At 33.6% G+C, this 72,089-nt stretch overlaps 4 protein-coding genes across 12 annotated transcripts in view; all 4 read left to right on the top strand.

Moving 5' to 3' along the window:
• The first annotated feature begins 30,532 nt into the window (after window positions 1-30,532).
• Window positions 30,533-36,316, top strand: LOC112293769 (uncharacterized). Of its 5 annotated transcripts, none has more exons than XR_012219299.2 (14): window positions 30,568-30,732; window positions 30,948-31,421; window positions 31,720-31,859; window positions 32,013-32,104; window positions 32,376-32,489; window positions 32,814-33,144; window positions 33,437-33,616; window positions 33,718-33,798; window positions 34,187-34,405; window positions 34,550-34,692; window positions 34,919-35,085; window positions 35,179-35,299; window positions 35,537-35,629; window positions 35,852-36,316. XR_012219299.2 is itself a non-coding variant. In XM_024543582.3 (14 exons), exons 2-14 carry the CDS (start codon window positions 31,034-31,036, stop codon window positions 36,062-36,064), a joined length of 2,382 nt encoding a protein of 793 aa, XP_024399350.1. In that variant the 5' UTR covers window positions 30,568-30,732; window positions 30,948-31,033; the 3' UTR covers window positions 36,065-36,316. The 5 variants fall into 5 exon arrangements, 3 of the variants coding, with proteins under 3 accessions (XP_073395970.1, XP_024399350.1, XP_024399351.1); XM_024543582.3 differs by having other exon boundaries at window positions 35,179-35,399; XM_024543583.3 differs by having other exon boundaries at window positions 30,572-30,830; window positions 35,179-35,399.
• A 3,834-nt stretch (window positions 36,317-40,150) lies between these two features.
• Window positions 40,151-43,982, top strand: LOC112293240 (uncharacterized). Of its 2 annotated transcripts, none has more exons than XM_024542443.3 (3): window positions 40,151-41,174; window positions 42,494-42,660; window positions 42,918-43,982. In XM_024542443.3, exons 2-3 carry the CDS (start codon window positions 42,562-42,564, stop codon window positions 43,452-43,454), a joined length of 636 nt encoding a protein of 211 aa, XP_024398211.1. In that variant the 5' UTR covers window positions 40,151-41,174; window positions 42,494-42,561; the 3' UTR covers window positions 43,455-43,982. The 2 variants fall into 2 exon arrangements, with proteins under 2 accessions (XP_024398211.1, XP_024398209.1); XM_024542441.3 differs by having other exon boundaries at window positions 40,156-41,174; window positions 42,912-43,982.
• A 10,277-nt stretch (window positions 43,983-54,259) lies between these two features.
• On the top strand, window positions 54,260-60,457 carry LOC112293573 (serine/threonine-protein kinase AtPK2/AtPK19). 2 transcript variants are annotated; one of them, XM_024543165.3, is made up of 8 exons: window positions 54,260-54,619; window positions 54,983-55,345; window positions 56,326-57,034; window positions 57,274-57,356; window positions 57,593-57,713; window positions 57,898-58,071; window positions 58,228-58,335; window positions 58,542-60,457. In XM_024543165.3, the coding sequence occupies exons 2-8, from the start codon at window positions 55,323-55,325 to the stop codon at window positions 58,839-58,841; spliced, it is 1,518 nt and encodes a 505-aa protein (XP_024398933.1). In that variant the 5' UTR covers window positions 54,260-54,619; window positions 54,983-55,322; the 3' UTR covers window positions 58,842-60,457. The 2 variants fall into 2 exon arrangements, with proteins under 2 accessions (XP_024398933.1, XP_090112775.1); XM_090256649.1 differs by having other exon boundaries at window positions 54,418-54,626.
• A 10,744-nt stretch (window positions 60,458-71,201) lies between these two features.
• Window positions 71,202-72,089, top strand: part of LOC112293649 (uncharacterized) — a 4,311-nt gene continuing 3,423 nt past the window's right edge. The window contains exons 1-3 of one of the 3 annotated variants that reach the window (XM_090256648.1): window positions 71,202-71,393; window positions 71,604-71,699; window positions 71,834-71,905. The gene's annotated coding sequence lies outside the window, so the exon portion shown is untranslated. Of the gene's footprint in view, window positions 71,700-71,833; window positions 71,906-72,089 lie in introns of all 3 variants that reach the window. The other 2 variants (XM_024543328.3, XM_073539861.2) reach the window with 2 other exon arrangements.

The following is a 72,089-nucleotide window of genomic DNA, read 5'->3' as shown; positions in this document are numbered from 1 at the left end:
TGACCAATACAGATGTGAAACGGAGCGGTTAAAAGCTGAAATTGAGGCCTTGAACGTCGAGGTGACAAGATTGGTAGAGGATTTAGTCAATATTGGTCAAGCACAAGTATTGACGTTGCCAATTCCCGAAGTTCCAGAAGAAAGGAGTTACTTTTAGCGCCAATTAAAATTGAGAGATGCCTAGATCTTGAAATTGGAAGCTCAAGTCCGTGAACTAGGCAAGTACAATGAAGACCTTTTAGCTCAGTTGAGGCAAGAGTAGATAGAAAGATTGGAGAAGGACAAAGATTTGCAGTTGGAATCGAAATCAGTGGAACCAATAATAGATACTGCGGCAATTGATTAATTAGATAGGCTAGAGGGATCATAATTTTTGTAGAGTTTTGTTAGATAATTTTTAGATAGGTATCAATTGAGTATTTGCAAAGACGCTACACATGTAGGAGTGGGGCTATGTAGAATAAGTAGTTATTTTCAGAATGTAGATACCTAGTATATAGTGTAAATAGGGATAGATAATTGCTAAAAAGGTGGTTCAATAGGTAGAATAGATGAATAGTTAGGAAAAGTAGTTATCATCTGTAGTATAGGAATTGGTATCTCGGGGTAGTATAAGGAGGATGGCAAAGAGGAAGAAAATGCCAGGCTGTGAGAGTTGTGAGCCGAGAGCCAGACTGTGAGAGTTGTGAACCGAGGGCCAGACTGCAATAGTACTGAGCCGGGGATAAGCTTGGTGCTATCTCTTCTTCTTAGTTTTCTTATTTCTTTTGTGTTAGTGTTGATTCTAGTGAAGAAAATCGATTTAATGAATTAATGTTTGATTTCAAAGTTGTTAATGGATCACTGTTTATGAATTGTTGTGACAGATTGAGAATGTATGGAAGTTTCCAGTCACTGTTTATCGCAAGGTTGTAAGTTTAATGGAGAGGAATTTTAATTGAAGGAATTATCTCGATTAGATTTTGTAGATTAGAAGTTGTTCGTTCCAGGGTTTGGAATATGCTTGTATATTCAAGAATTACACAAGGTATTGAAATCGTTCTCGTGGATGTTATTCTATTGATATGAGAGAGTGGACAGTAGGAGAAAAAGTTAAGAGTTCTTTGATATGATAAGCATTCAGCAGTAGCGGTTAATTGCGTTGTCGTGTTGTAACACGAGTATACAGTGAAAATCAAAAGAAAGGGGAATTTTATTAATATTCAGTTACCTCGAATATTGGGAGCATCCACCAACTCCAGTACAAATACTAAGTGGTCAGGTTCAGTCACTCCGTTACAGTCAGCCGGGGCATACTGAAATGCTCCATTCGATTCCAATAACGGGAGTCAGCAGGAAGAGAAGGACCAATTCACACGACGGGTTCGAGGAGCCAATTGGATCCAATTTTGATAATCCAATCCGAGTCCTCTTATCCAATATGAGACCTGAATTGGCCGGTCAACCCAATGCAGTCTAATTACGGGAAATCCAGGTCTTACTACGGGTCTTAGCCAATCTGACGCGAGGACCAATTTGACCCAATTACGAGAACATCCAGGTTACTACGGGCATCTTTTCCAATATAGGACCTGAATTGGTCGGGCCACTCAATGTGGTCCCGATTACGGGGTTCGATTCTGTTTCAGGCTGTCCTGTTCTCTGTGCCGTTTCAGGGAACGTTGTTTTCGGTAAATGGATCTCTTAAAGGTAAAAAATGGAAGAGAAAGCTTGACGGCGAGAGCTAATTTCGGATCCAAGCTTGAGGTGGGAGCCAATTCCGGATCTAAGACGAAAGATTGAAGAAATTCAGAGGATAAGGTTAGGGGGGATATAGTTTTGAGGGGGGGAGGTTTTTTTTTCTTTCGGGGAATCGGGGGGGGAGCTAGTTTTCAAGCTTTTGCAAGGTTACCAGTTCGGTTTCATTGGAGGTTTTTGAAGATCAAGGGAATTAGAGAGAGGAGCTTCATGCTTTGGGTCGGGGAAGGAAAGACATAGAATTTGGATTTCTCTTCTTCGTAGAGTTTTGGGAAGACTGAGGCAATCGCTGCTGAAATCAGTGTTGTAATGGTGAATCGAGATTTTTAAATGAAGTGGGTTTGAATACTCTTGACTGTTTTGTAAAATCGAGTTACGTCTGTAATTGAAGGATTAAAAGGGTGTCTATAGGATTAAGTATGCGGAGTGAATGAAATTTATTGGGTTAATCTAACAAGACAGTCAGTGGATACAAGATCGTAAGTACAAAGGAGTATTGAAGATTAACAGTTTGGATTGTTCGGGGTTCTTTGTAACGTCTAGAGACCTACCAGCTAGGGCAAAAAAAAAAGACTTCGACAAGCAGTCGAAGAGCATCCGTATAGATTTACGGTACATTGTTGCAGTCGTTTATATTCCAGCTGTCAAAAACTGATAGACTGCTTGACTATCGGCAAATCTCCATACTACCTTCTACAGCCAGACGCCCGGCACGTTCTCGAGCAAGAAAGCACGTAATACGACATAAGTGGTGAACTCGACGTGAAAGCTTGAGGTGGAAGGTATTGGATTTTGATTGATTTTATCTTTATTTTTATGGAAAACGAAAATAAAAATTTTGAAGGATTTTTGGGAGAAGTTTCTGGTGGGGAGTCTTCTAAAGGACAAGGTATGCACATGGATCCGTCTATTGCTAGTTTGTTTCAAGCCTTCTCATTGTCAATGCAGCAACAGCAAAGCAATGATCGAAAGGAAGCTTTGGCAACCAAAGCATTGCAAGAAGTGGTCAATAAAATTGATCAATTTGATGGGAGGAATATTTCAAGGTATTTAAGATGTTATGTTCGTGAAATGGAATTAAATCGGGTTTCTGAGAAGAAAATGGTTGAATTATTTGGACTTGCCACAATACCGGAGATAAAAGACCACATTACATCGATTACGGATCATTGTGGGAATTCATGGGAAGATTTTTCACATGCATTGAAAGACGAATATTTCTTGGAAGATGCTGATCGCGTTACTAAGAAGCTGTTTCTGGGATGGATTGAACGGCCCAATAAGAATTTGCAAGCAACAAAGCTACTAAGAAAATTTGAGAGGCAGTACTCTCAATTATCGAAGGTAGAAAAATTGACATTGGAGCCGAACAAAGTTGATCTATTTCTTCAAGCTGCTGATGGAGAATTGCAAGAGAAATTAGAACCCTTTCTTGAAGACAAAGAAGAAGATGAAGGATTGACAACGAAGTGAAAGAACGTTAAAGATGCGGTGGGGTTGCTTACAAAAAAAGAAAGGAGGAAGGATAGGAGTAATATTCCGAAAACAGTACAAGCACCCAAAGCTCCAGTATGTACAACACCACCGACAATGCCTACAGTTCAACCTTCGACATCCTTGTCAAAGAAAGCAGATATGGATATGGAAGAAATTATACAAGGAATGCGAGATCTTCAAATCAAATTGGCAAGACTTGAAGAAAATACTTCTATAAACAATTCGAAGAATGTTTCAAAACAAGGATATGTACAAAGATGCATTTGGTGTGATGATGCTTCACACACTAGAAAAGATTGCAATGAATTTAATAATATGATACGGCAGGGAATTATTTGCTGGAAAGATGAGAAGATAGCATTGAAAGATAGGGAGGATCTTCTTCAAACCAATTTTGGCAAGGGAGGAATGAGAGCATTGGTTCAAGATTACTTAAAAGAGCATGAAATAGTAGTACGAGAAAGTGCAAGTTATGGTGCTAGAGTAGATGATGAAATTGGTGGAAGTACGGAAACTAATGAGTTTTGGGCTTCTGTCGTTTCTACAATGCAAGAAGGGAAATTACCTCGAGAAGCGTTATTGAGAACTGCAGCTACAATACGAGGAAGAACAGGTTGGGAGGATCCTGTTGAGTCTCTTTCAGTTCATGCATATATTGCTAAGAGCCAACATGAAGCTTTGATGGAAGAAAAAAGACGAGGAAATTTTGATGATACTAGAGAAGGAAATTCTTTTAAGAGGCAAACTCGAGGAGACAAGGCTCGGGAGGCAGCTTCACAAGAATTGCCTGTAAAGGATACCTCAACATCATTGGGAGAAAAAACAATGGAGACAAAAGATAAGGGCAAATCAATTGCTTATAAGCTACTTTCTGACATTGAAGCGGCAACAAATTTGAAAGGGGTGTTGGAAGAACTTATATTAAACGCTAAGGTGGAATTTACATTGAAAGAAGTTTGGGAATTACAAAGAAGGAGTTTCATGATGTTATCATTGACAGCATTAAGCGAAAGAGGCAATTAATGAGCGAAACTGGAATGAGTCATGCTATTGATGCAAAAATATGTAGAGATGAAGAAGAGGTTGATATTGGTTACAAGCAACTAACAAATGAAAAGAATGGGTATAATCAGCAAGTACGTTTCGAAGATTCTAGTGATAAGGAACTGGAAACTTTGAGCCATTATACTCGAAAGCATTGGGCAATGGCAACTACTGAGGTATTGGTGAAGGTAGGAGATATAGAAGAACCAATAGTTGCCTTGGTGGACCATGGTTCTGAAATAAATCTCATGTCTAAAGATCTTTATAAGAAGCAAAAATGGCCAATTGATATGGAACATGGATGGGCAATACGAGCAGCTAATAATACACGAGGCGAATTATATGGAGCTTGTCCAGATGTCAAAATTCAGATTGGGGATGTTGTGACGGAGCAACATTTCTTCATTCAAGATACAACGCCTTATCCATTGATTTTAGGACAACCTTATATCACGGCAACACGGATGGAAACAAAGGTATTTGACGATGGTTCTGCTTATGGAAGGGTACGGAGTGAAGATGGGAGGAAAGCTGTACAATTTCTAACAATACCTCCTAACCATGAACGGAATCGAGATAGGTTGAGGAAGAAACCATTGCCAAAGATTGTTGAAGGATTTAAGGTTTTTGAGGAGGTACCACTGTAAAGCGAGATTATGGAGGTACAAAAGAGGAGGTACTCTCGCGAGATGAAGGTGCCTTTGATACGAGTTTTATTGGTATATTGGAGAATGGAAATATTATGTATAAGAAAGTTGATGATTTTAAAAGAAAGGAAAGAAAAAGATTATATGATATTGAAGGACAGTTACGCAAGATAGGTACATTGCAAGATGATGAGAGGATTTTGGGTGTTTATGAAGAAAATGGGCTGGAAGATTCATTGGAATTGATTACATCTATTGGGTTAGGGGATAATGATAAGATTGTTGAGATTCATTCGAGAGAGGTTTATACCATGCTTGAATCTTTTCAAGCACCAGAAGTCACAGTAGAGACGAGATATAAAATGGCAGATAAGAAGGTAAAGCCTGTTGCCGGACCATTACTAGAGGATTCTAAAGAACAAATGGGAGAAGCATCAAAAGAAGCAAGTTTAAGAGATCCAATGAGTATTGGACATCAGTTTACTGAAGAGACTTTTGAAGAATTGAAGATTGGTTCTGATGGTTCTTTATTGCTGGAGGAAATTACTTGCTTCAAAAAGATGTTGGCTAAATAAGATAGATCGTTTGCCTTCGAATCTCATGAAATTGGGTGTGTAGATCCAAATATTATAACACCTATGGTTATCTTCATTGTACTGCATGTACCTTGGAATCTAAGACCGATTCCAGTACCGAGGGCACATTTACCTAAATTGGTGGAACTATTGAAAGAAAAGATAAAGATGAAAATATTAGAACCTTCATTTGCGCCGTATTCTAGTCGATGGTTTACGGTACCTAAGAAGAATGGGTCACTGCGATTTATTCAAGATATGCAGCCGGTGAATGCTGTAACTGTCAAGAATGCAAGAATTGGACCTATTGTGGATGAATTCGCTGAGGCGTTTGCTGGAAGGGCGAATTATTCAATGGGTGATTTGTATTCAGGTTATGATCAATTTCAACTTGCCGAAGGAAGTAGAGATATGACAACGATGAGGACACCACTTGGATTGGTTAGAATGTGTACTCTTCCTCAAGGCGCGACCAACTCAGTTGCACATATGATGAATGAGATGAATAAGGTATTGAGAGATTTTATTCCGGAAAAGACTATGCCTTTTTTGGATGATGTTCCTATAAAAGGGTGTAGAGAAGGAGACAAGGATGAAACTTTAGATACGAGGGGGTGTCGCAGATATGTTGTTGATCATATACAAGATTGTGAAAAGATTTTAACTCGGCTTGGAGAAGTTCATCTTACATTATCGAGTATGAAGTCTGTATTTGGAGTGCGAGAGGTTGTAATTGTTGGACATTTATGCGGATCTTACGGAAGAAAATCAGATCCGACTAAAGTTGATGCAATTGGAAGGATGAAAGAGGATTGTGGTTCTTTAACAGAGGTTCGCAGGTTTTTGGGTGCATGTATATTTTATCAAATCTGGATCCCTCATTTTGCTCTCATAGCGGATCCATTATATGAACTGTTACGCAAGGGTTACCGATTTGAATGGAAAGAAAGGCATATTCAGGCAATGCAAAGATTGAAGAAATTATTGATGTCACCTCCAATATTGAGGAAGGTTGATTATAAGTGCAATAGACCAGTGATTCTTACTGTAGACGCTAGTCCAATTGCCGTTGGATGGGCTGTGGGTCAAGATGATTCGAATGGAAGTAGATTTGCAGTTCGATTTGGGGCTAAAGTTTTAAGTATTTGTCAGCGTGCATATTCGCAAGTCAAAAGAGAACTTTGGGGAGTCGTTTCGGCTATGAAAGCTGAAAAGGACTATTTGATTGGGGCAGTAGTAGTAATTGAAACAGATTGCTTGCCATTGCTTGGAATGATTTATAACCGTTCAATGCCAGATATTGCAATGTTGAGATGGATTGCTTATATTAAGTCACTAAATCCAGAATTTAAGCATATCATTGGAAAGAACAATTTAGTAGCAGACATGCTATCTCGAGCAAGATACGAGAGGGAGGACGAAATGGTTGAAGACATTGATGATGTCGGATTGAAATTCTATTCAATATCAAATCTCAACAGAGAAGACAAGCTATTTCTTGAAGAATCTTATGAAGGAGAATTATTGGATATTGGTCATTATTTGAATACCTTGACTAAGCAGGGGAATTGATCTACAGAAAAATTCAAACAAATAAGAAAAAAAGCATATGGATTTTTACTTCGAGATGGATTCTTATGGAAGAGACCGAAGAAAGGAATTGGGATGCCACAACGAGTGATAGGCAAAAAGGAAGAAAAACTAAAATTATTAAAGGAGTTTCATGATAGTTTATGGGCCGGGCATAGAGGAATCTGGGCTACTTTTGCTAAACTCAAGGAACGATATTGGTGGAAAAATATGTATCGAGATGTGCTCTCATTTGTAGAGTCATGTGAAATCTGTCAATCGTATTCTAATATCCGACATCGAGATGGTCTTCATCCTACGTATCCTCTGACTATTCATTTTAAATGGGTTGTTGATTTGGTTATTATGCCGGTTGGATTATGGCAAATGAGATATTTGGTTTTAGCTCGTGAAGATTTATCAAATCTAGTAGAAGGAAGAGCATTGAGGACAAAATCTAAAGAGGGGATTTGTAGGTTTTTGCTTGAAGATGTCATTTGCCGTTACAGGTGCGTAGGAAAAATCACTTCAGATCGTGGAGAATTAAATGCACAAGAAGCTCGTAAGTTCTTTGAAAGATGTGGACTTAAACTATCACTGACTACTGCTTATAATCCGGAAGGGAATGCAAAAAGTGAACACGGTCACCCGTCGATTGTGAAAGCATTGGTTAAAGCTTGTAATGGGAAAGTTAAAGAGTGGCCACGACTTTTGTCATTTGCATTATGGGCTGATCGAACAACACATAGTTCGGTGACAAGATATATGCCAGTAGAACTTATGACAGGTCAAAAACCAATTATACCAATTGAAGAAAAGGTACTTACTTGGAGTATGCTACCATGGGAAGATGGATTGACAAGAGAAGAACTTCTGGCTATTAGGATTCGACAATTGGAGCAAAGAACAGAAGATGTCCAGATAGCATTGGAAAGGTTAAAAAGAGCAAGGTTACAAAACAAGGCGCGATTCGATAAGCAACATTGATTGAGACCAAAAGCAATCGACGAAGGTGACTGGGTACTTGTTTATGACAATAGTCTAGATAATCAACATAGTACTTTGCGGAAATTTTCAAAACGTTGGTTTGGGCCATATGTTATAACAACTGTTCATGATAATGCGACTTACTCATTATGGGAGTTAGATGGTACAAAATTGAAAATACCAATTGCAGGGAAGCGAGTAAAAATATTTAAACGAAGACATGCAGAGATGAATATGGAAGACCTTAATGAAGGTACAGAGATTCCGCAGCAAGAAGATGAAAGTGATATGGATAATGAAGGTGACGAAGACGAACTGGACAAAGACGTAGGGGATATATTCTGAATCAAACAGAAATTGGGTAAATTGGTGCATACCGGAGGATGCACAGATTCAGAGGGGGTGGATGTCATGTTGTAACACGAGTATACAGTGAAAATCAAAAGAAAGGGGAATTTTATTAATATTCAGTTACCTCGAATATTGGGAGCATCGACCAACTCCAGTACAAATACTAAGTGGTCAGGTTCAGTCACTCCGTTACAATCAGCCGGGGCATACTGAAATGCTCCATTCGATTCCAATAACGGGAGTCAGCAGGAAGAGAAGGACCAATTCACACGACGGGTTCGAGGAGCCAATTGGATCCAATTTCGATAATCCAATCCGAGTCCTCTTATCCAATATGAGACCTGAATTGGCCGGTCAACCCAATGCAGTCTAATTACGGGAAATCCAGGTCTTACTACGGGTCTTAGCCAATCTGACACGAGGACCAATTTGACCCAATTACGAGAACATCCAGGTTACTACGGGCATCTTTTCCAATATAGGACCTGAATTGGTCGGGCCACTCAATGTGGTCCCGATTACGGGGTTCGATTCTGTTTCAGGCTGTCCTGTTCTCTGTGCCGTTTCAGGGAACGTTGTTTTCGGTAAATGGATTTCTTAAAGGTAAAAAATGGAAGAGAAAGCTTGACGGCGAGAGCCAATTTTGGATCCAAGCTTGAGGTGGGAGCCAATTCCGGATCCAAGACGGAAGATTGAAGAAATTCGGAGGATAAGGTTAGGGGGGATATAGTTTTAAGGGGGGGGGTTTTTTTTTCTTTCCGAGAATCGGGGGGGGAGCTAGTTTTCAAACTTTTGCAAGGTTACCAGTTCGGTTTCATTGGAGGTTTTTGAAGATCAAGGGAATTAGAGAGAGGAGCTTCATGCTTCAAGTTGGAGAAGGAAAGACATAGAATTTGGATTTTTCTTCTTCGTAGAGTTTTGGGAAGACTGAGGCAATCGCTACTGAAATCAGTGTTGTAATGGTGAATCGAGATTTTTAAATGAAGTGGGTTTGAATACTCTTGACTGTTTTGTAAAATCGAGTTACGTCTGTAATTGAAGGATTAAAGGGGTGTCTATAGGATTGAGTATGCGGAGTGAATGAAATTTATTGGGTTAATCTAACAGGACAGTCAGTGGATACAAGATCGTAAGTACAAAGGGGTATTGAAGATTAACAGTTTGGGTTGTTCGGGGTTCTCTGTAACGTCTAGAGACCTACCGGCTGGGGCAAAAAAAAAAAGACTTCGACAAGCAGTCGAAGAGCATCCGTATAGATTTACGGTACATTGTTGCAGTCGTTTATATTCCAGCAGTCAAAAACTGATAGACTGCTTGACTATCGGCGAATCTCCATACTACCTTCTACAGCCAGACGCCCGACACGTTCTCGAGCAGGAAAGCACGTAATACGACAATGTGACCCTAACAATTGGAGCTCATATACATGGTCATTTCCTGTGTTCAAATCCCCCTATATGGATTTATGCTAGGAGGTTTCTTCCTGAATAAATAAAACGAGCAATCATAGCTAGCCTTTCTTCTTATTTTACTATATTTGTATAATTAAGAGTCACAAAACTAGATGGTCATGCATTATTTGACTTGCAAGCCTCTGCATGTATTATTGACAAAGAATTTTTAAATCACACAAAATTTGTATGGTCAAAAAATCCAAAGCCCTACATATAGAAGTAATAGATAGTCAACCTTTATTCTCTAGAGATATCACTCATGAAACGATTTCATTAGAAATAACCTTTGACAACCATAGTAAGCAAGTAGTATTCAACATCATTAGATCACCATCAAGTTCAGTCATTTTAGAACTCTCATGGCTTAAAAAATATAATCCACAAATATATTTAATATCCCAAAAGTTAGAATTTTTTTTAATAGATCATAGAATCTCCAGATCTATGAATTAACTTCTAATACCTGACAAGCCGAAACTTAAATAATATTTATTTATTAGAGCTAATTCATTTCTAAAGGCGATCAAATAGAGCACTATCCCTGTTTACACTATACATCTATGCAAATCTACAATTAAAACCTAAAGTTGCTGCAATAATAATTCTAAAGGTGTATAAGGATTTTATAGATGTATTTAAAAAAAAAAAAATGTAGTCATCCCAACAAAGCATTGCCTTTATGATTGTGCAATTGATCTTCAAGAAGGTATTCAACCACCATTTGGATCCATCTACAATTTATTCTAAAATGAATTATCATTTTAAAGAAGTACATTGAAAAATATCTAGCTAAGAATTTTATGTGACATTCCAAGTTGCCAACTGGTGCTCCAATATTATTTGTGAAGAAAAAAGATGGATCTTTATGGATATGAGTCGATTATTTTGGTCTTAATAAAATCATGGTAAAGAATTGATATCCATTGTCATTGATATCCGGACTTCTTAATTAACTTAGTCAAGCAAAAATCTTTATGAAGATTGATTTATGAAGTGCATATAACTTGGTATGTATTAAAGAGGGAGATGAATAGAAGACAACATTTTGTACCATGTATGGACATTTTGAATACAATATTATGCCTTTTGGACTTACCAATGTATCAATTATATTCCAACACTTAATGAATGATATATTTTTTGAGCATTTTAATGATTTCATTGTGATTTATTTGGATAATATTCTAATCTTTTCTAAGAATTTGGAAGACCACAAAAAATATGTCTGCCTTATGTTCAAAAAGCTATGAAGTGTTGGGCTATATGAAAAACTAGAGAAGTGTATATTTCATGCACCTCAAGTCAAAATTATTGAATATTTTATTTCCAACAAAGGCCTTTTTATAGATCCAAAGAAGGTATAAGCAATCATCAATTAGGCAAAGCCAAAAATTGTAGATGATGTCCAATGATTTTTTGAATTTGTAAACTTCTATAGGATTTTTATTAGAAATTATTCCAAGATTGTTGCTCCACTTATGCAGTTGATATACAAGAATAAGCTAAATTAAGGCCTTGAAGTAAAGAAGCTTTTCAAAGCTTAAAAGATACTTTCACAATAGCTCTAATTTTAATACATCTAGATTTCAACAAGCCCTATTTTATGGAGATTGATGCCTCAGTCTTTACATTAAGAGTAGTCTTGTCGCAATATGGAGAATATGACAAACTTCATCCAATTGTATTCCATTCTAAAAAATTCTCAACGGTGGAAATCAACTACAAAATCTACAATATTGAGCTGTTTGCCATTATGGATTTTTTTTAAGAATAATGTCATTTTTTTGAAGGCACTTCTTATTAAGTGACTATATATATAGATCACAAGAATCTTGAATACTTCATGTCGGCCCAAGTCTTAAACCATCACCAAGTACATTGGAATATATCTTTATCATGATTTGACTTTTATATTATGTATCGACTCGAGAGTTAATAAAGATTATCAAGACATTCCTACCTTGAACCAAAAGAAGGCCAAGCAGCATATGATCAACAACAAGCAACTTTGTTAAAACCTGAGCAATTTCATCTTTGAGCAACCAATGTATCAATGCTTGTAGATTTATTATTTTTTGATCAAGTTTATAAAGTCTCAAATACAAACCTTCTTATTCTTAATATCAAGCATCTTGCTAACAACCTTCTTGAAAAGTCTTCTAAATTCAAATATGATGATAGCTTCTTGTTCTTTGAATAACATTTGTTCATTCTTGAAGGGCCAATTTGCTTATACGTTCATTAAAGATGACATGATTTTTCTACAGCCAGACATTTTAGATTCAACAAGATTTTGGAATTTTTGTCTAGAGACTTTTGATGGCCTAAAATTTGGAAGGATGTCAAAGAATTTGTATTATCATGTGATACTTGTTTAAAGTCAAAGAACCCTCAATATTAGCCATATGGACTTTTTCAACTTCTTTCTATTCTAAGACAACCATGGTCATCTATCTTCATGGATTTTATTACAAATCTTCAACTATCAAGCTCATTTGATGCTATCTTTATAGCTATTGATTAATTGACTAAGATGACATATTTTGTATCTTGCAAGAAGTCAATTATTAGTAAAGAGATGGCAAGACTCTTTATTAATAATGTCTATTATTATCGTGGATTGCTACATGACATTAAGTGAAATCATGGCCACAATTTATATCAAGGTTTTGAAAGGCACCTTCAAGATTCTTAAGATTGATGTCAACTTTTTTTCTACCTTCTACTGTCAAACTAATGGCCAAATGGAGTAGGTCAATAAAATTCTTCAGCAATATTTGAGGTACTTTATTAACTCTCAATAAGATGATTGGATTTCTTATTTGTCATTGGCAGAGATTGCACATAACAAAACAATCTACGTATCTATGCAATAAATACCATTCTATTCAAAATACAATCATCATTCAAAATTAGATATGATAGAGCCTCAAAGTCAACAAATCTAGCATAAGAGGAGTTTGCTATGAAAATGGCTGAACTTCAAGCAACCATGAAGACTCATCTAAAAAAGATTCAATAATATTATAAGCTACTAGCAAATGAATTGAGAAAGGAGCATCCTTCCTTCTAATTTGGTGACAAAGTGTGGCTTCTCCAATACAATATAAGAACCAACAAGCCATATGATAAGTTGAACTACCAAAGGTTGGGACCATTTGTGATTTTGAAATAAATTAATAACGTAACTTATCACTTTGAGTTACTTTTATCAATGAAGATTCATCCAGTCTTTTATATTTCACTTTTAAAAAAATATAAAAATTGAACATACGAGGTCAAAGACAACCACTACTTCCTATGGTTGAAATCAATGATCATGTTGAATTTGAGGTAGAAGAGGTATTAGATTCAAGAATAAGAAATGAAAGACTTGAATATTTGATCTATTCGCTTGGATATGATATCAACGATCGTATGTAGGAACGAGCTGAAAACCTTATAAATGTTTAAATGAAGGTTCAAAAGTTCCATCAAGAACATTTATCTAGACCAAAAGCAGCAAAATGAAGAACAATAGCTTAATAAGATGGCTTTTCTATGAAAATTCTTAGTTCTTGGCCTCATAAGAAGGGAAGGAGGTAGCCTCTAAAGAGATAATTTTTTCAAATGTTTAGAATAGTATAAGTCAATAGTTTGAGTTCACAACCAAAGCTTATTTATATTCTTTTTATCTTGTCTACTTTATATTATATAGATAGTTAAGAGATAGATACTTTGTCAATCATACCATCTCAATCAAGTAGCTTACAGAGAAATTCTTAAGATGAAGAGTCACTTGAACCACAAAGACGTCAAAGAATATCTAATAATAGATCACTAATAATTATATTTGAAGAAGAACCTACATATGAAGGATGTTCAGAAGGACTGTTTATAGGATAATTCCATAACGAAGATACTAAAGTTCATGCTTAATTACAAGTAGAAGGCTTGAGGCACTATTGATGGCTACAAGGACCTATGAACCATTTGCCTCATAAATAATAACTGGAATATATAGCAGACATCATGCCACAGATCTTCAATTTCTTGTGCATATACTGACTTGCAACATTATTCTCAAAGACCTCAAAGCTAGAGGAGGAGGTGATGTTATAGACATATAATTCAAAAAAGATTGAAAAGATTCTAAAAGATTCTATAAAGTTCTAAGAGATCTTAGAAGATTCTAAAAAGATTTTTATAGAACTTAGAAGGTTCTAAAAGATTCTAGTAGATTCTAAGAAAGTTTTAGAAAGTCATAGAAGATCCTAGAATGTTCTAGGAGGCTTTAGATGATTTAGGAAGTTGCCAAAGAAGGATCTTAGGCTTGTTTTATTTCCAAGTCCATGAAAACTTTTCAAGAAGCTTCTTAGGATCTAGTATATATAAGAATCAAGGCTGAGAAGATCCTAAGTCTCAACAACTCACTTCTTAAGGTCTAGTTAGGTCCTTCTTATCTTGTATCTAGTTATTATTCTAATATCAAGCTAATTCCATTTCTTGATCTTGAATCTATATCTTCTATATGGTTCTTAATATTTATATGAAGAAATTTTGTTTCACTTCTACATCTCCAATCCTAGTCTTTACAACTAGGCAAGCTCCATATAAATCACATTGTTGATTTTTTGTAGCTTTAATTATCCAATCATGATTGATATCAAGTGGCCACTTGTTCTTCTCATATATTTGCCTTGACATGATGTTGATATGAGATCCATGATCAACTAAGGCCAAAATTGGATCTTTAGAGTCCTCCAACCTCATATATGTCTCCGTAGTAGCTCTAATCCAATAAAGAATTGAATAGCTACTACTTTCCATTCCATCATTATCACATTTTGAGCAAGTATTTACACATGCTTCTTGTGAATTCTTCTTTATCTCTATAAATCTCAAAGATGTGCATTCTATTTGATGCTCTTTTATAGACCCAATATATTTAAATAAAGCCTTATTCTCCATATCAGTTTTACTTCTAATTTTTAGTATTGCAAATTATGCAAATACCTATCTTATCTCTTCTTCATCATCCATAGTTACCCATGTATCCAATGCCTCCACCATAATAGCTTCACATGTCATGTGTCTCTTTCTCTTTATCACATTGATGATCAATTCATGGAAATCTTTCTTGGCTATACCAAGAGTCTCTCTCAGAGTGAATTCAATTTTTGCATCCAAGATCTTCTCCTCTAAAATACTCTTCATGTCTGTAGATGATTCAATTATCATTTTTTATAGATCTTATTATTCTTCAACTTAATTTTGATAGATGTTGTCAATGAAAAAAATCAACTATCTTTGTTGTATTTACAAGATTTATTACTAGTTTCCATATGCATTCACTAGTATCATATCCGTGCTAATAAATAAAATACTCTAACCTATTTTGGTGCTACTATGAATCTAAGTCTTTATCCACCTTGATTCTTGATTATTATCTACTTTTATAAGAGGACATAGTATTTTTCTTCTTTCTAAGTTATTTATTATTTTATATGGCTCAAAAAGATATACGTAGAATATGAAATAGATCTTCATAGATTCTTGTTGATGTAATTAAAAATTAATGGAATTGACTTATTTATAAACAAAAAAAGATTCAAGCCTATGATAGTCCAACTTGTTATAAAGACAATTAGTCTTGATATTGCAACAAAGTAACCATACTTTGTTAGCTATGGTAAATTGTGGTTGTTTTTTGTGATAGGCATCTTTCTTGATCTTTTGTCATTCTTAAGCTTCTTTAAACTACACCTTCATTGTTGCATGTAGCTCTAAAAAATGATTTATTAAATCTTCTATTATAAGATTTTCAAATTTTAAAAAGTAAAAAATATCAAGTTTTAAATAACAATCATAATTGGTAAAAAAAGATATTTTTTAAGTTGAAGAATATATTGAATTTTTGTATACAAACTTTAATAATAATAAAATTATTGTCCAATTATCTTGATGATAGTTAATGATACACCTCAAATATTGTTCCAAAATTTAATTCACTTATTTCAATTGTCTATCAATTTAAAGATGAAAAGCTAAATAGAGCTTTATATCCATCATTAAAATTTGAAAAAAGATCTTCCAAAATCAAGATACAAATTAAATCCTCCTATCTAATATAATATCTTTTGGCGGTCTAAAATAGTGATAGATGTTTTCAAGAAAAAATTTAGTCATTTTTTTACTTATGATAGATTTTGTACATGGTACAAAATGTACTATCTTGATAAAAAAAAAATATTATCACAAATATAAAATCACATAAATTTGAGATTAGAAAATCCATGATAAAATCCATAGAGATAGAAATTATGGTTGTTCCAAAATAAGTAATTATTAAAAAATTTCATAAGGTCAATATTGAAGAATTTTGAATCTTAAATAAATGTCACATGACTATATTAAATCTTTTACAACCTTTCATATTTGTGGCCACCAAAAATCTTTGAATATTAGTTCCAAAGTCTTATTATATGCAAAATATCTTTTCACTAAAAATTTATGATGCGTTTTAAAAACACGTAAACATACTTCTTCTTCTAGAATATATAGGCAACTTTTAAAATAAAATAGGTTATTCTTGAACTTGAATTTGGAAGTATTATGAGACTTAAAAGAAGTATTTTTGATATCATAAATAAGAAGTTCAAAGAACATACTTGATTGAATTTTCTTGAATCAATAGTCAATATTGATTTTATTATTAGAAGATAAAAATGCTTTGACTTCACAAAAATTGTTATTTATTGATCAAACGATGCATCTTCTTCTTTTGGTGTAAGATAAGAATGTCTAAAAAGTACATCTAATAAAAGTTGTTTTTTTTAAGTTGATAAGTGATCTTAAAATCAAATCTTAATAAAGATGTATATCAACAAGCTTAGTGATGATTCAAAATATGTATTGCTATGAAGTATTCAAGGTTTTTGTGGATTTTATATATAATGAATGGACTAGAAGAGTCTTTTAGATAATGACACGATTCTTAGAATAAATCTACAATTATAAAAAGTTCTTTGTCTTGGATCTTATAATTAATCTTGGTTGCTAAAAATTTCTTAGAATAAAAATCTATTAGATGAAATTTTTCATCTAGTTCCATTTAAAACTATGTCACATCAAAGGCAAAATCTAATTCATCTATTTTATAAAAAATATCTTGAAGAAGTTGACGCAATACTAGATTGGCACAAAAGTAAATTTTTTCTTTAAAACATCAAATAATACTTTAATTTCTTTATTCTACTCAAGTTTATTATTAAAAATCAAATATATAAATAGGACTATAATTTTTTTTAAAAAATGATAAAGATCTATTAGTAATTAATAAAGTCCAAAAAACATTGTATATCTCTTATTATTCTTGAAATTTTTTTATAAATGATAGTTTGGACTTTCTTTGAATCCATCAGTAGCCCTTTATTAGAAATGATATATCTTAAGAAATCAACTTGAGTAGTACAGAATACATATTTTTCCATCTTAGCATATAATCTTACATCTTTAAGTTTTTGAAATATACAACAAACATGAAGTTCATATTTTTTTTTTGTATTCTTAGAATAGATTAAAATATTATTTAAATAATAGATAACAAAATCATCAAAAAATTCATAAAAAATTTCATTTATGAGATGTTGAAAAGCAATTGATGTATTTATGAGTCTAAAAGATATGAAATTATATTCAAAATATCTATACCCAATTCAAAAAGCAATCTTCTATTCATTTCTTTTTTTAATATAAACTAAATTTTATATTCTTTGTAGATCTATTTTATATAATGCTTTGCTTAATTGAGTTGATTAAGAAGTCTTGAAATTAGAGATAGAAAATATCTATTCTTAATGGTAATCTTATTAAGTCCTCAATAATCTATATATGTCTGCAAAGATTCATCTTTTTTCTTTATAAATAAGATGAGAGTTCCTACTTGAGATTTTCAATAGCATATAAAGTTCTTAGCCAATTTCTTATCAATATAATTTTTTAGTGCAATCAACCCATTCTGCGATAAGTTATAGATCAATCCAAATGGTGGTTGATTTATTTCTTACAAATCAATTGAACAATCATAAGATTGATACTTTGAAACAATATATACATTATTTGTTAAAAAAACATCCTAAAAAACTTGATACAATCTAGGAATATCACTTGATGTCTTTTTACCATTAGAAATGGATGTAGCATATATAACAAAAGATGATCTTTTTTTTTATCAATTGTATAAAAGTTCTCGTATCTATTATTAAAGGCTTAGATATACTAAATTTATATATTATTAATTAATTAATAGTATTTTAGATCAAATTACAAGAAAAATTAAGATTATCACATTAATTATTACTATGCTATTATGATCTTTAATTGCTACATCTAAAGGAAGAGTATTATGGATAACATCTCCAAAAGATAGCAAATGACTATCTATGACTTCTACATATATGGATTTAATTTTCTTAATTAACAATAGCTTTTATTTTTTGACAAAGTCTTTGTCTATAAAATAGGCCAAGGCTCTTAAATCTAATAAGGCAAAGACTTTGTAATTTTTGGATCCTAAATACATAACTATTATAAAACAAAGTAAAGGATCTGCTGAGAGAATAGGACCTTTAATAGGTGTTGTACATGATTCCAACTACAGGGCCCCTAGTGTAGCTGAAAAAACTCATTTTTTGACACATTGTCTTCTTTGGCAACCATATTCTTTATTTTGTGATTGTATTGCTTCTTTAGACAATTTTGAGTAATGTACATAGCTTTTCCACAATATAAATATAAATCGTCTTGATAGCAATAAATCTTTTCTTACTAAATAAGAAATTTAAGACATTGTTATCATGTAATATGAATATATAGTAAAAATATAATTAAAATTAAATTTCTAATTAAATAATTAATTATCTTAATTCAATAATAATTTAAGATATTTAAAAATAGATTTTATAAAATTTAAATCATATTTTTTTATAAAAATGATACATATTCGGATTCTTGGATATTTATAAAACACAATCCCACCTTCCACAACCACATGTCCAATGTGAGCTCTCATTTATGCTGCAAAATTTTATTTTTGAAATTTTTCTTATTTTATGATAATTAAGCATGTTATATTAGCATTTATATAAGTAAAATATTTTTTTATTAAATTTTTAGGATTTTAATCTTAGATGGTATAAATCCTAGCCTAATTCCTTGAGTTAGTTTAATTAAGACCAAAATGATAAGGATTAGAAATTAGAATAGTAATTTGGTTACTTTTAATAATTTAGAGGTTATTCGTCATTTCTATAAGGGTTGATTGTGAGCCTATGAGTTCACCTACAATCATTTCATATGGTTTAGAGTGAATTAGAATTAGAACTTTCTTAAAGATTTGGTGAAATTTAGCAATGATGGTTTTGAAGTTTTTTCTTCAACTTTAATAAATCCAAGCAGCAAATTAGTTTTTTTTCAATTAATAGAAACTTTCAAATGCAATGGCGGCATTGGATTCATCTCATGGAGTGAAGAAAATAAGATCAGCACCTTCTCCTCCAATATACAAGTGGAGTACTGAAATTTTTATTTTTTAAGGATTTTACAATAATTGCTAAAATCTCTAGAGGTAAAAACTTTCATAAAAATTGCAAATAAACAAAGATGGAGGCATGTGAATAGTCAATCTTAGCATAAAGGTGTTTTGAACACAATGGTGAAGCTAGATTTATCAAAAATTGCTTTTTTTATCACTTACAATGGCCATCAGCCTTGGTAACGAAATTAGCTTTTGGATGAATGAAGACCATAGATCTAGATTAGAGATCGTAGAAATCAAAGGTGGATATACAGCCACCCTTCCACAAGCCTCCACTCAATTATATAAAAGAGGCTTAGTTTTCCAAGCCTTCTCTCTCTCTTCTTTTGGTGAAGGATGAAGCCATGCCAAAATTTGGCCAAAAATCCTAATCTTAATTTCATTTAGATTGTTAAATCTCATTGTGAACTTATGAATGGGTGTGCATAGATTTTTAGTTGTGAATGATAATCATTGGATTTTAAAACATGCTTCATTGTGGTAGATAGCTCCCTTAGCCTCCCAAGTATTCTAAAGGTTTTAAGAGCCTTAGATTTCTTCCAATTAGTCAGTAATTTTTTTGTTTCAATGTAAAATTCCTTGTGGTTGTATCTTTTGTTGTTAACTTTTGAACAAGGTAAGGCTCGCTCAATTTGGAGTTGAATTGAATTTTTGGTGAAATTTTGACTGTAAGGGAGTCGACTACCTTTGTAGTTTGGATTAATCAAGTTTGTGAAGGCATTTCTCAGTGCCTTATAATTGGATTCAATTGAAATTTTGGAAGCATTATTAAATTGTAACAAAATACGTCATACTTGCCTCCATATATACTATCTTATTTAGAGCTATGTGGCAATGTTCTATAGGACTTCCAATATGTATTGACTTTGTTAGAAACATGTCTTAACTTATAATGCAAGATTTTTGTATGTATGTCACATAGTTAGCTTATTCCATAAGCTACTAATATGTAACATGTGATTAATTTTTTGACTAAATTTCTAACCTATCAATCAACTACAAACACGTGTAAAGTCAAAACTGTATCTATGAAGCTTCTAAGTAGTTTTTCTAAAACATGTTATGAAATTAATTTATTTTTATCTTCTTCTTTTTAATCATATAAATAATTATTAGAATAAATATATATGTATTATTGTATGCCATGATTTATGATCTAAAAATATACTAGATACTTAATTACAAAAAATTTAGCTTTAACTTATTTGCTAAGCTTCATTAAGTAAAATATTCTTATTATAGAAGACAAATAAATGCATTAATATCAAAAGATATTTTACTAATAAAAAACTTTTATATTTAATAAGATTTGAATATAAGACTTTTTAGAGCATCTAAAAATTTCCTAACATCCTCTGCTATACCAAATCATAATTAATCATTTACCGGTACGTTAGATTTTCAATAATTCTAAAGAAAATCCATAATTTCTTTTCAAAAATCCATCTTTATATCATAATTTTTTTATTTCTTTATATCTCCATCTTTAACATATATATAATTTTTTGGCTTTCAAAAACCTCTTTACTTTGTTTAAAATGTCCAAATTATAAAAAAATCCTTTCAAAATATTTTTTTTTCTCCCAATAGATATTTTTTTCCAAACTTTATAATTTCATATTTCTTGATCCAAATGTTTAATTTTTTTTCAAATTTCTAGATAATTTAATATTTATCTTTAAATTTTATCAAAAAAATAATAAATTATAAATTTACTATAGATTATTTGATACTTTAGAAATCCTAGCATGTACTCTAAATCTCAATTTATAAGCACCTGAGTACTATTTTCTTTATATCTCAAAGATCAAAAATTTAAATTCTACAAAATTTGATATATAACTTTACAACATAGTAAAATATATTTATGAAAAAATTTAGCTAAAGATTCATTTAAATACTTAAGATATGGCTAAAATCAAATCAATCATGAAATTGGTTCATTAATAAATCTCAATTTAGAACCATTGTCTCCAAGCAGTTATTGCTCCTTTAAATCAAATTCAAATCTTTGCTTTTTTATGCAAAATTTAATCCAATAAATCAAATTTCTAAATACATAATTTGATCTTCAAAAGCCTTTTATATGTTTGTACTATGCTCCAAAGAGTGACAGTAGGTACAAAATCAATACCTCAATTTTGAGCACCTATATCTTTTTTATAAAAATTCCAAATTATACAAAATTTATACCAAAATTATAATTAAAATCCTAAATTTGACAACCTTAATCTCTTGTATTCCAATGTCCTCAAAAGAATAACCCTAATTTCTAATAAGGCCTTGTACAACCTCCTTGAAGTCTGTGATTGCTCGTTTTACTTATTCCGGAAGAAACCTCCCAGAATAAACCCGTATAGGGGGATTCGAACAAGGAGAATGACCATGTATATGAGCTCCAATTATTAGGATCACGCAATTAACTGCTACTGCTGAATGCTTATCATACCGAAGAACACTTAACTTTTCCTCCTACTGTCCACTCTGTCATATCAATACAATAACATCCATGACAACGATTTCAATACCATGTGTAATTCACAAACTCACAAGCATATCCCAAACCCTGGAACGAACAACTTCCAATCCATAAAATCTAATCAAGACAATTCCTTCGATTACAATTTCTCTCCACTAAACTTACAACCTTGCAATAAACAGTGACTGGAAACTTCCATACGTCCTCAATCTTTCACAACAATTGATAAACAGTGATCCATAAACAACTTTGAAATCAAACATTAATTCATTAAATTGATTCTCTTCACTAGAATCAACACTAACACAAAAGAAACAACAAAACTAAGAAGAAGAGATAGCACCAAGCTTATCCCCGGCTCAGTACTATTGCAGTCTGGTCCTCGGCTTACAACTCTTATAATTTGGCATTTTCTTCCCCTCTCCCATCCTCCTTATACTATCCCAAGATACCAACTCCTATACTAAAGATGATAATTACTTTTCCTGACTATTCATCCATTCTACCTGCTGAACCACCTTTTTAGTAGTTATCTATCCCTGTTTACACTATACACTAGGTATCTACATTCTGAAAATAACTACTTATTCTACATAGCCCCACTTCTACCTGTGCAGCATCCTTGCAAACACTCAATTGATACCTATTTAAAAATTATCTAACAAAACTCTACAAAAATTACGATCCCTTTGGCCTATCTAATTAATCAATTGCCACAATATTTGTTATTGTTTCCATTGATTCTGGTTCCAACTGCAAATCTTCGTCCTCCTCTAATCCATCTATCGACTCCTGCCTCAACTAAGGTGAAAGGTCTTCATTGTACTCGCCTGGTTTACGGACTTGAGCTTCGAATTTCAGAATCTAGGCATCTCTCAATTTCAACGGGCACTAAAAGTGACTCCTCTCTTCTAGAACTTCGGGAACTGGCAACGTCGATACTTGTACTTGACCAATATTAACTAAATCCTCTACCAATCTTGTCACATCGACGTTTAAGGCCTCAATTTCAGCCCTTAACCGCTTCGTTTCACATCTGTATTGGTCACTCAATACCAATTTTTCTTGCGCCAATAACTCAGTCTTTTCTCGTTCCATTACCAACTGACCGTTTACTTTTTTCAGTTCCAAAATTGAATGACTGTGAGCCTGGAATAGTTCTTACCTTTGGGTCTCCACCATGTGCTCTCTTTCTTGTGACTCGCCCTTCATTGTTAACTCTTAACTGGAACTACTACTCTCGAAAATGACTTTAACTGGTGCCCTACTCTTATTCTTTTACTACCTGGTGAAAACGACAACATGTTATCCACACTATCCGTGAAAGATAATGAGAAGTAATCTTTCTTGGTGGCTACATTTAACTTTCGAAAATCTTGACAATTTCCATTCTTTTTCGATACCATCATGATTGACAACACCCATGCACTATGCGGAATAGGATAAATAAAACCCACATCGAGAAGTTTATCTAATTCATCTTTCACTAAAAAAGAATATTTTGGGTTAAGCCGGTGTTGCCTCTGCCATACCGGTTTAGTGTTCTCCTCTAAAATGATATGATGCTCAGAGACTTCAGTGGGAATACCTTTTAAATCATCATAAGTCCAAGCAAAAGTGGATTTATGATACAAGAAAAATTCGGTCCAGCAGGTTAATTCTTGTTCCTTAATACCTTCGTAGACCTTAACTGTCCGAGGTTCTGCTGTGGTCGCCAAGTTGATAGTTTGACATAAAGGTGCAACGGCGATGTTCTGTTTCAACTCCCATGCTGGTTTAAAGTCTGTCGGTAAGTTTAACATATATGAAGTACTGAATCCTGTGTCCATGGTACTAACATGGTGCACATCATACTTGGTCATCCAATCAGTACTAACATAATCCGAGTTTTCCGAGTCCGCTGGGTATATCAAGTACTCTCCCGGACCTCCACATTGGTACACTACTCCAAGGTGTAGTGCTGCCTCTACGGGCGCCTTCGTAATTAGTGCTATTGTGTCGTCATCGAAGCTAAGCTCATCGTCCGACATTAATTCAGATGCTGGTAATTGAGACTCCCCGTAATAGTGTATTGGGTACATTTGTAACATCATTTTGTCTCCGCCCTTGCCAATTGTCAAAGTATCCCGACCCTAATCATTCTTGGCCTTTGCTTGATAAAGCCAGCGTCTTCTCAATAAAATTGGATATGATAAAGTCAAACATTATAATCGAAAGATGATATAGTCAATTTCATATGTAATACCGACAATCATAGTTTGAAAACTCCGTAAGATACCCATTGGTTTAACTCGGCTATGATCTGCTATCCGTAATATCAATGTCAAAGGTACTAAGTATTCCAAATCTAAAGCATCCATTGTATCAGTGTTCATTACATTGACGCTGGAACCACCATCTACCTGAACACCCGAGATCATAACACCGTCAATTGAAACATCGATGGTTGGTGCACCTGGGTCAAGGTTCAAACTGACTTCACAAACTTCTTTATTACGATGCCTATGCCATATTAACGATGAATTCAATGTAGAACGGCACTCTGATGCGACTGCTAGAAGTTGCTTCATAGAAATAGAAGGTCGAATAGCATCCAATTCTTCAAAATATCATAGGATTCCATATTTAGGATAATTTCCAATGCTCTCTTTCTTTTCATTGGTTTGAGTTTAACTCCGTGATGTAAGATATTCTTCCGCCCTGGACTCAGAATTGGAACAGCAGTCAAGATTTCCTTGGAATTCTCGCCCCCATGAGGATCTTTCAATGGATAGGACGTTTCTCCGAACTTCGTAGAGATCGGAACTGCTTGGAATGATATTCAAGCCTCCGTAATTGGGACCTCATTGGGTTGTGCCACCGATTCAGGTCTCATACTGGGTACAAAGCCCGTAACAAGACTTGGATTGGATGGTCCCGACAAATTGGCATGTGGAACCGAATTGGGTTCCTCAGTCTGTTGAGGTCTCAATATTGGGATACATCCCAATACTGATATTGGTTTGTTTAGCTCCATGGACGGCGCTACTTGTTCTCTTATGATTGATTCATCCATGAACTGAATTAGATTCTTGTCTTTTTGTTGGCCTCTAGTAAGCACTACGTTCACCACCTCGACATAATGTACTGCTGAGTCTCGTTGAACAGGGCCTTTGTCCTCTACCGGTTGGCTTATTTGCATTTGTTGGTCCCGATTATTATAATTAAAGGGTGCATTGCACTACTGATAAGTGTGACCAGACTGCTTATAATTTCCACATATTGGAGCATAGTCATCACTGGCCCTTGGATTAGGACATTCACTTGCATAATGTCTGATTTGTCTGCAAGGATAGCAATGAAGTAGTCTCTTGCCAACTCCTTCAGGGATAATGGGTGTCTCTACTGGTATATAACGGCTAGGTTTGTTCCATGTCAGATGAGTAAAGGATCTTGGTTGACCCATTGTTACTGTAGAGTTTGGCATTGGCTTCGTCATGGGTAGATATTAATAGTATCCTGGTTGGTTTATCACTAATCCGTGAGTATTGGATACACCTTCTTGGTGAAATTCAGAGTTGAGAAAATTAGAATAATTCATGTTTTGTTTATTTGCTCGATTTCCATTCTAACCAAACCTATTATTCATCTGTACTTGATTGACATCCCACAAAGTTGGTTGAGTCATTATCTGGTTACTGAGTTGTTGTTGCTTCCATAAATTCCAACAGTTGGTGATAATATACTTGCCCCCGCAAAAGGTACATTGTATAGTCATTTGGGGTGGTGAAGGACATTCTGTTACTAAATGACCTTGTCCCTTACAATTGCTGCACCAGACATTGGGACGCATATTGGTTGGTTTATGCCTTTTTTCTTTATCCTTGGCCAGATTCACAGCCAATTCATCCATTTTTTTCGTCAATGTTAACAGCAATGACTCATTGGAATCCCTTGATATCAATACATTTGGCAATTTCTTTGTAGGTATTGATTTTTGATATGCGGAATAAGGTGCATATGAGTGTGATGATGGTGGTGGTATAGCTTGCAATGGAACGGCATCCACTATTCCCTGTGGAATTGTACTATAATCATTCCTTCCCAGATAACTTCCCGATGCGTTATTCCAATTTGTCATTTGATAACCTCCTTGAGATGGAATCATCGTGGCTCGAACTGTTAAGTTCTGGTCATAGTGACATTCCTCCCATACTTTTGCTCGCTCAAGAGATGATGCAATGATGGCTGATTGGGCCTCTTTTACAAACATTTTCAATTCTGGTGGGTGTAGTCCATTAACTAATATGGACAACACAAATGATTTCGGCATTTGGTTATTTGGCCATTTTTGAAGTATATCCGCTACACAATCATAATATGACTGTACCGCTTCCCCTAGTACTATTTTGCTATTCATTAATTTTTCTCTAAGACGTTCTTCAAAACCAATGGGTCGAAAATGGGCTAAAAATATATTTTTCAATGCCTCCCAATTGATAAATTGTTCCATAGGTTGGCGATTATACCACTCAAATGCTGTGTCTTTCAATGTCACTGGCAGCCATCTCAGCCAAATGTCTTCTATTCTTCTATTATTGGCTACACACGCTGTCAAGAATTGAGACAAATGTTGATCTGGATCCGCTTCTGGCAAACCCCGAAAAGTAGGTAATGGCATGACGCTAGTCATTCGATCACCCACTACACCCATTTGAACTGCAATTGGAACTGCTGGTCCTCCGAACATCATTAAAGATGCCAATGTTCTATTCAATTTCTTATTAAAATAAAAATTGTCTCTCACAAAAGTCTTTTTCGGACTTCCGGGCCTTCCCAATTGACTATTATTATCTCCAAATAATTTTACTGGTTGAATATGAGGTGAAAATGACAGGTTTTGATATACTATGAATTGGTCTTTATTGGCAAGTGATTTATGCTGATCTTAAAAAGCAGTCTTATTAGGATCGGACGTATTTCGAATTGAGAAGATACCCACTGGAGTACCTAATTCCTCTGTGCCTTCCTCGTTTTCCATTAACGGCTTCGAGAGGTTTGTTGGACTATTAGCAGCACTCCCTGCGAGTACTCTTGGCAATTTCTTTAACAGTATGTACTTCTGAAATATTAGAGATCGATCGTCTTCTGGGTACGATCAAATATGCCAACAGGCATGCAACCACAGCTTAATCCAACTTTGTCGATGCTTCTTTTTTAATTTGTGATCTCGCTCATTACGCAACAAATTTCTTGCTTGCGATTGCTTTGTTCTTTCCTTTGATTGCTTTATTCTCTTTGCTGTTAAATTCTTATTTTTAATAACCATACTCTTTCATTATTTCTACTGAGTTTGCTTCCTAATCTCCTTTACTGCTTCGACAATTAATTCCTAACACTCAATAATGTTGTCAATCCCCGGCAGCGACGCCAAAATGTGATTGCTCGTTTTACTTATTTTGGAAGAAACCTCCCAGAATAAATCCATATAGGGAGATTCGAACAAGGGGAATGACCATGTATATGAGCTCCAATTGTTAGGGTCACGCAATTAACCGCTACTGCTGAATGCTTACAATACCGAAGAACATTTAACTTTTCCTCCTACTGTCCACTCTGTCATATCAATACAATAACATCCACGACAACGATTTCAATACCATGTGTAATTCACAAACTCACAAGCATATCTCAAACCCTAGAATGAACAACTTTCAATCCACAAAATCTAATCAAGACAATTCCTTCGATTACAATTCCTCTCTACTAAACTTACAACCTTGCGATAAACAGTGACTGGAAACTTCCATACATCCTCAATCTTTCACAACAATTGATAAATAGTGATCCATAAACAACTTCATAAATCAAACATTAATTCATTAAATTGATTCTCTTCACTAGAATCAATACTAACACAAAAGAAACAAGAAAACTAAGAAGAAGAGATAGCACCAAGCTTATCCCCGGCTCAGTACTATTGCAGTCTGGTCCTCGGCTTACAACTCTTACAGTTTGGTATTTTCTTCCCCTCTCCCATCTTCCTTATACTACCCCGAGATACCAACTCCTATACTACAGATGATAACTACTTTTCTTGACTATTCATCCATTCTACCTGGTGAACCACCTTTTCAGCAGTTATCTATCCCTTTTTACACTATACACTAGGTATCTATATTCTAAAAATAACTACTTATTCTACAAAGTCCATTAGGTATGACTTTTGGCCAATAGGAATAAAGATTTTTATCATCTATCTCCATTCATCCACATGGTTGGCCTATATATTATTTTCTATACCAAAATCCTTCTTTAATCTTTTTTCTAATAAATTTTATATAATATGTGCCCTAAATTAAAATAAAAGAAATAAAATAAGATTTCAAGAGTTGCCAATATCTAATAAAGGTGGCTTTAAATATATAAAAACTATTATTAACATAAAAATCAATTTCAATAGTAGCCCTTTTAGACTAAGCACTTCAAAGAAGTAATCTTAACACATTTTGTAACCAATTAAAATCTAATAATATAGCTTTCAATATATTATATAGTAAATTATACATTAAATATATATGTGTATTATTTTTACATGGTAGTCTAACCACAATGCAACATTGTAACAAAAAGGCATCATTTTTGCTTCCATGTATATTGTATAATTTGGAACCATGTCGCGACATTCTATATGATCTCCAATATGTGTCTAATTTGTAAGACATATGTTTAACTTACAAGACAAGCTTCTTATATATGCACCATATGTCCAACTTGTACAACAAGTCATCAACATATATAACACATCACCAATTTTTTTGGCAAAGTTTTCAACCTATCAATCACCTATAAACATGTATAAAAGCAAAACTATGTCTATAAAACTTTTAAAAAGCTTTTTTATAAAATAATATCAATTTTATCTATTTTTACCTATTTCCATGTATTTATATTATTTGAGAAATTATTGAAGTAAATATATATGTTCATATACAAATGATCTAAGTAGGATATTATAATCTTCACAATATCAAAATAAAAAATAAGATTTTAAAGTTTTTTTTATAAAATATAATAATAATTATATATTATAAAAACATAAATTCTAATACTTTAGATATAAGCATAAATACTTGAAATAGATATTGTATCGAATAAAATTCTAAATATATTTTTTAAATTAATAATTGAAGTATTTTTAAAAATTAAATAATTAAATGATCTTTTTTACTTGATATAAAATATGATTGATGGCTTGAAGGACTTATTAATCTCTTTTGTACTATCTATTAATTATATTTCTTAGAAAATATTATTAGAAAAATCCTAGATTTTATCAATTAAAATAAATTAAATATCAATTTATTTTGATAAAAGCCTTTTCTAATTAGAAGACAAATAATATCATAAATTCTTATATTACTTAAATAAATAGAATGAATAGAAGTACATATATATATATATATATATATATATATTAGATGGATCTTTTTTTTATATATTTTTAATAAAATAACATCAACAAAGATATTAAAATGCAAATTAAATCTATAAGTGCTTCATACAGTTATAAAAAAATTATGATAAAAAAAGATTTTATAAAGAAACTAATGTACATATATACTTTTAAAATTTAGAGACTTGGCCTATAAACCTTGTATTCTTTAAAACGGCTTTGTAAAATATTTCTTCAAGTTAGTCTAAACAAAAGTAAGTTTTAAGTCATTTTGATTTTTCTCAAAGAGTTTCTTATATTTGAGTCTTACTTTTGAAATATCTAATTTATTTGTATTTAAATCAATATTATAATTTTTTTTCACTTTATAATGTATTTCTACTTGGTTTTTAAATTTCTTGGTTTTTAAATTTCTTGGTTTTTAAATTTCTTGGTTTTGAAATATCCAATTTAAAGTCTTTCATCTTATCTTTTTTTTAAAAAAAAATTGGTAGAAATATTACCTTAAAATTTGATCTTCTAATAACACAAATATATTAGCAAAAAGATACAAACATATCAAAATCAGATCAAATCATGCTTCCTCACAATTAGTTATTTTATTGCTTCCTATACTTTCACACACTTTAATAATAATTTGTACAATTTTCTTCTTGACAAAATTATTATTGATTAATTGGTATAATAAATGCATGAAATTGTTTTTGTCATTTGAAGTATTAATTTTTTTCACTTGAATGCCTTGAATTTGCCACCTCCAACTCAAACAATATGCACTACTTAGTGGTTAGTGGATGTGTGTGCTATTTGTCATGTAGACTTGCATAACAATTCAAGGATTAACTTCGTCACCAAAAGGATGTCATATCTCAATGGATGTTGATGAGCTCAGTGAGCTTTTTCTTCTAATTGTAGCCCTACCTATAGTATGGTCTTTGCCTTGAGATGCAAGAATTATTTCATCGCCTGCACGACTGAACCCAAAAAATTTCACTGCTGGTTACTGCCACTATGATGGAAAGACATGCAAGACAGGTGTGAACACAACTGAATTAAAGGAAAAGGAAGTGACAAATGGATTATCCGACGTGGAGTTTTAGAACTCAGAAGGATGCAATGGGAACGCCGCGAACACGTTATCAGAAAGTTCCCAGAGGGGGCGGTGTCAAGGTCGCGGGGTTTATCTCCTCCCTCTCTCCTATTCCACAGCTTTCAGGAGACTCAGCGTCCCCGGATCACGTTCGGATTTTGTCACAAAATCTTCGACTCTATCACGATTGTTGTTGTATCTTGGTAACAATTGTTTTAGTGGCTCTCGGTAAATCTTACTAAGACGCACAAATTCCAGAGCAATTTGGCTCAGAATTGGCAGCGCACAAGGTATCAGTTTAATAGGATTTTGTCAATGTAGGGTTGGGAGCCTCCAAGCACGTCTAGGCAAGAGTGGGAGATTCAATTCTTCAGCTCTAATTTTGTAGGTTCGTGCACTGAGACGGTATTTGAGTTAGAGTTAGGATTATGGAATTTTATGTTGTGAGATAAATTCGTCAGGGACTTGAGGTGTGTGCATTTTCTGACAGGTGCATTTACTGTAGTTCTTTGAATTTAGGGTGAAGGAGCTGCAAGGTGCAAAGGATGGGAAATTGTGTGTAAGACTGGGTGCCAATTTGGTAAATTTAGAATGGCACGGTTCACAATATCATCTCTGAGGTCACCTCTCCCAGCATGGTGCCCGCGCCCAGCACCTTCCGAATATTGCAGCATTAATAAAAGATTTCAAACTTTGCCGAATTACTCAACCTCTCATGCCGCCCCCTTCGTTCACAAACTACCTTCTCAATCCTCCTCGCGAAGTATGGAGGTTTTGGAGAATTCCCAGGTTCGGCTCATGCCATTCAAGGTTGCGAGTTTGAATAATTTTTGCGGAAAAAGGATGTCTAAGGCAAGTGCTCCAGGTCTCAGGAGTCACAATTCCTTGTCCTTCAATTCAAGGGACGTCGGGCGTGCAAGCGTGAGATTGCCATATATCAGAGCTTCGTCGTTCTCATCAATTTCTTCGTCGAATGGAGGTATGCTCCTTAATTGTTCCTCATCATATGCTGGAATAAATGCTCCATGAATTATGTGTGGTTCAAGTTTTTGATCGGGAACATGAGCTTTTTCTCCTTTTAATTTATCTGATTATTATCCATCTGAGATGGATCAAAAGTCGTAAACCAGCTAACTTGTCGTTTAGAGAGTTTTTCAATGAATAATTATGTAACATTGTGTAGACCTTGTTCCTGATTCAGCTATCAGTTTATGTAGAAGTTTGTATGAAGTTGTGTGCTACATGTATTGAGTCATTGCTCCTGGCACTTGTTCTAGACGGCAGCGTGAATGACGAGAGGTTCGATGTAATAGTGGTTGGGGGTGGGCATGCTGGCTGTGAAGCTGCACTTGCAGCGGCACGAATGGGTGCCCAAACGCTTTTGTTGACGCTAAACTTGGATCGCATCGCCTGGCAGGTGGCTTTCTGTTTCATTTTTTTTGCAGTGCTATATACCACGAGATTTTCAGATCAAATGTTGACTTTGAAATTAAGTTTCTTTCTTGCTTCTGTTGTAAAATTTTGCATACCCTTAATTCTTGGGACTTTGGGGGTTGTTCTGGTTGAGTAGCCGTGTAATCCAGCAGTAGGTGGCCCTGCGAAATCTCAATTGGTTCATGAAGTGGATGCTCTTGGTGGCGAAATAGGGAGGATGGCCGATAGGTTTGTGGTTCTCTTCTTGGTTCCCCTTTCACCCTGTAAAATAGTAGAGGCTTTTTTGCTTGAATTTTAGACTCGCATTAGTGGATGTGTCTCTCCTTATGGATGTCATGTTTGTGGCTTATTGCGAAGACGTGTGTAGGTTTTTGACATGTATTGTTCTGGGATTTTTCTAAGCCCACGGTTATCCAGGAACTGTGGTTTGTAGATGGACCCTCGTTCTGGTATTGAAAAATTATAAATCTGTACCTAACAATAGTGATTTTTTATGTAGATGCTATTTGCAAAAGAGGGTATTGAATCGTTCAAAAGGTCCAGCTGTATGGGCACTTCGAGCCCAGACAGACAAGAGAGAATATGCCTTGGAGATGAAGAAGATTATTGAGAAGTATGCATCTATAATGCCAATTATCAACCTCTGTTTCATCTGTGTTGCTTTTTGCATCATGGTCCTTTGGGTCGGTAGGGTTAAGATCGTATTTGTGATTCTAAACTGTCGTTGTTTCGTATAGCTCTTACTATTAGCGCAATGCTTACAGAGAGAATTGGGATGCTTGTAACCGAATTAATACGGAAGATAAATGTGTGTCCCAGGTGTCTCTGAGGTTGAGATTTTTCTCTTGTATCTAATACTTTCTTGTTTGCAGCTTTTTTCTCCGACATGTGCTCAGTTCCATAGAAGCTAAATCATGTGCGTGGTTGTTGTGATCAGCACAAAAAATTTACAAATTCGGGAGGCTATGGTGACAGAAATACTCGTGGGCAACAATGATGATGTAACTGGAGTTCGCACATTTTTTGGAGTCGATTTCATTGCTCCTTCTGTGGTGCTAACCACGGGCACTTTCATGAACGGAAAAATATGGGTTGGCCGCTCCTCCATGTCGGCTGGAAGGGCAGGGGAATCGGCATCAGAAGGGCTTACAGAAAATCTGCAAAATTTTGGTTTTGAAACTGATCGATTAAAGACGGGAACTCCGGCAAGAGTTGACGTTCGTTCTGTTGATTTTTCTGTTATGGAAGCACAACCAGGTGACGAGGATGTAAGTTGGATAAAGTCTTTGACTTTGAACCTCGTTACTTTTGAATTCTTTTGTACTGGTGTATCGGTTTGTGTCACAGGTTGACTTTTTTAGACAACAATTAATTGTGCAATTACTATGTTGTGAACTGGTTGAGGCTTTATGGTTACCTGGTTTTAGTAAGGGCTCTTCGTACTTGTGATGGGGCTTCTTCTAGATTTCTCGTACCTCTCTGGAGGCTGGGAACAGTAGTATTGACTACTTATCAACTAGGGATGAAGAGTGACTACTTATGGTTCAACTTGTGGTGCAGGTGCGGTGGTTCAGTAACGATCCATTGGTTCACATCGAGAGAGAGCAAATGAGTTGTTATCTAACTCGTACTACACCTGCTACACATAAAATGATTAATGACAACTTGCATGAGACTCCTACCTATGGTGGTTGGGTAGAAGCTAAAGGACCTCGATATTGCCCTTCCATTGAAGACAAGGTGCTTACAACTGCCTTGGGTTGCCTCATCTTTTTCTCGTTTATCATGAGGAAAACGAAAGTTACTCTTACGCGGACTAATGCGATCATCTCATGTTTCAGATAGTCAGGTTCAAGGACAAAGAAACTCATCAAATATTTCTGGAACCTGAAGGTCGTGATGTACCAGAGTTATATGTGCAGGTCAGTTTATATTTACCAAATGATAAGTGAGGTGCCCGTTGTGTAAGCGTACTCTATCGTAATCATCATTTTGTCCCGTGAACACGTGAGGTGCCAGTTCTCACTAGTCCGGTCTGGTTATCTGCGGTGTATTTCCATTTTGAACATGAAGAGTGCTTTTCTGAACGTATGGCAAGAATGATGTTCTCCTATCGTATATTTAAGGTCCACTTTGTTTTCTTTTGCTTTGCATATCGGAGAAAATGGTCGCCCTGGTGCTATTAGACTAGATTGGTCTTGTAGTGAATTTCAAGGAAGATTCAGAGTACTTCACTCACCATATTTGAGTTTAGATTCCTGACGCGAGTGGACGGGACCACTCTTTAAATCTGTTATCGGTGTCATACAGGGGTTTTCAACGGGATTACCTGAAAGATTACAACTAGCTCTTTTAAGAACACTTCCTGGACTTGAAAAATGCACGATGCTTAGACCAGCATATGCTGTGGAGTACGATTATCTCCCAGCGCATCAGTGCCACCGAAGCTTGATGACCAAGAAACTGGAGGGATTGTTTTTTAGTGGCCAAATTAATGGCACCACAGGTTATGAAGAAGCTGCTGCGCAGGTCGGTCCGACGCAGTCACCATGCTAACAGCTTTTACTCTTTGTACAATTGGTATATTGCACCAGATTAGTTTTAATTTTGAGGGAGGGCGTGATTTAGAATCATCATAGTTTGACTGGCTTTGTGGGAGTGAATTGTGAATAGGGGCTTGTAGCAGGTGTAAATGCTGCGCTTCGCGCGGATGGCAAGTCGCTATTGGTGTTAGAGCGTGAGAGCAGCTTCATAGGAACTTTGATCGATGATCTTGTCACCAAAGATCTGCGCGAGCCTTACCGCATGCTCACAAGGTTAGTATTTATTGATGACACAGGTGTTAACCAAGCGCTAGTGTTGTTGGTGCTCAGAGTTGGTGAACATAATTTCTGGATGTTCATCCTTAATGACGAGAGATTTTAGTAGGTTGTGTATACTGTCTTTTCGACAATTTCAAGTAGTGAATGCTTTTCCTTGTCTACGACTGTTTGACGTATACAGCCAGACACTATTTGATGAGGTGGGTGGTTCTGTTTGCAGCCGATCCGAGCATCGTCTTCTGTTAAGAGCTGATAATGCGGATAGCCGATTAACTCCATTAGGCCGGGACTTGGGTCTTGTTGATGACCGGATGTGGAATCTATTTCAAGACAAACAAATACGCATTGCTTCAGAAAAAAACCGACTGCAGACAACAAAAGTAACTCGTAAGTAAATAAGTGTCAGCCTGACGTTTATTTACTTACTTGACGTTTATTTACTTATTCACTTAATTGACCTTGCATTTTTTTTTTTGGCAGCTAATGAGAAAATTGCAGAAGAAGTAGCTCAGGTTTCAGGGCAGGGGATTAAAGAAACTGTGGCGCTAGCAACGATCTTGAAGCGGCCTCACGTTCACTATTCAGTTCTAGAGAATCATGGGTATGGAAACTCTGAACTTACTAGCATGGAGAAAGAATGTGTTGAGATAGACATCAAATATGCTGGCTTTATTATGCGTCAGCAAGGCCAGCTTGAACAGGTATTTGTGCTTACCATGTTGTATGAACTGGATAGTCAATTAGATTCTGGGTTCGTTGCCACGGAACAGTCTTAATTTTTGAGTTGATTTCTCATCGCAGCTTGGATCTGATATTTATTACGAACTTGTGTGAGCAGATGGTACACAAGCAGCATAAGGCTATTCCAGATGATTTAGATTATAATTCCATCAGCACAATATCAATGGAGGCTCGGGAAAAGCTAACAAAGGTGAGAATACTTGTTCTTAGTTGTCTGGCGTTGGCTTTTGTCAAGCAGTTCGCGAAAATGTAGGATGCATGTACCCTTAAGAAATCCAATTGTACAGAAACTTTCTAAACAGGTGTTCGCTGCCTGAAAATAATGTTCACATTATTCTTGCTAAAATTCTTCATTTGTTCATGTGCGGATGAAAGGACCACCTTTGATATGTTTGTATTCATGAGCGTGCAGATACGACCTCAAAATATAGGGCAAGCGTCGAGGATAGGGGGAGTCAATCCAGCCGACATTACGGCCTTACTTATTCACCTAGAAGTACAACGGCGACAAAATGCGGGATTAAAACCGCGAGGGCCTAGATCAAATGGAAGACTGTTGGGCACGACGGAGCCAGTAGGAGCACATGACGAGGTCAATATTTTGGAGCAAATTGCGTCTGCTTGACGACTATCATGAGAAAGGAAACATGTGCAGTTTTCCTAGCGAAGTGCAGCTTGCCATCGAAGGTGATGGGCTCGACTTGCATGCTGCGTAAAGGAAAATAGTGCATTAGCATTTTTACGAATTGTATGGAATCGTTGTTTTGAAGTAAATTTAAATGATAGATACGCAGAAAATTTTGAAGTGCCAAAACATTCATCTTTAACTTGAAATTTGTAACATTGGTTGAACCGCCAAGTGGCATGTTTTTCGAAATGAGTTCCACGACGCATGATCCACTAGTTCTTTCCCTGGTAAGGCTACTGGATCGACTGGTGGTATGTGCTTGTGCCTTTACTCTCCTGGTTGTATTTTTGCATGGTGATTTTTTATCTGATCTCATTACCACCAAAATTATTGTGTTTTTAAAAGCATCTACATAGCCCGGTAAAGGTTAAGCAATAGTTCCAATTGTATTAGATGCGACTTGATAAGTGATAATTACAAATCTCTGCAAAAACCGTCCAACTCTAGAAGTCGTTATTCAATTCTCTGAACAGTATATGAGAAAAATTAAAAATTAAAATTAAAAAACCAATACAAACACACAACTCAAATATACCTTTTTGGTTGATATAATTACTAGAAGCAAATTTAGCACATGATCACAAAGCAGGACAAGGTTGGGTGGGTGGGTGGCAGAGAGTGGAAATGGCTGTCACCATTTATCAATGACTTGACAACCAATGTTATGCTTCAAATCAAAAGCAGGAGTCTCTTCCACCCACAAAATACTTTCATCATCCAATTTAGAAGTTAATTTTTAAGATTCCCTAATTTTACTGTTTTGAAAATCTTTCTTCATTTTTTATTTTCTCATTAAATGCAATAAGTTAGCAAAATCCATTCAATCTTCCCAATTCAACTTCAGGTTAGTAGTGAATATATCACATAATTGTATACTACTTATGGAAATGAACTCTATTGTAAATATGATAACATTGTACCAATTCACAAAGTGGGTATTAATGCTTTACAAGAAATGTATAGAATATAGTGGTTTGAATACTCATAACTATTATAGGAGTTGTTCTCCAAGAAATTCAATAATTTAGAAGTGATTGCAACATAACAACTATTATATATTTTTTTAAACAATATCCAATCTTGTTGAGATTTATGTTTTTTGGACTTTCATGATTTGTACTAAAAACTTTTGAAACAGATTAAAAATGCAATTTTTATTAAAAAATTAAGACAAACCTAGTTAAAGAAGTAGACAAAGAAATAAATACATAAATATGTGCTATATATTAATATGTAACGCTAATAGTGTCTTACATCTACTGTATTAAGTTTTCATTAATCAACATACATTTGGAAAAATCAATTTTTTTTGTAAAAAATAATATAGGTGTTTTAGTTTGTGAGATTTTATGCAAGATATAGGAATTATATTTTAAAAAATAACTAAAAAATAAAATCAACATAATATAATAATATTAAGAAAGTTTTTTGGAATATTAAAACTAATATTGTTATTCAAAATCTAATAAAGAGATGTACATTGGAAGCACATAGACTTTATTATATATGTAATGTAATTTATTCATAATATTGCAATAATAAAAAAATATATATAAATTTCTTTTATTAAAAAATGATTAAAAAAATACTATAGTTTGAAAAAAATATATTTTAGTAATTATTGATGTTTTTAAAGAATAATGGAATGTTCTTGAAGTAATTTAGCTAAAGAAAAATTATTACAAATTATAAGAACTTGGAATGTTTAACAAGCTTCAAAAATATAAAATAATAAAAAAAAAAATAGATATAATATTATCTTAGTTTTGACTTCATACGAAATCATCATATAAGAAATCTTATAATATATATAGGAAGTTGTTAAAGCCACACCCACATTTCCATCTCATTATTGATTTTGTCTATCTCCAACTTCCTATATATATATATATATATATATGTGTGTGTGTATATATATATATATATATATATATTTGTGTGTGTGTGTATATATATATATATATATATATATGTGTGTGTGTGTGTGTAGATATATATATATATATATATATATATATGTGTGTGTGTGTGTGTAGATATATATATATATATATATATATATATCTTATCATATATGGTGCAAAAAAAAAAAAAAAAAAAAAAAAAAAAAAATGCTAAACATGATACTAATATCGAAGTTTAATAAAATGTGAATAATAGAATACATTTGTAAAGCATCAAAGAACAATAAGATTTTTAAAGCAATTGATAAATATTCAAATGGACATATGAATGGTAGTTTTGAATACAAAGAATTATTTTTATTTTAAAGGTCATTAAGAGTATTCTTAGAACCTGTATAACTTTGTGTTGTTCAAGTCTACAACAATCTTTTTTATTATACAACATTTTGGTTTTGAAAAGATAATAAAGTTGATTCATTTATTTTTTTATTATTTTTTTTTTGCTATCATTTTTATAAATAAAAAATATGGATATATTCTAACAATATACATACAAGAATAAAGATTCAATATCATCAACCTTGTAATTTTTTTTTTTTTTTCTTAAATAATAAAAAAAAACCATGATCAAAGTTATATCTAAAATTTATTACAAAACATCTAATCTCTAACATAAAAAACATGATTTATATAATTGTAAGTTATATAATTAGTCTATTTTTGGCAAAGAGACAATCCAAGTTTGTTTTGAAAGTACTTATTGCATTCATATACTTCAAATGGATAATATATTGAATTCAAAGATAGAATTTGAATTAAATGCTTAGAGATGATTAAATTGTCCAAAAAATTGTACTTCTTCTTACCAAGTCCATATAATACCTATAGGAGATAGAAACTGTGCTTCTTCTGTTCTCTTTTTCTTTTTCTTCTCTTTATTCCATCAAAAGTGAATATCTTCTTTTTTCTGACTTGAGTACCCAAAATCTCAACTTGCTTATGAGTATGTATATTTTTACTTTACTAACACTTAAACACTACATCAAATGACTTCATTTTTCTATAACAAGGTTCTCTCTAAAGTTTACTTGCATTCAATTTCTTAAAAAAAGTCTATCTATGCTCTTTTTACTTCAATTACTTATCAATGTTTTTGGAGTACACACTGCTCAGTACTTAGTTCTTCAAACATCACATTGATCTGTTTGCTATTATTTTTCAATGTTTTTCTATATCAGCATAGAGTTATAAAAGCACTCATTTGATATATATATGAAAAGTATGTAGTTTCATTTTTGGTGAGTCTTGTCACTTCAATTGCATAAATCGTCTGTAATACAAATCCTTGCAAATAAAAACTTTCAGCCCCTTTTGTTCCGTGTTAAAGTCAAGGTTGTGCCAATCTGGTTAATTTTCTATATTCAAGTAGGTTTCAATACCTTTCAATAGTATGTACTACAATAAATTTAGAAATGACTATTCCTCATATAAATGAAGTCATTTTTTAAATGTACATTTTCTTTATACAAACAATATTGTCTTCAAATTTTTGTTTTAGAGCTCTTCAAGAAACAATTTTTTAAAAAAATTTAAATTTAAGTTAGAAATTTAAATTTAAGTGGGTGAATTTAAGTTAGAAATTTAAATGTGGAATAAATTTAAATTTAAGTTACAAATCAACATTTGAAGCACTCTATTTAAAGTCAAAATATAATAATAATTTGCTCTATTCCACATTTTTCTTCTTGCTTTATATCATCTCAAAAATCAAACTGCAGAAGAATTTATTTTTCACCACATAGGGGAAACCATCCAAGGATTTTGGACAATGACATTGGGGGGGGGGAGGCTGGCAAACATGGAAAAGAGAGGGTCTGCTTCGGAAGGCAAAGCAAAGAGGAGGCGAGAGGAAGAAGAAGAAGGAATAGGATGAGTGGAGGCAGCGCAAGGAGAGGGGGGGGGGGGGGGGGGGGGCAAGGGAGTGTCCAGCTGCACTTCCATAAATAAAATACCAAAAATAGAAGAAAGAGGACGTGTGATCAATTGTGAGTGAGGGGTTTTGAATATGGGCTCTTAAAATGGGGCTGCTGCGTCTGGAGCGGCGTAGTGAATGGGGCGGCTTCGGAGAGCTTTCCGGGACCGGCACGGGCGATGCTGCTGCACAGGGGGCGGGGGGGTTCCCTTTACGAGTGAGTGAGCGAGAGAGAGAGAGAGAGAATGAGCGAGTGATCGAGAGTGAGTGAGTGAGCAAGGCAGGCCAGGGGCCCCTCTGCCCATGAATGCAAGGCCACTCTCGCATCATCAGGCGCTCGCTGGGTGCACTAGTCTGTCTCACCCTGTACTCGCTTTTCGCCCTCCATCCCTCGTCACGCACTTACTTCCGTTTCCCTTGCGACGCCGCCTGCTGCTGCCTTCATTGCCGCCCTGCACTTCTCGTCCTCCTCACATGCTCCGCTAGCGCTCCGAGTGCTCTGATCTACTACTGTGCCATTTTTCTTACGTCATCTCACCATCTCTCCCCCTTCCCAGTTGAATCAAATGTGCTGGTTCACATGATTGCTGCCTGGAAAGGTCGATCCGTTGTCATTGAGGATCCTAGTACCATCAGGCGCACTTGTGCATCTCGATTTACATTTACTGGATTAGCGTTTTGAGAGTCGAAGTTGTAAGGTTCACCTTCGATCGTCGCTTAGTTCGCACTCGAGGAATTTCTGACGCAAAGTCTGCATTACGAGCTCTCTATGCAAAATGTTTATTTTTATTTTTATTTTTGGTAGCGCTAGATTCGTCGGTGGTATCTGGATCAAGTTACGGCACTTGCTAGCAGCCGATCATCAGTGAGCTTCACCGAGTACACTTGTTTCTTAGTGGTTTGTCAGTCTGTGTTGCTACTTAATTCTCTACAGCTTCGAACAGGTAGTTTTCACGTCCAGATCGTGACGGTGCCTGTCGAATGGTGAATAATCCTTTGTCTCACCCCTGACAAACGCAAGTCACTAAACAGTTTGCAGCTCCACGCAGTGAACATGTCTGATCATTCCAACTTCAGCTCCACTTAGCCAATATGAATTATAATCGCAATGGAAGTAGGCAGAACGGATCTAGATCGACTGAGAATGACGTTGACTCTGCTGAAGCGACTGGTGAGTACTTTCAGAATCTGTTGATGATGTGCTTCACCGTCCAGTGTGCCTACCAAAGTTCCCCTCCAGACGTATTTCCCTCCTTTTATTTTGTTTGCAACCGAAAGGCAGAATTTCTCGCAGTTGCAGTAGTCTACCCCAGATCTTTTGAAGCCGACTAACTCCTGCATTAAGATTCATTCTCTGATCTAAAATATTTACTTTCAGGCTCGTCAACCTCATGCATCAGATTTTCACGGCGTGAATAAATTAGGATTTTAACAATTAGTGATCATCACCGTTGGCGTTCTAGAAATTTGATAGAAAGTCTCGAGAAATTCCTGGTCACCTTACCACCAGACTACTCTAAGTTAATTTGCTTCAATCTAGGTTTTCTAAAGTAAACTGATTCTCTGTGGACTTTGCTGGTACTTAAGCTTTTCGTCCCGTGGATGTAAGATCAACAAGAGGGGCAGCGCACCGTTTAGAAAAGGTTTTAGGGGTTAAGGAGAAATCTGCATGACTTGAGCTGCCGTATTGGACCTGCTTTGCCAATAGTTTCACTTCCTTTGCTTCATCTGTGCTGTATGTCGGAAATTCCCACACTGAGGCGGATATCACATATCGCTAGGGATCTTGATGCAGACCAAGCATTGTGCGTTGTTGGGTCTAATTTTCTGCTCTGAGTCGTATCGCGCTCCCTAGCGTATGAGCGAGAATGCTTTCGTTTTCACTTTACCTCGAGCTTCCCCTGAGGATGATGAGATGACAGTCAAATATCGAGATAGCAGCTTGCAGTGTTGGATTTATATTCCGAGAATTTCAAAATCTCGATTTAATGTGCGTGTAAAACAAACTTGTTTAATGTTGGGCGAGCAGATTTGAAATTCATCTTGTAATTTTCGGCAGTTCCGGTGTTTCTTTTGATTGCTGTAACTCGGTCGAGGGATGTGAGAAGGTGTTCGAGAGATCACTTTACGATCATGCCGTCTCTTCAGACTCTGGAATTTCAGCTGGTGACGATTACTTTGGTGTACTAGTAACATTCGATACTATAGTCTAGGCCAGACACCACTCATAGTAAGGTGATGTACTCATTGTACGTATTGTAATTAGGGTGTAGTGCCATATTATTTCGTCTGGTCACATCGAAGAGTTCTCTACCTTGCTACTAGTGCTGGAGATGACCTTTCCCTGCACAATAAGCTTCTATCTCCCATTGATTGCAACCAGGTCGGGTTAATGCTGGACAACATTGAAGTGCGTTAAAGTACAACTTAGTTTTAGCCGCTTTCTCTTCCCAGTAATTGGAACTGTAGTTGTTGCACATTATTGTGCAGGTCTCACGCGAAACTTGTTGGTGAAGCAGCATGGGCCGTGACTGAGTTGCTTTCAGTATTATTCGAGTATGGAATCCCGGTTTTTAGCAACTGATTCACCGTCGCTACAGTATGAAAGAGAGAATGTAAACAGTTTCGGCTTTGAACCAGATGCCGGCTTCAAAGAGGTAGTGCCTCTGTTGGTCTTTGCATTGAAATTGCCTCCACAGTTGGTTTGGCCAGTGATCTTGATAATCAAATTGTGCTGTTCGGTGACTAGTAATAGTGCATCCTATACTGGAGATTGATACTACTGGAGATGTTACTAGCAGAAATATTGAGAACTTCAGAGCAGCACATGCAAGTAGAGATATAAGTGCATAGAGTGGGCCAGTTTTTCCTGTTGAGTTTAACTCCAATCAACAGCGGTTGTTTTTAGGTACAGGCTGATGCTGAAACCGTGCATGTGGAGTCGCCTCAACAAAGTCGCACCTTATATCGAGAAAACAAGTTTCCGTCGTCTAATTCTCTCTGCGAGCATGTACTTGTTAAATCTTGCAAGTCCAGCAAGCGAGCTGCTAGTGTTGACTTTATGGAGTATGTAGTTCCTTATGAAGATGAAAAGACTCATGCTCAATTGAATTGCAAAAGAGGCAGTAAATCATTTTGGAAGACTCTACGGTTCTGGCAGCGGAATAAGATCAGTGTTGCATGTATGAATCTCAACTCGTCTCCGCGGCCCACAGATTTCAAGCTGGAAGGCCATGGACACAAATTGACCCGAGCCAAGCGGGAGGTGCTTGGACCTGTGTATACTACTTGTAGTTCGGCTTATAGCAGCAACCCTAGAACGTCCGACCAGCAAGTTTCATATCCTGCCATACTTCCACCGCTGACTAGCGGGAGTGGGGGCAATGGATGTCCTTACATTCCCTTGAACCGCTGCCAAAGGATTCCTTCTGGCCCACTGTATTTTCCATAACATATGCCGCTACATATTTAGCTGGCACCGATGGCTTCATAATGGTTGAGGCTTTCAAAAGTGGATAAAATATACGGGAATGTGGCATTGTATAGCGTTGTTTTATACACCAACTTAAGAATCCTTACGTCTTCACTGGTGGTGGTGGTGGTGGTTGTCAGGCGCCTCGAAACCGGTGTGGTTCTCAGGAGCATGGAATTCCACCAGTATGTAGTCAGTGCAGTTAGAGCACACAAAATTTTATCAGTGCCAGAGTTGATATTGGTCATGTGTGAATGAACTGTTTATTACAGTGCAGTTCATTTGTGGTGGTAGCATTGCTGTTTTCGACCTATTTCTCTGTTATTAAGTGCGGTGACATCATTTCTCACACTGGGTAGGTACAGTACTTTCTTCATTCTCCGGAGTGACCGAGAACTGGGCAGAACCTGTTACAACGAAGTTGGTAATTAAGCGGCCCTGCACTGGAACTGAAAGATTATCTTACCCGAATCCAAAACGCATGAAAGATTTGCAGTAAGTTGTCAAGTTGATGAAGCACCTCCACATTAATGCTGATGGGTTGCAATTTCTGGTGAATACTTTGTTGTAATGATCATAATTAATACACAAGTTTCTTGAGGAAAAAGAGTATACTAGTGCCTGCTAGGAACTTTAATTGTTGAATGAAAATGTGACAACTTTGTATACAGTGGCAAACGTATAGCATTGTATGTATTGATATCGAAATTATTGTTCTGGATACAATGCCACTAAATCTACTAGTTCATCAATTCAAATGTTTACCCTAATACAATTATATTTGAAAAAAAATTAATTAAAATTAAATAAAGATAAAAAAATAAAAAATAAAGATAGGACTTTTTATATAGATTTTTTACAATCTTGAATACGGTGGAATATAAACATTTTAAAACAATGTGTTGTTGTAATAATTTAACCAAATAAACATAAATGCATCAACCATAACAATTAAGTGTTCAATTCAAGAGGAATAAATAATCATTTTTTTCAAGTTGTAAATCTACACTTTGAAAAATGCTGTAAGATGTGGTTACTTGAAATTTTAATATATAAGTTTTTACAGGTTAATGCATTTGATTATTAAAACGAAAATATAATATAATAAAAATTTACACAATAGAAACTTGTTAAATAGAAATTGGTGGAAACCAATATATATATATATATATATATATATAAAATTGTAGGATTTTTATGATAAAAAACTAAGATAAACGTATTATTATTATTATTATTATATATATATAACAAGATAGCTCTGTTTTTTTATAAAACATTTAGTCGTTTTTGTTATAATATTTTGAGTATATCTATTTAAATGATAAATTTAGCATTAAAAAAATGAAAAATAAAGTAAAATAACAATCTTCTTCATAACAATATGCTTGCATAACTACAATTAGATGTATAATATATAAGTATGTTTTTACAAACACACTTTTGTATTTTGATTTCTGTTTTTTCAATTATGCACACTTTTTTAGTTAACTTGTATTATAAAACAATTAGTATTTTCTTTTATTTCAGTATTTGTAGTCAATCCATCTTGATAAAACACCTTGGATATGCCATATGTAAATGCAATCAATCATCACAAAGCTAAGACTAAGTTGTGCTAACATCTTTTGTACTAAAAGCCCTTGTTTTAACAATTATGTTACATTTTCTTTGTCTTATGCAATAATTCACATGGTAGTAAAGAAATAGTTCGTGTGAATGTGACACAATTTCTAGACCAACAAAGATGTGGATGTGTATAGGCAAAAGAATGCAACAATGTCTTACAAAGTTAAAGAAACAAAAGAAGTGTAGTAATAAGTAAAGTGGTGCAATAGTGATGACAATAGAGGTTACAATGGTGTTTGTAATGAATAACAAGTAAGGAGTCAAAAAAATCATCTCAATAAAGAGCACATGCATATATACAGAACTCTCCACCTATAAATGTATTTTATAAAATTCCTTCATAATAAATATTCTTGAATTATATAATAACAATTTTACTTATTAAACTAAGTATCAATCTATTGATCTATTTTAAGATAAATTTAGATTAAGTCAAAATTGAAAACAATGAAAATAATTTTTTAAATCATTGTACCATCTTAATCTTAGTTTTATAAATTATAATTTTGTAGTATTTTTTTTAATAAAATAGTCATTTTTAAATAAAAGATACTATCTCTCTATTTTTCTATTCTTATTTTATAAAAAAAATTAAGTCATAATGGTTACTATCATGTATTTAAATAAGGTATTTTTTAAATTTATATATAATTTTTTATTATGGTATAAGTCTTAATGATCTCATGTAATGGACACACATATTTACTTAAATTAAAGAAGTTAGATAGAAGTAAGTAGAAGTAAGTAGATTTGATAATATCTTGTGAATAAGCTTCTTGTAAGCTTCATAGACATAGATTTGACTTTACACATGTTTGTAAGTGATTGATATGTAGAAAATTTGGTCAATAAGTTGGCCACATATTGGACATGTTGGTGACTTGTGGTACAAGTTGAGTACATGATGTAGATGTAAGAAATTTTTCTTGCAAGTTAGACACTTGTCTTACAAGTAAATATATTTTTTGTTCTTAATCTTCTTTCAAGAATCTTTGGTCTTCTTGTCTTTAATAATAGTCATTCTAATCTTAATATTATACCATCTTTGAGTGATTATTTACTCTTTTCTAGTGCCATAAGTGTGTATTGATCTTTTATTTATTTATTTATTGATGTCGTTGATGTTTTGACAAGAATGCTATTTTTTTTTTTCTTTTATTATTTTTTTTTTTTTAGAATTAAGTAAATCATCTCACTTCTTTTGTTGTATATTTAAGGTTTTAAACTTTTTACATTTAAATTAATATTTTTTATTTTCTAATATTGATTTTTTAAAAATAGACTTTTTTTTTGTAGATATTTTTATTTGATATCAGAACTTGCACATTATCCTCTTTTAATTTAACTTATGGATTTGTTAAAATCTCATATTACATAGATAAAAATATATATATATAGATATATATATATATATAGATATATATATATATATATATATATATATATATATACTACACTTTGTTAAAGTAAGAATAGATTTATAAATATTGCAAATCTTCATGAGCTTGTCAATACTTTTAGGGTGGAAATCTAATGTATTATCAACATCAACCATAGAAGTGCGATTTCTATGCCTATAGAAGAATTTATCTTTGAAGTTCAATGTCCAAGCCAAAAAGTTGTATACTTGAGAAAAATAAGTATATCAACTTCACAATTAAATCAAAGAAGTCTTGCTACTATAAATATGAAAAAAGCAAGGATAAGTATGCAAAAGAAGTTAGATATAAGAAGATCAAAATTTTGAAGATTTTTACACTAATTCAAATTCTATCTAAGGTTGCAACTTTCTTGATATTTTAATAGATTTATTCAAGTTGGATTTATAGATACACTCTTATCTAAAAATATTCTTTTTTTGGTTTGTACTTTTGATGGAAAATACTATTCAAATTTTATATGATTTAAATTTATTTTTGGAAGTATTTTTAGCTGCATATGAAAAAAAAATCTAAAAAGGATAATAAAGATCAAACTTTTAATTTTACCACAAAGATTATATTGAACTTCTACATATGTTGTTTAATTCCAAAACCTTCTATATGATGTTGATTGGAATGATGAAGTTCTTATTAATTAATTTTAGTATTGATTAAAAGATAATATCAAAGATTTATTATTAATAAAGCTAATAATAGAATTTTAAAAATAATTTATTACTGAAGCCATTATATAAATTAATTAGATTTTTTTTATAGATACGAAGAATAAAGATTTGAATGGAGAAGATTAAATCAAGGCATGATGATAATTTTTAAGTTTTTAAAAACTTATTTATCAAAATCAAAACCTATGCAAATTAATACAATGTGTTTCAATTTTTTCACTAAACAAGAAAAAATTTGATGTTGTCAAGGAGAATTATATTTATACTATAGAAAATCTAAGCTCATTGCTTAATATTATCTAAAAAAAAATAAAATTATAAAAAAAAATATCAATGTTGCCAAAGAGGACAATATGTTAAGAAACAAATTTATCTAACTATAATAGAGTCAATGTGGCTAAAATCTTATGCAATACCTAATAAAGGTCTTATTTTTTCCTCAAATCCATCACTTTATTTTATAATAGATGTTTGTTTAGGACCAAATAATTACAAAGTCTTTATCTTATTAGATTTAAGAGCATTTTGTTTTGTAGACAAAGATTTTATTAAAAAATAAGAAATTTTCTTACTTAAAAAAATTATGACCATACTTGTAGAAATCATAGATAGTCATTTATTGTATTTTGGAAATAATACTTATAAAATTATCCATTTAGATAGAGGAATGAATAGTAATAATAGCTTAATAATATTTAATATTATTAGATGTTCCTCTAATTCAATTATTTTAGGTTCATCATGGCTAAAAAAATAAAATTCTCAATTATACTAGATTTTTCATAACCTTGATTTATTTCATAGTATAATCCAAAATTTTACTATCCAAGTAAAAAGTTATTAATTTAATAAAATTATATTCTTATAAATAGATCTGAGAGCTTTTATACATATTGCAAAAGATAAATCACCTTTTGTTATTTATGCCAAACTCATTTGTGATAGTATTAATACTTCAAATGGTATTCTAAACTAGTATCAAGATTATTAAAAAGCCTTTAAGAAGAAAAATGTAGATATTCTTTTAAAGCATTGTATTTCCAATTGTTCAATTCATCTTTAATAAGGACTTTAAAAATTGTTGTATTAGTTGTGTTTTTACTTGAGAATATACTAGGCACCTAGTTGTGGAAGATAAGTAGAAATATAGCAAAAATCCTATCAAGTCTAATAGAATCTCAAATAAATTTTAAATAAACTTTCATAATTCTAATAAAACTCTGACCAATTCAACGTAAATTTAAAAGAAGTGATAAAAGAAACATACGAAGTCATAAACTGATTTCAAAAAATAATAAAAATAAATCTTAAAAAACTACAAAAATTAAAAATTAAAGAAATAATAATAATCTTAAAGAAATATTAGAACTAAAAACTTTTAAAAAAATAATCAAGAATGCTAAAGAAATATTAAAAATAAAAATCTTAAATAAATCCTAACCAAATTTTAATTTAATCTTCACTAAAATCCTAATAAATCATAATCAAATCCTACATCAAATCCTAATTGAAACCTTAATTGATCCTAAATCAAATTATAAATCAAACCTTTATTGAAAACTTAATTAAATCCTTGGACAAATTCTAATTGAAATTCTAATTAAATATTAATCAAATTTTAGATCAAATAATAATGAAATCCTAATGAAGCCCTAAACCTTAGATAAATCCTAAATCAAATCCTAATCAAACTTTAAATTTTAAAAAAACTTTTAAAAAATCCTATAGTAGATTGAAATCTAAACAATTAATGATTAAATTTTCAATATCAACTCAAATTTTGCATAATTTTTAACAATTTATTTTAAAACAAACATAAAAAAGATGAAATAAATTCTACTTATCAATTGAGAGAAATGTAAGTTAATCGAATTGGATGTTGGACACCTTCCTATTCCAATCTTAATGCTAAACTTCTAATAACAATTTTTCTATATGAATTATTGAATTATAATCCAATTTAATCCAAACATTGGAAATTGAGTCTAGTATCCATATATAAAAAATTTCACTTCAATCCAATTGAAAAATTGCTAAAGATCTTAGAAATACTCACAGATCTTCAAACTCCAATTTTTGAGACCTTAACCTATAAAAACCTTTATACACTTCAATCTAACTATTTAATTGACTTCAAAATTTGCATACACATTTACAATCTATACACCAATATATTATCCAAATTTCACATATAAATACACCACAAAACTCAAGTAACCTTCAAATTTGTAAACATATATTTATTTCTCAAAATCTAAACCAACCATGAATATCACAAACTTTAAAAAACTTTCAAAAATTAAATTTTGATTTAAATGACATAAATAAGTTGGATGCACTCATGTCAAGGACATGAACCTCGAAGAAAGGGAATCCTCAATACACTCTTCTATCACTGAAGAGAACTAGAAAGTCACTCAAAAGGTGATGTAATATTAACTAGAATGACTATTTCCAAAAACAAAAAGACTAGAAAGTCTTGAAACAAAACTAAGACTAGAAAGGTGTTGACAAGAGTGAAGAAGGCTTCATTCTTGCCTCTATATATACTATCTAACTAAGAGCCACATCGCGATGTCGTATAGGACCTCCAACATGTGTTGACTTTGTTAGCCACATGTCTTATCTTGCAAGGCAAGTTATCTATGTATGTGCCACATAGTTGGCTTGTTCCGCAAGCTACTATACAGAGGTAACTTATTCCACAAGCTACCAATACATGGTTAGCTTTTTGGCCAAGTTTCTAATCTAAAAACACATCTAAAGTCAAAACCGCATCTATAAAGCTTCTCTAGAAGACTTTATGAAATTATTCTATTTTACCTACTTCTACTTAATCATATAAGTAACTATTTAGGTAAATATATATGTCTATGATAACTCAAAGAGTATATTATTAAGAATTTGACTAAAAACTTCTTATGCCATTGAAAATCTCTAATATAAGTTCTTATCTTGTTGGTGAAAAAGAACAATAAATCACTATGGGTGCATGTAGATTATTGAAGATCCAAGAAGATCATCATTAAAAATATATATCATCTATCTTTGATATTATAAATTTTAAATTAACTCAATTAAAGAAATATTTATGATAAATAAATTAATAAATAAATTATAAAAAATAAAGAACTTGATACACATTAAAAAAAAAGGAATGAATGAAAAATTATATTTTGAATCAGGTATGGACATTTCAAATATAATATCATGCCTTTGGACTCTTGAATGAACTAACTACTTTTCAACATCTAATAACTAATTTTTTTGAAATTTTTTATATTATTTTATTATTTATTATCTAAAAAATATTTTAATCTATTCTAAGAATATAAAAGAATATATATTTTATGTTTATTATATATTATAAAAATTTAGAGATGCAACATTGTATAAAAGTAACTATTTTATACAACTTAAGTTGACTTCTTAAGATATTTTATTTTAAATAATGGCCTTATATAGGATCCTAAAAAAGTTCAAACTATCATGATTTGAAAGATTCTAAAAACAATATAAAATGTCTAATGTTTTTTTGGAATTTACCAATAATTATCAAATATTTATTAAATATTTTTATAAAAATTATAACTCCATTTATACATTTTACTTATAATAACAAACTTAAGTGGAATAAAGAAGTTGAAGCAACATTCAAAGCTTTTAAGACAATTTTTGGTTTTTGCACTAATCTTATGTTATATCAATCTATTCAAACCATTTTTTTACAAAAATGAAATACATCAAGCTTTGCCTTTGGTATGATATTTTTACAAATAAAAATAGATAATAATCTTCATTTAGTAGTTTTTTTTTAAAACTAATTTCAATGATCTAGATTAATTATAAGATCCTCAATAAATAATTTTTTTAAATTGTAGATTTATTTCAAGATTGGCACCATTATATGGAAGGCACTTCTAATCTAATGACTATTTATATAAATTTCAAGAATTCCAAATATTTTATATTAGCACATGTTTTGAATTGACACCAAGGTCATTAAAACATATCTTTGTTAAGATTTGTATTCAAGATTACTGATCAATAAAAAAAAAATAATAAGATTTGTCAAATATCATTTTTAAACAATCTTATCTTCTACCTAAAGAAGTAGATCCAGCTTTCAATTAACAACAAACATTTTTATTGGAGTTAGAGTAATTTCATCTTTGAGCTATAATATCAACAATGATTATTGATTCAAAATTTTTTAAACAAATTCAATTAATTTTGTCTTTAAATCTTCTTATTCATGATAATAAAAATATATCTTTTAAATCTTATAATATTTCTTAATTTAAATTTAAGAATAATATTTTTTATTTTAAAAAATTCTTATCTGCTCTAGAAAGTAAAGTATAATTACATGTTCTTTAAGCTATCACAAAATTCGAATTGCAAGACATTTTGAATACAATAATACCTTGAAATTACCATTAAGAGATTATTGGTGGCTTTAAATATAGAAGACAATTAAAAATTTATATAATCATGTGATTTTTGTTCAAAATAAAAAATTTCTTATCATTGACCTTATAGACTTTACTAACTACTACCTAAACTTGAATAACTAAGATCTTTTATTTTTATGAATTTTATCATGGATCTTTCAATCTGAAGTTTATATGACTCTATATTTGTGATAGTAGATTATTTTATTAAAATGGCATATTTTGTACCATATACAAAATCTATCATAAGTATAGAAATGACTAATTTTTAATTTTTTTTATTACTATTATGGATTGCTAATGGATATTATATTAAATATAGAAACTTAATTTATTTAAATTTTATCTTCAAAATAATAGACAAATAGAATAAATAACTCAAGTTTTGAAATAATATTTGAAATATACTATCAATTAATATCAAGATAATTAGATAATTCTTTTGTTATTGACAGAGTTTGTATATAATAATACAATATATTTTTTATTTAATAAATTTATTTTTTATATTAATTATGGTTATTATCAATGACTTAATGCTTTTTATTTTTCAAAAATTAATAATCTTGCAGTAGAAGATTTAGCAAATTATTTATCAGATCTACATGCAAAAATAAAAGCATAATTAATTAAAGCTCAAGAATGAAAAAAAAATCAATATGAATGCCTATCGCAAGAAACAACTTTAATCCTACATTAATAATAAGATATGGTTACTTTGTTGTAATATCAAGACTAATTACCTTTGTAACTAGTTGAAATATCAAATACTTAAACCATTTTTTATTTATAAATAGATCAACTCAATTACTTATCAATTATATCTATCATAATCTATAATGATCCAATCTATGTTCCATGTGTTTCTTTCTGAGCTATAGAAGATATAACATATACAAGGAAGAAGACAAATGCTACCTTCTCTTATAAAAGTAGACAATAATGAAGAGCTTAAGATTAAAGAAGTCTTAGACTTAAAACAACTCAAAAATAGGTTGAAATATCTTATATATTAGTGTAGATATAATATAAATAAATGCACATGGAAGACATCTAAAATTCTAACAAACGTAACAAATAAGATTAATACTTTTCATAAACAACATTTGTCAAACTAAGATAGAGAGTTAAAAAATTCCTTCTTATAGAAAAAATAAGATTCAATAAAGATTGTATTCTATCTTTTATCTTTCTTTGTGGTTTTTATATATTTTTGGTAGTAAAAAATAAAAATTAATAATTAGCCAATTCAATTTAAAAGCTATAGTTTATTAGATTATTAGATGAGGCATTAAGATTGTTGCAAGCTTGAAGACAACATAATAGAAATGAAGATTTTCAAAAATAACATGTTCTTCCTTAAATATGTGGTAAGATATAATATGTTTGGTATCAAGATGTTGGAAGAGATTCTTAATATTTGGTGATATTATTAGAGGTAAAAACCACTATTGATGGTATTTTAAATTTTTATTTGAAGAAAGATATAAAAATCTCAAAAATAATCAAATAATCACGTGGTCTTTTTGCCATGGTATGAGACACTATTAATGTCTAAGAAGTCCTATTAACTATCTTTGAAGGAGACAAAGATTAGAATATGTGGCAAATATAATTTGTTGCATTTTAGACTTTCTCAAAATGTGATGACCACTCTTTGTGGTATTCATAAATGGAATAGGATATAATAACATAGACATATATATATTTATCTAAATTAAATAAATTTGATAGAAGTAAATAGAAGTAAGTGAATTTGGTAATATCTTGTGGATAAGTTTCTTAGAAACTTTATAAATACAAATTTGACTCTATACATGTATGTAGATGATTGATAGGTTAAAAACTTGGCTAATAATTGGCCACCTATTGTACTTATTGGTGACTTGTGGCACATGTTGGCCATATGGCACATATGTAAAAAACTTGTCTTGCAAGTTAGATATATATTGGAGGTCATATAGATCATCATGTAGTTCTTAATTATATAGTATATATGGAAACAAGAATGAAGCCTTCTTCACTTTTGCCAAGTCCTTTCTTGTTCTTAGTCTTGTTTCAAGAATGTCCAGTCTTCTTGTTTTTGCCAATAGCAATTCTAAACTTAATATTATATCAACTTTGAGAGATTATCTACTCTTTTCTAGTGATACAAAAATGTATTGATACTTTGGTTCTTTGTGTTTCATATCTTTGATTCCTCATATTATATAAAGACCATCTTAAATAAATCTCATTTAAATTATAAATTTATTAAGACTTCTAATAGCTACATTGGTACCTAATTAAGAGCTTACAAGCTTCTTCAAAAGATTGGCGGTAAAATAGCCTTGTTATAAGCTATTAAGTAAAGTGATAAAGTGCCCCACTAATTTCTAATTAATTTTGGTTTTAAAATTATAAGATTTATAAACATTTCATTTACATTTAAAATATGGTGCAATGAATGCAGGTTCTCTTCTGTTGACAATTAAATAGCTGCCAATTACTTGTCCACATCCGTAAACGAGGGTCAAAACGTCAAGCCCTCCCAACCTATTTGCTCATCGCCACGTATATCACGGGACACTGCATTTGGACGTGTCATTTGCAATCGTCACATTCCGCGCGGAATTTTGCGTGATTTGGGACCATCTTTCTCGTGTGGATGCGGACCAGGTTGAAGACCAGTCAAGCGAGCGCGCGGCGACAAGAAGCGACGCCCGCATAGTTTGAGGCGACTTACGTAGTCCGCTATCATCATCATCATCCGAGTGTGTGCGAACGTGCACACCTTACGTCACTAATTCCCTTTGAGAGCTCCGTAGGCTTGTTTGATGTAGCAGCGCAAACTCTGAGCTGTTGCGGAGTCTGCTGTTGTTTGCATTCCGGGAGCGGAAAATAAGGATGCAATTGAAGCCTGTTGGGGTCAACGATCTGGTTTCCGTGGAGCATGTTGGTGTTTGTTATTCATGGTAGTGGGTGAGGGCGTCGATGTGTGCAGAGATTCTACTTTATTCTATTTTTGATGTGAAGCGTGCTAGCGATGGGCTGTGAGGTTTTGTTAGGTTTTGCTAAGACGTTCTATTGCTCTCGTAGTTTAATTTGTTTGCTGTGAAGTCTCTAGTTTTTATTGGTCAACAAGACGCCTTTCTTTCTTTCGAGGAAGCTTGTAGGCGTTCGCAATAAGACACTTGTCGGAGTGTTTAAGTGTGATCATTTTCTTTTGTTTTTCTTTGGAACTCGAAGTTTTGGTTTAGTTCACCTTTTTCTTGATTAGGTTTATTTTCATTCTCTGTTGTCTAAGTAACGATCTCGACATTTTCGTGTTGCCGCAGGTTATCTCATAGTTTTTCATCGGGAGTGTGTTGGGGCTGTCATCGGTTATCAGGGCTGGTCTAAAGTGATAGTGAAACTTATTTCGGCGAACTAGATACAGAGGAGTTTGATGGTCTGAATTTTATTTTGTTTTGGAGGAAAGTAATTTATACGGTATATGTGGTCGCCATAGCCAGCACGATGTAACCCTGGGCCTTTTTGTGGCCGTCCTCGGACGTGCTGTACTAGTACTTTTTCGCTTGCCATTTTCCGCTTAGAGATTGTCTTCAACGAATTCTGTTTTCGGAAGTCGGCAGGCTTATCCAGCGCTTTTATCAAGTTGTGGTCCTTGTCTTCAGAATGACACTTGCTACCACTTTCAGGTTTGTCTTTCATTTCATTCACTCTTGTGCTTCTAATTTTTGCCTAGATGCTTTTACAATCGTATTCAGGCTTGACGAAATAAATTGCCGAGGCTATGTAGGTTTTGGTATCGACATGAGTACCCTATATTTCTAGTAGGTTGTTTCATGTCCAAACTAAATGGTCCTGGATAGTTTCTTATTCCTCGCTTTTATTTTATACCTTTTCGCAAAGGAAGACGCTACTAGTTTTTTAGATGCTTTGTTCTTAGCACGTCTTACAGATGCATCCAATTAGTTGTCAGTCATGAACGCTGGTAAACTTCTCCGTGATTATTATTATTTTTTTGTTAGGCTATTTAGACGAGTTTGTCTTCATTGCAAAGCTACGGAATCTTGCCGATTTCTTTGAGTTAATCTTTCACAGTTAGTCCCTATGGAACTTTGTCTCGGTTTGGGTTTGAAGCTACCATTTTCCAACATGAAGTTTTCTTGCCTCTACTGGATCATGAAATGAGTACAAGTTTTTCACCTTCTTTTATTATGATTTTTATGATTCTATCTTTCTTTCTTTTTTATATATTTTTTTTCTCAGTTTGAACATGTCCCGCTGGAAGGGTTACGTGGATTTCAAGAGAGATTAGGTCATAGCCAGATAAATTTGTATTTCCCTTTTTATGTTCCTTCACCTTTTGAGCTATCAGCAAAATAACTTACAAAAAGTTTGAAATGATAATGCTACAAGTACGATAGCTTTAGTCTAAGAATACGATTGGCATCTAAAACCATTTATTTATTCCGAACTTGGGGTTTCTTTAAACGAAATCTCACTTACCCTAGTTACGGTTAGATAGTGTGGACCCTTGTGTTTCAATTGCTAGAAGTAATAATACCTGAGTTATGAGAGACGAATCCTTTTAATCCTCCAAACTTAACTTTTCGTGTTTGCTCGAGTTTCCAGTTGTGCGGAGTGTTAATAAGTTTTCATTTTTCTACCTCAGGGATATGGCGGCAGGGAAACAGAAAATGCCTGCAGCGTCACAAGTTTCTCCACTTCTTGTGCCGATGGTACATACTGCATATTATCCTGACCAGTGCAATGAAGAGTTTGATTTTTCTGACGTCTTTGGGCCTGTACCACCTCATCCTACTTCCCCGCTGCCCGCTGTTGCTGAGGATGGGGAGACAATTGACTGGAGCCTTGAGCTTCGCCAAGATCCTGTGGTTGTCTATTCTCGATCTCATTCTCTGGTTGGACCATCTCCAAAACCCAGCTTAACGAGATTACAGAGCAAACCCGTGTGGGACGAGCAAGACTCTCTCTCACTTGTCAGGGTTGCGAGTGATTCTCCTACTGTTCATGAGGTTGGTGAACTCACATCCAAGGTGACAGAGCAAGCACTTAGTGATTCCGGGGGCAGTGGAAGTGAGCTAGAAGGTGACAATCATTTGCAGAAGGATTTTGTGAATGGTATCGGAACGGAGAAGTTGGGTCCTCAGGATTTTGAACTCCTTAGAGTCGTTGGTCAGGGTGCATTTGGTAAAGTATTTCAGGTTCAAAAGAAGGGCACCTCAGAAATTTACGCTATGAAGGTTATGAGAAAGGAAAAGATCATAGAGCGAAACCATGGGGACTATATGAAGGCAGAAAGGGACATCCTCACTAAAGTGGTTCATCCCTTTATTGTACAGCTGCAATACTCGTTTCAGGTCGGAATTTTTCTGATATTACGTCTTGGATGGTCCTACTTTTCAAAGTTCAGTTGAAGTGATGCACATATTAGTCTGCTGCTGCCTTGTTTTGAATAGTCACCACTTGTGGCATGTAATTGCTGCATGAATTTGGTAGTTATTAGGATGAGGATTGCGTTTTACGGCATCACAACATCAGTTTCAAAATCATGAATAGAATATCTGGATTGATATACCAAATTTCGTTCTGGGTGCAGACACAGTCCAAACTTTACTTGGTTCTTGACTTTATTAATGGTGGACATCTTTTCTTTCAACTGTATCGTCAAGGCACCTTCAAGTGAGTGCCTGGCTGGTCCTTGACCTTGCTTTTCTGTGATTTTGTTGTTTTCCTGCTTGTATGTGATTGTAATATTGAAGTTCATTCATACAACCGAATTGTTGCTCTTTGGTGGTCTATGTGTCTTAGTCTTGTGTTATAAGTATGATTCTAGTACATTAGTACATGAAATTATTTGATCTTTTGAGTAGTTGGGAGCATTTTCAATTGAACCTACATGGTGCTTTGTTATTCAGCGAGGATTTGGCCCGCATGTATACTGCGGAGATAGTGCTGGCTGTTGCACACCTCCATAAGAATGGAATCATTCATCGAGACCTGAAACCTGAAAACATTCTTCTCGATGGCGACGGCTATGTACGTGACTACTCAAATCTTGTACGCTTGTTCTTAGTGTCTATGATTTTCGGTGTAGCTTGTAAGCAGTTTTTCATATCACTGATCTTTAAAGAAGGACTAGAGATTTGATGCTTCGTGTTCAATCATTTGTTTCTTTCATTGGAAAATTACACTGAAGTATTTTACCAATTTTTTTTTCCAGGTTATGCTTACCGACTTTGGGCTAGCTAAGGAGGTGAAGGAAGATAGTCATTCAAACTCCCTTTGTGGTACAATGGAATATATGGCACCTGAGATCATTCTCTCAAAAGGACATGGTAAACCAGCTGATTGGTGGAGTGTTGGTATCTTACTTTATGAGATGCTCACTGGTCAGGTACTGCATTCTACCACGACTTTTTGAATTAGAATGGTTATAAATATTTGGATAGAGAAGAATGCGAATAATCGTTGCGTCTTCATTAAATATCCAGAATCCTACTTTATCAAACAACGGAGAAATGAACTAATGAGCCAGAGTGGATGAATACAGCCTCCATTTGCACATAAAAACAAGCAGAAGCTGCAGCAGAAGATCATCAAAGACAAGATCAAGTTACCAACGTACTTGACTGCGGATGCAAATAACCTGCTGAAAGGGGTAAGCATATTCATTTTCAAGGTTATGGTCTTTTTAAGCAAGATCGATCTCGTTTTTACCAATTTCCATCTGGTGGTGTGCACAATATCTCGGAGACAGTTTAAGTGTATTGGCAGCACTTCGAGTACGGACTCGTAGTGCATTCTAATTCTGGGATGTTTATGGGTGCTAACATGGAATTACACATTTTCGGGATGGGTTTGTAGCTTTTGCAGAAAGATCCTAGTAAGCGACTAGGGAATGGACCCACTGGGAGCGAGGATATTAAGCAGAACAAGTGGTTTAAAGGTATTAATTGGCGCAAGCTTGAAGCACGCCAAGTAACTCCTAAGTTCCTTCCTGCCGTTAATGGCAAGCAGTGTACTGCGAACTTTGATGAGGCGTGGACAACGTTGCCTCTCGATGATTCTCCAGTCGGGACACCCAAGTCTGGTGACCGTGATTTCTTTCGGGGTTACACGTACGTGGCCCCCAATGTGTGGCTCAAGAGTGGGGAATCCTCATAATCCACAACCGAGGCTGTTTGCTTAAGGCTAGCAGTTAGCACCTCCTGTAATTTATGGCACTAGGATCGGGTCAATGTGGTTTTTGTTCTACTCTGCGATGACCCATCCCCCTTCACAGTTTACATAGATTTGAAAAAATGGGACTTTTACCAGTCTTTTATCTGGGGATTCGTCAAGCTCTGGCTCCCCCATCTGATTGAGGCAACTTTTTGATTGTGATACCATAATACTCAAGCATTCTGAAAAGCCACTCCTTACCCTTGTAATGCAGAGGTGTTCTGTGTGAACAGAGTTCCATGCTCAAGGGTTTTTACCACAGCTGCAAATCCCTCTTACTACAGTTTCAGAGCCCTCTGACCAAAAGCTGACTAGGAGAGATTTCCGAAGGCCTTTTTGAGACCCCGCTTTGACCCTCTGATCAAATGTTAAGAGGAGAGAACGCACCCGGTCGCTTTGAGTCCCTGATGACCGTAACCGGAGGCCTACTTGAGACCACGTTGACTACACCCGAGGAAAAATCGCATCAGGCCGCTTTGAGACTCTGTTGAAGACAGCTGCAGAAAAGAGATCGCATAAGGCCCACATTGACCCTCTTATCAAATGTTAAGGGGAGAAATCGCATCAGGCCGCTTTGAGTCCCCGAAGACCGTAGCCGAAGTGGAGTGAACACAGGAGGCCTTTTTGAGACACCGTTGATCACAGCCGAAGAGGAGAGATTGCACCAGGCCGCTTTGAGTCCCCAATGACCATAGCCGAAGAGAGAGAACGTAGGAGGCCTTTTTGAGACACCGTTGACCACAGCTGAAGAGCCCTCTCACGACCGCTGAAGAGACAAAAGGGGTGGTCGCTTTGAGGTCCTTGGTGTCGTACGCTAGAAATCAGAGCCTTATGCTGATAGAGTTTATGGTGTAAGTAATGATTGTCAAGACTTTGAGAAACGCCTCTCCTCTTTGTCATGCCCGCAAACACTTGCAGCAGTGTAAGTGTGTGAGCTGAAGCTTCGAACCCTGGCGGAAGTCCCTCCCCCCGGATTCGAGTTCGTTGCGGCAGACCTGCACGGGGTTCATGTATCCTAGTTGATTTAGCAGATCTTCAGTTTAGTGAGTTGGGGTTGCACCAGTATTGGGCAAGCTTGGAGAGCTGCACATGCAACGTGAACTGCAGGGTTGATCCGCCACAATGAGCTCAAGTCCGCTGCGATCAGTTCTCTTCCTAGAACCCAGTTTGACCTTCCAGCCTGATGAGATCGACAATCTCTTCTACGGAGGCCCTCCAGCGCCTCGTCAACATGCGCCTGAAGTTCGGGTAGAAGTTGAGCTCCACCAGGCCAATGCTGCTGCTGTTGCACCCGCCATTGACCCACCACCCCGACCTCCATGACGAGGATTCTGAGTTCGATTTGCCTGTGCATGCTGCTGCGTATGAAGTACCTGAGCTCGGTTCGGAACTTCAGCAAAAGTTTACTCAATGTGTTTGTTGGAGTAGGTTATAGCTTGATGTGTTCAGCGATCCATGTTGATACTTCTGTTGGCAATGTTACAACTGTGATTCCATTTGAAACTAGTCCTGTAATCACTTTGACCAGAATCCAGTTAGCTTTCACAGCTTTACACATTCTCCCTGTCTCTTCTTTTTATTGAATCTGAACGTAGTGTTTACTTCTAATGTTGGTCTTAACCTATCTCTTCTCCTTTTGGATTTCGTCGTCTCTATGATTTGCTTGTGTATGGCTAAAACATTCTTGGATATTATTTTATTTTATAAATAACTAAATATAGATATTAATATAAATAGATAGGTTTATTTTATATATTACTTCTTACTGTTAAATAAACCATTTCATATTCAAAAAATCTTCAAAAACAACACAAACTGCAGCGTCAAATACTTTTAAAATATTTAATTTTAGATCAAATTTTGTAGTAGAGTTTTTTTTATGCATAATCAAAAATTAAAAATTTGTTATTTTATTATTTTGAAAATAATCATTCTAAACTCTTATTTTGATAAAGTTCTGATAGAACTACACCTAATGTAAAATTTGATGGAAATGTTTCTACGATAAACAAATGGATTGAAAAAAATCTAGATGACATAAAATAGAAGTAGAAGTGAAAACCATTTTTAAACCACAAAATGCTGCTTTTGCATCTTGACTTTATTCTAATTTCTTTTTTTCACATTAATTTGGAAGTAGAGAAACAACTTGTAGCAACAACTTGAGATAACATTTATTAAATGTTGAATATTTTTTAAAAAAATTCAAAATCCGAAGCACATGAGGTTATTCCAAAAATATTTATTTGTATTGTATAATTAAAGTCTTTTAGTTATTTTTGACTTTGATATACATAAGAATGTGTAATCTTTATCTAAAATTTTGAAAAGATATACTAAGTTATATTAAGATATATTTTAAAAATATATGTATGTTACCTACATAAAGATCATATATATATATATATATATATATATATATATTGGTAAAACACATGTATTATTATGTATAAAAATTACTAAGATATACTAAGATTCAAATTGTATCTAGTTTTTTCTATTTTTTTTCTCTTTATATGTATGTATGTATGTATATATATATATATATATATATTAATAATTGATAGAAGCTAATACAATGCAAGAGTACTAATATGAGCTAAACTTGGTATTTTTAATATATATATATATATATACATGTGTGAAATACTATGTATGTCTATATTTAATTTATTAGTTTAAGAATGAACATATCTTTAATCACATCCAAAAATGTAAAAAATAATCATATAACTATATATATGCATATAATTACTTGTTATTAATAATGAGATAAAAGACCTTATTATAGATTAAGGGATGTCTTAATGTTTTTTTAAATGATGTCAGCAACATACAAGAAACAACGCAGGAAAAAAAAAGAATTTGACTTGTATCTAGAAGCAATATCACTTGAAGGATTTTGGCACATTGGGTTACGACTCTTATTATAATGTGTGAGAGTATGCTTTTCAAACCAAGCATCTAATCAGCATGTTACTTTGTTAATGAAGAGAGCATTGATATACTGGACACCATTGAGGAAAATTTCATATATATTGACATATGAACATCATTCAAGGTCATAGAACCAGTCGAGCGATTAAACATGAATGTCAGTTATGTAGTGAAGAGAATAGAAATGAGAGCACATATATAGCACATTGAATGCCTTTTTTGTGAGGAAAATTCCACATTGCAATCTGATCTACACCAAGGTTACCACAATTTCGTGATAGACCTTAAACCCAAGATTGTGGAGTAAACATTTTTCGTTCAGTAGCCCTTACGCGGAGATAATCAAAGTTCCACTTTTGTTCTGGAAGAGCCATTCTTGTGGTATTCCTTGAATTTGTAGACTTGCCGAACTCTGAGTCATGTGATGCACAACGAGGAAATTGAGAATGGCTGGAAATAGATTCAAGTAAATCTCTGCTACTACAGCCGTTTGCAATAACTTACACAAGCGTACGAGGAACCAAACCTTAAACACATGCCTGCTCCTGAATCAGCCCAAGCCACTCAAACTAGAAAGCCGTAGCAATCGCCGTCACGTCGAATAAATCATGTAGTCACACTTCTAGTGCTCGAACCTAGGATGTTAATTGTTCACATCGTCCTCACAAAGGGCACCCAGGGTTGCGCAACCACCTCTTGCGTCCTTGAGTCGCCAATCCTGGAGAATTTGGTTTTAACGTTGCGTGCTAGGAGCTGACAAAATCTAGATATGTCGTTGCCAACAATTCATGTAGCTGATATTTAGCCCGCTAGTTCAGGAGGGATTTGTTCCATCAACAACTAATGTTCAACATTTCAAAAGAAACAGGTGTTATCAACCGATGCTACTATACAGCAGGGTTAAGTTCGCGTTCGATGTCTTCTAGTGACCGTCCCTTGGTTTCAATCACATTGCTGCTCACGTAGGCAACTTCTGCTGCGCACATTGCAGAAACAAAGAGATATCTGGTACTCACGCCGAATTTCTGTACGACGTTCAAGAAAAATAGTCCAATCATGAAATTGCATATCTGTGTTAGACAGCCACTGCGTAAGAATCAGTCGAGCACATTAGAGCTTTAATGAGTCCGAAACGTATAAATAAAAGTGATGTACACCGAAATTGGATCCATACAAATAAAGTAGATGTGCATTTAAAACAAGACACAATAAGATATAAACCATTTAACTTACCCAGTGCACACCAAGAGACAATGCAACAGCTTTGGCACGGATGCGAGCACCGAAGATTTCAGGCAGCAGAGGTCCAGGTACTGGTCCAGCACCAAGGGAAAAGGCCAAAATAAATCTGAAAGTACAAACATTACGTGTCATTACAATGAGGGCAGCCATTATAACTCATAATCAACATTGAAAAAGCGATTATCATTTCTTCTTTGTTTATGTTTTCTTTTTGAGTTACATAAGAATAAATTTTCTTTTAGTGTTCTATGCACATTTATGTTCTTAATAATTTGATAAATCTGTTGATTTGATATAAATATTCAATTTAAGAAACAAATAGCTTATCCTACTTTGCATAAAATATTGCTATATTCTATAGATTGTGGACTATCCATTTTCAAACTAATATATTTATTTATTTAATAATTTATTTTTAAAAAGGGAAGAAAAAATATCAATATTCTTTGCAAAAACATTCATTTGATGAGACAGGTATTTTATTACCGTCTTCTAATTTATTTGTGAAATTTTTAGTATTAAATATTTTAAAGTCACAATCAACTTATATAGAAAAAAAGTATAGATACTATAGTTGGAAGAAGTGAGCATAGCTTTTGTCATGACTTACATTTAATCCAATCAATGTCAATTATCATGCATAAATATAAGAAACATGGATTTTTGATAGCCAAATAATTACACAATAATCAAATTTCAAAAAAATCATACCACATTGAGCTTGAGTGTAAAAAGAAATGAGCAAGAAAATAAATTATTCCTTAATTTAAAATTAAAAGGATATTCTGAGTAGTAATGTAAAATTGCAGAATAAAGCAGGTTGATGGGTTTTTCCTATTATTGTCAAACTAAACTTCGATTAATCCAAAAGAAAAATGTAAAGAATCAAATTATAATTTTAGACAAGTTACACACTATAAAGTTAGACTTCTGTACTATATATGCTTATTGTATTGTCTGCAAAATTCCTTAATTTTGTCGACAATGCACAATTTCGTGTTCTTATCTTAGAAAAATACTTTTTAGTCTTTACAAGAAATCAAGTATAGTATATGTAACATAAAAATAAAAAAATAAAATATAAAAAAATGTAACAAAATTAATGGTGTTCTCAAAAGACAGACCCACGAAAACATAAATTAAAATTACAATACGAGTCAATGAAAGACATGAAAAGTAAAATAAAATTATTGCTAATAATATCAATACGTAATATATTTAATGAAATTCCTTTCGCAGCACAAATCATAAATGAAAAATTGTATGCAAATTCCATTGTAAGTGATATAAAGGCATAATAATTGGCAATGTTAAATTTTTATGAGAAAAATGTACTTGTGTACATTGATTTAGTGTTTCAAATATTCAAAATTGAAGGCATGTTTAGTTAAAAGAAAACACATTTAGTTTGTTATTAGCAAATAACAACACTTTGATATTACTTGCTATAATAAATAATCGTAATTTTTAATTAGTAGATAGAAATAATGTTTGACTGAGGACATTGGTAATTTGACTTACCAGAATAACAGTTAGTTATTGAAATTTAAAAATAAATTATATTCATGCACCGTGGTAAATCAGAAATATATAGTGGGCATTTAACAATTTCTAAAACCCAGTACCACTCTGAAGTGAAGTTTATATTGATGAGGTTTTATTGAATTGCCATAGATAAATCATAAGATTCATTGAGTGTATTTCACATTTTTAATAATTGAATATTTGAGAGTACTAAATAAAATCTTGGAAAGTAAAATAAAATAAAATATGTTTTAGTACATATGTGATTTTCTCGATTTTTGGACAATGTTGCTGATGAATTCTCATGTATTTTATGAGTCACTAATAATGATAATGTTTATATGGTATATTCTATTGTCCAACTATCAATGAATGACACATGTAAATGAGCATTCTTATTTTTCTACCACAAACTTATGAGCAAAGTTGAAGTCACTACAGTAAGTAATTAGGTTAATAGGGGTGGTGGACAATGAGGTGATAAAACTTTGGTAATAAAAATATGAGGTGATAAAAGTATGGTAAGTTCATAATCTACATTAATTTTAATTTGAAATTTAATAAATGAGTGAAGTCAAATAGTTACTGTTGACAATAACATTGAAAAATTAATTGTTCATTAAATAGATCATGATTAGTGGAATCAAAGTTCAAAATGGGCACTAGCTTTTTACAAATTCGCTATTAATAAAATTTAGGATACATGATCATTCATATATTTTGTAGCTAATTTAAGAAAATTCCTCTTTAACTAGATAAAACAAAAATAAACAGGAAAACTTATCTATTTTTATTCTTAAAAATATGAAAATAAGTTATTAGTATTACAGTTCAAAACTCTTATCTTTAATATTTGAACTGATTAATAAATTTTAATAATTATTAAATTTAATAGTATATACATTTTTTCTATTTGGTAAAAGTTGACAAAACTCGTAGTTGAATTGTATTTTAAAATATATGTATCAACTTTCATTTTTTATTTTTTTTAATTTCTAAGTTATTCAAATAAATTCATAATTTATTTTAACTTGTAACAAAATCATAAAAAGAATTGTGTCTATGGTGATACAAAAAGTAAATTATTAAATATAAAAATATAAATATAAACAAATATCTACAAGTATTTATTTAATTGTAATTATTTTTTTATTAATATCATTATTTCATATATTTAAAAATAGGCGATTAAAATTTTAATGCTATAATCTAAACTAAAACCATTTGTAGCAGTCTTGACCACACAAAGACATAAAAATTATAACCAAAAATGCATTTACAACAAAATACTCAATCATCCTTAGCTCTCACTCCTTTGCAATCAAAACACAAAAATGGCAATTCTATTTTATCAATTCATACAGCATACAATTCTAAAATCATTGTGTATCTTAATCAACAGTAATACATTAATTGGTGATTACTTTTTATATGAGAAAGCAAGTAACTCTCACAAACAAAAAATAAGTTTGACATGTATTTGATTTCTTCTACATGTTGACTGTGTGTTTGAGAATATTAGGAAGCTGCATACAATCTAACCAACTCAGTAATCAATCTATATATTAAGATTGCTCAAGAAGTTAAGTGGTGGCTCTTCTTCACCGCATGCACCCTTCTTTGTTATCATAAAGAACGTTCATGTTTTGTGGAGTTCACAATCTGTTTTACAGTTCATCACTGCATGTTACAGTTGATCAAGAAGTTCTATACGGCATTTTTTATGGCGTTTCACACTGATTTTTTCCTCCTCGGACTTATGCACTTCATATTGTAATCATATTATAATCATATAGGCATTGGGAAGGCAAACACATCAGGAGAGGCTTAGAATGTATTTAAGTTTTGTGTTTTGGATAAGAACAATGTGTTTTGTGTATATCTTGATAATTTCCAAACTGCATCTAGCTTGTGCAAGTACAGTACATCGGAGAAGGCTCAGCAAGTTGTTTAAATTTATACTATATATAAATTTTTACGATCTTATGAACATCATAGAAGTTCTTTTCTTCAAACATTAGTGTTTTGTTAAATTTATGAATTACAAATTATTATTGTGCTTTGCATTCAGAATTTCAAAAGGATTTTATCGTAGATTAGCTTGAAATGCTTTTGGAAGGTTGTAATTGTGGACTAAAGTTTCTTTGTTATTCCACCAAGGGCTTACAGTAAGGAAGAAGCAATAGCGTGGGCTTACGATCATACTGCTTGAAAATATTGGGGATCAAGAACTATAATCAACTTTAAGTTGTACACATATTTCTTTGAGGAGGCTGGAGTTCTAATTCTATCCAACAAACCAACAAATATTTTATGATATTAATGCTTGGATTTGTGATGGACTAAAAAAGCGTTGTATTAAGTGTGAGATTTTATAATATCTTCAGAATTCATTCTAAGAATATTATCATATGATGTGGTGAAAATATTGCTAAAATATTTTGGTGAAATATATTGCAGAGATATTGCTGAAATATTGTGGTGAATAGCAAAAAACTTAGGCCTGGTTTTTGTAAGCACATTGTATATAGAATGTGCTTACAAAAATATATAGATTATGTTAACATAATCTATTTGTATACTATTGAATTGTATGTGTGTTTGTGAAACTCGATTGTTTGTAGGATTTTGTTTTAGATGTTGCATGAATGCAGAATGTAAATTTTGTTTTGTAATGCTTTTGATGCTGATGTTGCATTGAATCAGTTTTTTTTTTTTTTATTATATAATACTTTGTTTTTGTATTTTTGTTAACTTTTTGAATTTGTGTGTTTGTTTGTTTGTTTTTTTCTTTATTTTTTTCTTTTTTTGATTTGATATTTAGATTTCATTTGGCATAAGATAAGAAGGATGTGGACATTAAAAAAAATATAGATTTGCTATTAAAAGTCCATATTTTATAAATCCTACAATGAGAGAAAGATATTATTTGAGGTTTTTGTCAATTCACATTAAAGATCCACACTTATTTGAATACTTAAAGACTATTCATGGAATTTTCCATTTAACATTTAAAAGTGCATGTACAACTTAAGATTACTTAAAAATAATAGAGAGTGGCAACAATGTTTGGAAGAGATATCAAGAATATAAATTGGATCTTAATTGAAGGCATTATTTGCTATTTTGCTATTACAAAAAAATCTGCTAAATCCATTAAACTTGTTAGAAAGATTTTAAAAAAATATCTTACATGATTTCAATTCGTGTTTGTAAAGAGAACATAGAATTAGTAATCTAATAGAGAAACAAATTAAGAATTTTAGGCTTTTCTTGCTGGATAAGATTTTGTAAGACTCCGATAGAATGTTTGCTCAATTTTCTCTAATACCATTATTAAGAAACAATTGGAATGTAATAATTAATGGAAATTAATTTGTTGCTAAAGAAAGAACATAAGACATTCATCAATTAAAAGAAAATTTGAAGTAGTATGTTCCACAATTAAAACTTGAACAACGAAAGGCATATGATGATATTAAAGCTTTTATATTGAGAGAATATAAATGTATGTTTTTTCTAAACAAATCTATAGGAACTGGTAAGATATTTGTCTACAATATTTTGACAACTAATGTTTGATTGATGCAAAAGATTGTCATATGTGTTGCATCATCAAAAATTGTAGCATTGCTACTTGAGAGAAGAACTGTCCATTCTACATTCAAGATTCTACTAAATTGTAACAAAGATTTTTTTTGTTCAATTACTAAGAATTCTAACCATGCTAAGTTTATTTGCTAAATTTCACTTACTATTTGGAATGAATTTTCAATACAATATCCTTATTGTCTTGAGGCAATTGATTATTCTTTTGAAGACATTTGGAATATTGATCGCCTATTTAAAAGAACTTCAATAGTTTTTGATAAAGATTTTTGCCAAATATTGCTAGTGATTGTAAAAAGAACTCAAGAAAAAATTATAGCATCATCTTTTTGATGTTCAACACTTTGGCCTCAAATAAAAATCCATACATTAAAAGAAAACATGGGATTGAATTTAGGACTACTTCAAACAAATATTGAGTTTGTTAATTTATTTTTTTAGGTATAGAGTGCACACACATATTATAAATATAGATGGTAGTGTATTTGAATTTTTTATGGTTGCATTATTATTGACTAATATTTCTATTTTCTACTTATTAGATTGAAAACAATACAAACTTTATTGCTTGATAATGTAGTTATGCTTCTTGATGACATGATTGTTAATCAACAATTAATGTCTTTAGTGGATGTTATTTATCCAAGGTTGGCAAAAGATGGTGTAGCAAATGATGCCTAAAATAGATAATGAACTAAAATAACTACTTTTTTTTTGTATATTATCCATGACAACAATATGGGTTTACTTATTCTACTTCATACCTAAAAGCTCCATTGTGTATTATATTTCTTTCTATTTGTATTGTATTTGAATCCATGAGACCCGTTTATCTATTACAAAAGGCAATGAGACATGTGGTGGTGCAAAGTAGCAATTTTATTAAGGACTCTTATTCAATCGTAAGCCTACATGTCATCAACACTAACGAGGACCCCATCTCTACTCTCCTTAGCAAGCACCTCCCTTTATTTTCCTCTTTGCACATTGATACTCTGCTAAAGGGCAGTGACATCAAACAGAAACGTCTTCAATCTACAGCTTTTAGATAACGCATTGTAAGCATTTAAATAAGATGATACTTTTTCCTTCAGTATCTCCACCACGCATTTTATGCCACATGACACACAAAAAGTATTGGAAGTGATGCTCTGAGAGACTAATAAGGAGCTGACGAGTCTGAAGCGCGAAGTATATTACTTTTTGTACATTTTTAGATTAGCAAACGGACGTTAGAATTACACACAGTGGCTGCTCGTGCCGAAAGAACACCAAGCCTGGGAACGTGGCTCAGGATTCCCTCTCGCTAAGGGTCCACGACCAGTGTGTGGTCGCTACTGTAGGGGTTGCGCAGTGTGAACAAGCCGTCGGAGTGTGCTCCAGGGCGAAATCCAGAGACTTTGCAATATCCACCATCCATTGCAAAGGACGTAGTCGTGCATTGCTTTTTTCTTCTTCTCATTATTATTTTTGTTATTGTTGTTTATCATCACCTCCACGGAACTAGGACGGCCATTCTTCTGCATCCTCCTCCTCTTCCTCATTGTGTGTGTGCCAGCTGAGATCGAGGCAAGCACACGGGTGGGTAAGTGGGTGGGTGGGGCCGTGTGGGGCCGATTGGAATCGCGGCGCAACGGTGCCTGGTCTGACAACCCAACTGGACTTGGGCGACTAAGTCGCGGCGACAGGTGGGACTGGGCTGGTGGCTTCGAACGAAGGCAACTCTGTTACCGTCTTCTCGCCTTTTGTCTTTGTGTTGCTGCTCGATTAACAAGGCGATAATTGTGCTCTCCATTCTGTGGTGAATCCAACAAGCCCTGTTGGCTATTTTTGAGAGCATTTCGAGTTGGATGGTGAATTTGATTGTGATTCACCTCTTTTTCTGGTGAGATTGGGTGTTCAGGCTTCGCACTCATGCATTGGTTTAAGAAAGTGATCCATAGCTTTTCAGCCCTTTGCTACCTGGAGTCTCACTCCTCTGATTGCCATTTTTCCTGCCTAATCAAACAAGATTATATGTCAATCTAGAAGAAACTCTTTTCATTATTTCTCCAATAAGTCCAAATTTTTAGTTAAACTCTTTTATTAATTTCATGCAACTGTTATTCACCCAATCTGAAAATTTTGCGAGTTCACAACTTCATTTATAAAATGATTAAAGGAAGAAAGAGGTGGTTCGTGTTTTTTTAATCTTTCTTGTGTTGGATTTGGGTGTGTAGTATGGTTCCAATCACATACACATTTTATGTACAGTTTGCATACTATTTGCAAAGGCAGTTGAAGAATACATAGACAATATTAAACATGTGTATATTTGTGCTGTTGACTTTTGGTAATCAATCACTACATTTTTTAACAAGTTTCCAGAATAGTGACAACTTATGTTTTTTTTGAAGGTACGATGAGCTAAAACAATCGTCAAGTGTGGACTATCTTTCATGTGAAAACAGAGAGAAAAAGGGGATAAAGTTGGTCAGGCTCCCAAAATGCCTTCCAACTCAACGCTGAGAAACCCATAAAAATATGGATTTCAACTCCGCAGTTCAAGAAAAGTGTGTTTATTTTTATTTTTATACATATTTTTTTTTTCAGAACGATATCAAAGTTCGAAATCAGGTGGGTTGAATGTGGGGACCATTTTACCGGAATAGGAACGATGTCAACAGAGCCGTGACGTCAAGGTGGGGGAGAAAGACCATGAAAAGCTCGGGCGGAGAGAGTGTGAGCTGGCAGAAAATGAGTCCCAAGGGACGATGGATCGATGGATGGATCGATCAATTAAGCTCCGGGAATTCGGTGGCGGCGAGGAATGATTCTTGCGTGGCGCGATGACGCGTCGGAGGGGCCTGGAAGAACCGATCCGATCTTCGAGCTGGGTGCCAATAATGCACCCCCTCTTGGCGACAATTCGTTCATGCCGGATTGTGTGCTCTCGCTCCCCTTCTGCTTGCGAGTAGCAGCCTGCTCGGCTCTCATACCATCCCCCTCCTCCCTCGATCCCTCTCTCCCTGGATCTTATCACTCCAATTCCTGCTTCGGCACCGTCTCTTGGGTTACTATCAGTTTGATCCGAGAGCACACTCTCAGAACTCAACACAATTCCGATGCCAATGCGTGGAGTGTTCAGGGAATTGTGAGGTGCCCGGTCGGATTCCGACGGCAGCGAATACTCGAGGGTTTAGGGTGAGGAGGAGGAGGTGCCTGGGAAATTGGGCAGGATTGTCGGCGTGATATGTAGGACATTTCATGTGTGCTGAAGGAAGTAGTAGTAGTCGTTGTCGTTGTTTTGGTTTCTCTCCTCCTTGGCAATTTGGTCATCCTCCGAGCTTCGGGGGTTACATTCTACAGTGTTTCTTGCGTATCCTCCCCTCATCGATGGGATTGATTGCGCAGAGCAACGGTAACGGAGCCTAATCTTCGAACGTTAATCTCGGTGGAAATTGTCTCAGATTCTCCAGCTGCATCTGTTGTTGAAGAAATTGACAAAGGGTGAGCGTGCAAAGACAATCGCTTGTAGGGTTTTGGGTTTAAGCATCTTCTTGAGCTTGGTGCTGGTTGTCCTCTATCGCATAGGTGGGTGGTGTTCTAATGGAATCTTTCCGGAATGAGCGCGCACTGTGCAGATGCCTTGGTTGGGATGTTGAACGTTGGTTCGCACCCTCACAACGAGACGTTCAAAGAATAGTTCCGCGTTGGTAAGATAAGCAAGCGAGTTCTCATTTTCCTCGAAATCTGCTGATGTGTTGCTGCACGATGATAACGTCGAAGATGCTGAGGAATACCAGAGTATGATAGGAATCTATTTAGGAGCAACTTCAGTGATTTATGGATCTATCTCTTCATGCATTTTAAATAATTTGCTACAACTTAAAAATTTTG

The sequence above is a fragment of the Physcomitrium patens genome, chromosome 16 (assembly GCF_059467195.1).
Source record: "Physcomitrium patens ecotype Gransden chromosome 16, ASM5946719v1, whole genome shotgun sequence".
Taxonomy (NCBI): Eukaryota; Viridiplantae; Streptophyta; class Bryopsida; order Funariales; family Funariaceae; genus Physcomitrium; species Physcomitrium patens.
This window is presented reverse-complemented; position numbering and strand designations above follow the sequence as displayed.

Bases quoted from the DNA above. Each gene is read 5' to 3' on its own strand.
- LOC112293769 (XM_073539869.2), top strand. From the start codon at position 31,034: ATGGCACGGTTCACAATATCATCTCTGAGGTCACCTCTCCCAGCATGG. The intron at 31,860-32,012 runs GTGGCTTTCTGT...CTGGTTGAGTAG, and splicing joins TGGATCGCATCGCCTGGCAG to CCGTGTAATCCAGCAGTAGG. The intron at 35,086-35,178 runs GTAAGTAAATAA...TTTTTTTGGCAG, and splicing joins GCAGACAACAAAAGTAACTC to CTAATGAGAAAATTGCAGAA.
- LOC112293240 (XM_024542441.3), top strand. From the start codon at position 42,562: ATGGAATCCCGGTTTTTAGCAACTGATTCACCGTCGCTACAGTATGAA. The intron at 42,661-42,911 runs GTAGTGCCTCTG...GGTTGTTTTTAG, and splicing joins CAGATGCCGGCTTCAAAGAG to GTACAGGCTGATGCTGAAAC.
- LOC112293573 (XM_024543165.3), top strand. From the start codon at position 55,323: ATGACACTTGCTACCACTTTCAG. The intron at 57,714-57,897 runs GTACGTGACTAC...TTTTTTTTCCAG, and splicing joins TTCTCGATGGCGACGGCTAT to GTTATGCTTACCGACTTTGG. The intron at 58,336-58,541 runs GTAAGCATATTC...ATGGGTTTGTAG, and splicing joins CAAATAACCTGCTGAAAGGG to CTTTTGCAGAAAGATCCTAG.